We start from the raw sequence: 70,258 nt of genomic DNA on the forward strand, positions 1-70,258 counted from the left end.
GTGGCAATTTGTTACAGTAGACCCAGGCAACTAATACAGGACCCCAACCATATGGCAGCGTACCTGCTGCTTCCTTGCCAGGCCTGGAAGTGAGGGGCCACAAGAGAGCCCTGGGCTGTGTGATTATGGCCTAGTCACTCTCCCTCTCTGGGCCCGATTGCTCTGTAGTAAAATGAGCACTTGGCATGCCAAATGTCCTTCCCACTCTGACACTGCACAACCCTCTAGAAAAACCATGAGCCAGGCAAGCAGGGCTATGTTGGGATCTTCAAATTTATTCCAACGTGCTATTTTTTTTTAAAAAATATCCTCAGGCTGAACACTCAGCCAGAGCTGTAATAAAGGCAATCATTATACTTGTAAAAACTTCTCATTCACAGTACAGATGTAATTTACAACAAAGGTCACACACATCAATACTGAGCATTTTTTTTCCTTTTATATGTCAGACTCTGTGCTTTAGACCTGCATGGATTTTTTTGTTTTGTTTTGTTTTTTTCTTTTGCACTGATATATACCATACCAACATTGCAAGATGCAAGTGTAGAAACTGGAGTTTAAATAAAATTACAGGCAAAACTACCCCATCCCAGTGCAATCACTGTACATATCTACAGTACAATTTTTGGAATGTATTGCCATTTAAGAACATAGAAACTTTCTACAGACAATTTCACGTACAGAATACATACACCTTTTAGAAAAAAAAAAGGCAAATATTTATTTTACAGAGAGCGTGTATCTTACATTTGCCTGCATGTTTCTTTACTTTTCTTTCTTTTTTTTTTTTTTTAAAGACTAGATTTAGTAAAGTGATCGTAAGTGCCGAAGCGGTTTTCTAATGGAAAGCGGACTGGATTCACAACACAGAAGCAGAATTTGTGGAACAGGCCTTCAGGAACTTTCTTCCCCTGGTCAACATGGCAGATCGGTCCCCAGGGAGGGCTGCTCAGCCAGGACTTTTGCTTTAAGAAGGGTTTGTCTGGAGAAAGGACTAGAGAGAAATTCAGCTCAGATATATTGCTTCTTCCTCTTCAGAAGGACTGGGTCGGGGGGAAGGGATGGAGAAGAAGCTAGAAGAACCTGGAAGCCAATTCTTTCAGACTTTTCCCAAAAGAGGGAGGTGGGGGGGAACGTCTGGGTCTGGGGGTTGAGGGTCATGGGGGTGAGAGCAGGCAGCACACCGCTGTCAGGCTCCTGGAGGGTCCCAGGGGATGAGGCCAGCGTGCGAGCCAGGGTCGGGCACAGGCAGGGCAGGCCTGTCTTCGGGGGGAGTGGGGTTAATACCCAGAATGGCCCTGAGTTGCCAGGGGTGGAGCACATCCTGGGGGGCAGGCCTGGGGGGCAGGTGGCTTGGGATCCCACAGAAGGCAAGGTTTGCCTCTGAAACCTCGGCTTGTTGGTTCCTCCCCCACTGCTAACACCCAAGGACCAGAGCTAGGCTGTTCCAAGGGAAGGCCATTTCAACAGAGCATGGAACAGGTGGCTACGGCCACAAATCAGCCCCTGCTTTCTCTGCTGCCGCTTTTAACAGGGACAACAGCGTTATAGGCAAGTTGGAACTGCAGAAGTGGTTGTGCGCAGGGACAGAAGGCCCAGGGGAGCACACGAGTGGAGCAAGCATCACGTGGTCTGTGCTCAGGGGAGTGGAAATAGAGTCTGGAAGAGGGGTTAGAGTTGTGCCCAGTGACATACACCCCAGGCTGGGGGCATCAATGCCATCCCTCTGGGCACTTGGGTGGGGTAGTAGCCCTTTGGCCAGATTCTATTTGTGCATCTCCCCCCAGGTATTTAGAAATAGGTCTCCAGTGACCGCTGGCCCTGGTTACTTCTCCTCTGCCAGAGCCTGGCGGTCCCCTGACTGCAAGGACCCTCCCTTGCTGGCCACGGTCGATCACTAGGCTGCCCAGGGAGGAACCCTCGGTGGGTGGGCTGTTGGAGTGCAGGGGGATGGTGCCCAGGAGAGCTGAGGTGCAGGGTGGGGTGAGGGGTGTAGCCACCCCCAAGGTCAGGGGCTGGTCCAGCAGAGCCCACAGTCTGCTGCCTCGTAGGCCTGGGGCCGGAAGATCTTGCCCAGGAAGGTTTCCAGCCTGGGCTGAAGCAATGCCCTTTATCCAGCTCCCAGGCCTCAGCCCTTGAAGTGTCCAGCCTGTGGGCAGCCCATGGGCGAGGGCTGGAAGGCAGGCGTGAGGAAAGCCCTGGCCTTCTGGGGCCTGGGCTCCTGCCCACTTCCTGCCCTGCCAGGACAGTACAGTATTGTCCAGGATGGGCTTCCTGGCTTCTCCCAGGGTGGACGGGAGCCCCAGACTCTGAGTCAAGCAGCTAAGAGCTACTAGGTAACCCGGACTCCCCAGGACCCTGGCGCACAGTGGACCCCCAGGGAGGCCCTGCCCTGTTATCGCATTTTTTGTCTTAGCTCTAAGTGAGGCAAAGGATATGAACAAGGTGGTCTGGCTGTGGTCTGGACCTGTGGCTGGTGTGTCCACCCACCAGGGGCCAAGCAGGGAAAGGCTGTGAACTGCAGGAAGAGGGAAGTATGGCCGGGCACAGGGAGCTTGCAGAAGGGTCTCGACCCTCCCACCTACGCGTCCTTTTTAAACAACTTCAACAGCTCAGGAGCCCTTGGACAAGTACTTGGTTCATAAACGCCTGGCTGAGGCCTGTGGGCCGCCCAGAGAGGCCCCTGCCCTGCACAAGGCGGCATCAGCACCCAGGCTGTGTGGGCCAGGCCACGGTCCCTGTGCTCTCTCCCCTGTGCGGAAAGTAAAGAAACTCATTTATGGAAGATTGGGAAAAAACTACCTCTCTCAGGGTGCGGTGAACATGTTAGAGTTCAAGTTCCATATTTCAACTGGGGGTTTAAATCTCTGATCATATTATTTTTCTTACAGGTTTTTGCCCTCAGGAAGTGCAGGGCAGCTTCTTGAAGGCAGAAATGGGAAAAGTAAGAGGCACTGGCCAGTTCTGATTGCTCTGGAGAAGAATCCAGATCACTTAGGACAATTCAAAAGTCCCCTAGGTGAAGAGAAATGGAGGAGACTGGGGAAAGAATTGAATGCCATCCTCTCTCTCTCTCTTTTCTGCAACAAACAGGCCCCGGCAGTTCCCACCAGGCACAGTTTTGGGTATTTCCTTAGGGTGGTGGAGGCAGGGACAGTGCGGGGCAGGGATGGGGGAAACCTGTCCTGCTGCAAAGGGGTCCAGAAATGGGTCCCAGTAAACCTTCTGTGCCAAGCACTGGAAAGGCCCAGCCATGAAGGAAACAGGGCCCTGGTACTCCAGGGATCAAGGTGGAACAAACCCACACCCTGGTCTCAGGAACAGTCCCCTAAGGCTTGGGTCCTGCTAAGTCAGCCTGTGGGTAGTTTTTAGAATAGAGCAGGCAGCCTATGGCCTGGGCCGGGTGCTCAGGAATGGGGAGACATTTCCCAGCCCAGGGGGCAGGGATGGGGGGCAGAAAGGAGGCACCAGGATGGAGTTTGGATGGGTGGGGTGGTATGGCCCCCTGTGAAATGCCAGGATGGGCCCAAAACTCAGACTGCCAAGGTCCCTGGGAGCCCTGGGGGAACCAACCAGCTCCTACCTTCTACCTGCTCCTGTAATTTTGTGTTGAAATCCTAGGAAAGGTAACATTTTCTTTCTTTGTCTTTGTCTTGCATAAAAAAAGAAAAAAGGAAAAGATGATTTTTCTGGGGCCTGCCTGGGTGGGGCCGCCACTGGCCTTTTTGCTGGCAGAGAGAAGCGGCCACTCACTGGGGTGGGACAAGAGGCAATAGATAGAAACCACAAACATCTGTACATAGGAGTGCTTGCTTTTACGTCTCATTCTGCAGTTTGTAAAGTTTCTTTTTTTCTCTCCCTCCGTGCATTCCCTTTCCCTCTGCCTGCCTTGGGGGTGAGGTGGCTGCGACTGCAGGGTATGGAGGCTCCACCTACAGCCTTTCCCCAAAAAGCACGAACTATTCACAGCCTCAAACTCCTTGTGTGTGTGTGTGTTTTTTTTTTTTTTTTTTTTATGTATGTGTGTGATTTGTTTCTTTTCAAGCAACAAAAGGTATAGAAAAAGGCACAAGTAACTGCATACATGGGAAGATACAGCAGATGAGGGCTGGGCAGAAGCTGCTTGGACAGAGGGACAGATGGGCATGGCCCGCGAGAGCAGGTGATTCGAGGAAGTTGGCTGGAAACGTCTGTTGCTGAACTCCGGAAGCCAGATGCTAAAGCGGTCAGAGAGCGGCTAAGAGCTCGGGGGGCCCCTGTCCTCAGGCTGGTGTGGAGGTGCCCTGGGCTCCCCACTTCCTGAGGGCTGGGGGTAGCCCTGCCTGGTCCTGGGTTCCCCAGAGAGGTTCCTCCTCCGGGCTGGGAAGCGAGCGGAGGCCTCCGCCAGGCAGCCCACGGAGCTGCTGCGGTCCAGTGGCGGGGTGGCAGAGGCCTCAGTGTCGGCCAGAGTGCACGGGGACTCCAAGCGGGGGCTCCAGGACTGCGCTGCCCGGCGGCCCTGGGGTGGCGGCGTGCAGGGACTGTGCGCGGGCACGGGCTCTGTGGGTGCCTCGGCCCCACGGGGCTCCCAGTCGGGAGGTCTGCCCAGGCCTCCGCCCGTCCTCTCCCTCTCCTTGGGGTAGTCCCTGCCTTCCAGCTCCAAGGAGAGTGTGAACTTGGAGACCTTAGCCACAGGCGACACAGAGGCTGGTGAGCTCTCGGAAGGACTCCAGCGGCCTCGCTCCTGGGCCTCCCGGGCCCCCGTCAGGTCACTGCCACCCCCCGAGAAGCCACTGACCCAGGCGGCGGCTGGCCCTGGCAGCAAGGTGGGGTGGGCTCCCGGCCGGGCCTGCACCATCTGGATCCCCCCGATGGGAATCAAGGGACACGGGGCACGGGCCAAGTGCTGGGAGTGCAGAGGCAGGTGGCTGAAGATGTTCTCCTCTGTCCGGGCCGGGGTGTGGCCGTGGAAGTCATGGGGGGCGGAGAAGGGTCGGGAGGAGAGAGGATGAGCAGGGCCGGGTGAGCAGGAGGGACTTCGGGACTCGGCCTTCTGCTGGGGTCAGAAAACAAGACAGGGTAAGGTGAGGGTTACATGCTGGGCACGTGGAGAACCCGGGCCTGGAGGTGGGGAGGGGGACTTGCCCGAGACCGCAGAGTGAGTCCTGAGTCCCAGCTGAGCTGGGCACAGAACCAGAGTTCCTGACACGCTGCCCACAGCGGCACCCTGAGCCAGCTGCCCTCCCTGGCATGGGCCCTCTCCAGCCCCGAGGTGACCACGAGCACACTCAGGCCTCGAGGTCTCCATGCCTCTGGCCGGCACATCTGTGCTTGGGGGAGGCGGGTGCTCAGGCGAGGTGGGGCCCTGTCGTCACCCATGCGCACAGCCCTCTACCTTGGTTCTGCTACCTCTCCTGTTCCTAAAATGGTCTTGACCCAACTTCATTCTTGGACATGAGCTCCCACCCAAGGCTCTCGACCTTCTCTGACCACGTGGCATTTTAATTTGACCCCGAAATTAAAAATCAAGGACGGATTCCTAGATCAGTGATCCTCCAGGAGTGACGGGGTTGGGCCATGACAATGTGGGGACAGAAAAGGTGTTGGGAGGTAGAGGTCAGCTGGCAGTGATGGTGCTGTCAGTGGGGCGGGACAGCAGCCGCGGGGACAGGGACAGTGACGGTGCTGGTGACGTGATGGCACTGATCACACTGATGGGGTGGCAGCAATGGTGTGCCAGGGTGCAATGATGCCAGCGGTGCTGGGGACCGTGCTGACGGTTTGACAGGGATGGTGTCAGCTACGGTGTCTCTGAGGACGTTGTTGACAGTGATGCTGGCGATGGTGACGACTTTGGTTAAGCTCTGCCACCTGCTCGATGGATACATGGGGGTGGGGATGGGGTGGGCGGGCAAGGAACTGTACAAGTATTTACACCCACATCCAAGACCACACACTCGCAAGTGGTGGAACCCAGAACCCGTGAACGCCAGAGTCCATGCTCTGCTGCCTCTGAGCCTGGAATAAAGTCTACTGAGCCAGTCGGTGTAGGGCATGGTGCCCAGCCCCGTAGGTGCCCAATAAATGTTTGCTAAATTATTAGGATTACTGAGCTGGCGGTACTGTCTAGCTCCAGATGTGATACTTTAGAAGGTGTGAACTTGCAACCCCCCCACCCCACGGGGGAGAAGTGGCCCAGGAACTCACCCAGGTGGAGGCGCAGGTCTCGGGGCTTCTGCCGAGAAGCTTGTGAGGTAGAGGCGTGGGCGGGAAGAGAACCCGCGGGGCCAGCCCCAAGCCCGGGCCACACTCGCCCACAGAGGGGCTGCCCGGTCCAGGCAAGGCCCACTTCCCTGGCAGCGCTGACCGTGGTGGTGACTCGGCCTGACCCGGAGACCATCTCCTGGTGGGCGAGTGTCTGGGGGGCAGATGTGTTCGAGGGGGTCGGGGGGTGAGAGGAGACAGCTCAAGTCTTGGAGACCCACAAGGGAGTGGGCCCGTGTCCTTTCCAGGGCCCATCTGGGGGCCAGGTGGGCTCGGGGCTGAGGCCTGTGGTTCTCTGGCCGGTGAACATCGCTGGGGAGACGAGTCGTTTTTGGTTAGTGAGTGTTTGCGGGCTAAGGGTGGGCGGCTGCCTGCTTCTTTGCTTGGGGACCACGGTCTTCTCGGTGACACGGACTTGGAGCTCAGGGCCGAGCCTGTCTCCTTCTCCACAGGGCCCGAAGGGGCCAGTCCCAGCCGGGGGAGGCACAGGATGCTCTGGCTGGATGTGGAGCGACTGCTGGCTGTCAAGTGCTCAGCTTCCAAGACCGAGCTGCCGCACGGGGGCTCATTGCCAGAGGTGGCATCTGGGGGCTGAGGGCCCTGGATGGGTGAGGAGTCTGCCCGCAGCGTGGCTGGCGGGCCGGGCGGGGGTGCCTCCGAGGACGGTCTGGACAGCTCATCCTGGCTCTCCTCCTCATCCTCGTCCTCGTCTTCGTCCAGGTCCGAGTCTGAGTCTGAGTCCTCCAGGTCTGAAAACTGGTGCTCCTCCACAGCCTCTGAGCCCTCTCGCCCTTCCGAGTCCGGGAACAGGTCATCACTGGTTCCTGAGGGGCAAACACAGAAGACCCAAGGTCATGGTCAGGCCCCAGGGTCTCTCTGGCCCCACGGCTGCTCCTCTCTAAGCCTCAGTTTCCTTGGCTGCAAACTGGGCACAATAGTCATGGAAGAGCAAGTGACCTAACAGACATGGGGACACTTTGTAAATAATAATAGTGAGCAGTGGAGAGATTAAGTAACTTGCTCAAGTGGAATAGTAGCAGGGCTGGAACTAAACCGCAGCAAATAAGACAGCCTGTTTTTTTTTTTTCATTAGTGTCTCAGGAGCAAGTTATGTCACTTTGCTGTGTGCCTCAGTCTCCTTTCTCCAATGAGTGTGAAAGTCTCACCTCACAGTGTTTGCTAGGAGGAGTAAATGCAGGCCTAGCACACAGCAAGGGCTCAAATAATGACACCACTAAGAATACGGGAATGATGAAATCTAGTATTCCAGGACAGAGCATTCATGCTGGCTGGTCCAGCAGCACAGAGCCGTCTGTGGTCAGTCTAAAGACACATCTGCCACTGTGACCAGGCTGCCACTGGCTGGCACAATGCATCTGGCACATGGCAGACTCTGGCCTCTGTGGGTGACTTGGCTCAGCTGGCCTCAGGCTGCAGAGCATGGCCCCACCCCAGCCACGCTCTTGTGCAGAGGAGCCACTGCCCTTTTGAAGCCCAGGCTGCTCCTGGCTGAGGGCAGTGGGGGTCTGAAATGCCAGCCTCCTGGTCTGGTTTCTGTGGGGTGGCCCCACCCAGCAGGTCCCCTCTAACATGTCAGGAGTCTAGTTTGGGCCTCTCTGAAATGGACAGCAATCGTGACACTGCGGAGAGCTCTGCTAACATCTGGCCCATTTGATGGCCCATCACTAGATCATCATGACCCGTGTTTCTGGCCTGCAGAGTGAGGCTGGTGACAGGTGGGCTGAGTCACTCACACATGCCAGTACCGCACCCACTAGCGACCAGGACAGCTGGATGCAGAAGCTGGCCCAGGCTGCCGGTGCAGCCAGGCTTGGATCTCCCTGATGCCCAGCTGCCCCCAGGCCAGAAGGCCCAGCGTCCGGTCTTCCACATAACTCAGCATGCCCGAAATGGACAACAGTGGGCATTCAGTAGGACACAGGTCAAAAACTATGGGGTGGAGCTGGGCTGGCAGGCAAAGGGAAGGCCACAAGGCTAAGGGCAGGGTCTCCTGCAGCTGGGAGCAGAATGATGAGAGACCAGAGGGTAGGGGGGGATTGGGTTGGGAGTGGGATGGGGATAGGGGCATCTACTTCCCCGACCTAGGACTTTGGCAGGGGCCTGCTTCAGCCCCAGGAGTTCACCCGGCCCCACCCCTCATTTACATGCTGTGAAATCCAGGCACAGAGGGGGCAAGGGCTTACCCAAGGTCACCCAGCAAGCTGAGTCAGAAATGAAGTTTGCAACCCTTGCATTATTACACTGACAGTTTAAAAATGATTTTATACCTTGAGAAGCAGGAAATGTTCTGGGCTTGAATCCTAGCACCACCACCTTCTTGAGGTGTGAGGTTAGATAATTCACCTTCTCTCTGCATTCAGTTTCCTCATCTGTGACATGGGGTAATAGTAATAAACGCCACCTCATGCAGCGGTTGTGAGGACTGTGGGCGTCTGGCACCTGGGAAGTCCCCAGTGAACTTCAGCTACTGTCATCTCCAGCTGCCCCCTCCCTCCCATCCAGCAGGCAGACAGATGAAGGTCAGAGGGGTGGTGCTACTAGTGAGGCAGAGTCAAGACAAACGTCTCCTGCTGTCCTCTTTACTGATGTGGAAACTGAGGCGTGGGCACCCAGAGCAGAGCATGAATGACAGAAGCCAAGGGTCCCCTGCCCAGAGCAGGGTTTGCCGGACTCTTCACATCTAGATTCCTGCAAACTTTAGGGGATGCCCTGGCTGGTCGGCACTCTCAACGCGCCTTTTGGAGCTGCGGCCCCTGCTGGGGTCAAGGCCAAGGTCCCAGCCCCGCTGCCCACCCGCCTGCGCAGGGGCCTGGAGCCGCCCCACAGGGCAGAGCCGAGCTCAGGGCGGGTGCCGCCGGGACCGGCCACACGGTGGCGCTGGCGCCGGCCTCGTCAGCGCCAGGGGCGGGGTTGCGGCGCGGGCGCGGGCCCGGGGGGCGGTGGCTCGGGCTGTCCTCCCACGCGGCCGCCACCGCTAGCGACCCGACCTTGCCCCTGCTCCCTGCCGCCGTCTCACCGCGGGGAGCGGCCGCCCCAGCCTTCCCGTCTCTTGGCCTTAACCTCGGAGTCATCCTCGGCTCCTTTTTCTCCCAATCCGTCCCCTGTGGGCTCTTCCTCCAGAACCAGCCAGAACCCGACCGCTCCTCATCACCTCTCTGGACCCACCCGCGCGAGCCAGCGTGCGCCCGGCCCCGCGCTCTGCCCACCTGCCCCGCGCTCCAGCCCCGCGCGCCCCGCGCCCGAGCCCTCCAGGCCCCGCTCCTGCGGCTGCCTGTGCGGGAGCGCTCTTCCCAGACCCTGCCGGCTCCCCAGCCCCGGCGTCACCCAGCTTCTCTGCTCACACCACCCTGCCTAACACAGCGGCCCTCCCCCACGCCGCAGCCTTTATTTTCTGCTTCATACTCGTCGTCCCTGCTCTGTCCCACGTTTGTGCCTTGCTGGCTCCCCTCTAGAATGTAGGCTTCCTGAGGACAGGAGCTCTGTTTTACTCACAGTGGAGTCCCCAGCACCTGGCTGGCACACAGCTGGAACAGAGCTGGTGCTCAGCAGTAACTTCTGGAATGAATGCATGGATTTCATCCTCACAACAAGTGGGTGTGATCATCCTTGTTTGCCGCACTGGGAAAATGAGGCTGGGGGAGGGGGGGGAGGGACCACACGGGGAGGGCTCTGGGTTGAGCTCAGGCTCCCGTGGTCCATCCAGCCCACCAGGCAGTGGGGTGGCCTGGAGCCAGTGCTTGTGTGACCTTGGGCACCTGCCTTTACCTGTCCGAGCTTTACTTTCCTCTGTTAAAATGGGGCAGCACAAGTTTCTACCACCTGACATGAGGACTCACTGACACAACATCTGTAAGTGGCCCCACGTGCATTCTTGACAAGCATGGTAAACCCACATTCTAGGTTTGGGGGGAACAGCGCCAAGTTCATTGTGTTCTGTTCTAGAAAGGTGATTTATTCCACCTGAAAGGAAATAGGATTTAACTCTTTTGTAAGACTGCAAACACATCCCCAAATCAGAAAAACAAAAACAGACAGATACACACACACCCTCCTCTTTGTCACTCTCTAAGTCCTGACAGTGATTTCAGGGAATCTGTGGCTAAAGGTTTGCCTGGTGCTAAAGCAACGCCTCCAGCCTACTGCCGTCCGCTGCCCGTCCACTGCCAAGGCCCCTCAGCCTCCTGCCTGGATGCTGAGGCTGGGCAATGCCCTGGCAGACCCACTGCCTCTGACTCATCTCCCCTCCCCTGTCTGCTCAGAAACTGGCTCTAATATGCCTCCTGGGATGGACGACCATGGCCGGGGCATGGCAGTGGGATGAGATTGGGAGGTGACAAGTTGCTGTCAGGTCTGGTTTTAGCTTTCTTGAAACCCTCCTAACCCCCAAAGGCCCATGGGTCGGGCCCATGCCCGAGTGCGTAGGCATGAGCGTGGGTGTGGAGCTTCCAAGGGTACATACCCCACAGAGTCATCATGAGGGTTTGCTGAGATAGTTCAGGGCACACATTTAGAACATGCCTGACACACAGTGGGTGCTCTATAACATGGACTGTAGGAACTCATATGTTCATTTATTCAGTAAACATTCATTGAGTACCCATGGGATGCCAGGCGCTCTGCCTGTGTGCTAGACCGTAATGCACAATAGCTACAGCTGCACAGCATGTGCTGTGAGCATGTGGAAGGCAGGGTCGTCATTCAGTGGATTTAACCTTTGTCTCCCAGCAGCTGGGAGAACTGGAGGGCAGGGCATGGAAGGGAGAGAGAGAAGGGGAACCGAGGAGAGGAGGGCAGAAAGGAAGGAGGTGGGGGGAAGGTGGAGGAGAGGAGGCAAGCGGGGAGGATGGGAGGGGACAAGGAGGAGATTGGCAATGTATTACCTTCTTCGGCTTCCAGCTCCTCCAGCACCCCTGTCTCTTGGCACTTTTTGCTGTGGGCCTTCGACTTCATGTGCTTAGTCAGATTCCCTGGAAAGAGATGAGAATAGACTCAGGCTCTGCTGCGGGGCAGTAGGCCAGGGTGGGCCCGGGGCTCACGGAGGCAGCACCTAGCTGGCAGGCCATGGTTTCTCAGACCAGTTGAGGCCCTGCCAGCTGCAGGGGCTGGGCAGGGGCCAGGGCATCTCTCTGCCCTGGTGCCCAGGCCAAGATGTGTAGCCACAGCTGCTGTTCAAGGCGGTACACAGGAGCTGGGGTGGGGTGGGCAGGGGGCCGTGAAGGGACAGAGGGTATTATATAATGAGGAGGTGAGATGCTGGTTAAAAAACAAACAAAAAAGAATTAAAAGATAACTCAAGGGCAATAGGTTTTTCCTGCTTCTGATTTAAGGCTGGGCCCAGAGCTGATGACGCTCTTCAGATGGCATTATGGGCCATCTCAGGTGCTGGGATGCCATGGGAGGCTCCCGCTGCCCAGCGTGGTGGGTGGGCACACTCCTAGGGCAGCCCACCGGGCAGAATCTTGGGGTCTGGGAAGAGGAACCAGGATGAAGTTAATATTGGGAATGGAGAAGGGTCAGAGAGTAGGGACATCTACTGGCCAGGGACCCAGGAGCCACAAGGCTGGGGGCCCAAGCCTACTTTCTTTAGAGAAGTCCCCTTCCTGGGCCTCAGTTTCCCCAGGCCAATGTACAGTGCAGAGACAGGACCAGGGAGGTTCGGGGAAGGCCCTAGTGAGGCTCTGCCCTGCTCTGTGCCTCCAACGCCCCTAGAGGGGAGGCTGACTCTGCTCCAAGTTGCAGGTGCAGCCGCACAGGCTGGCAGGCAGGGGAATCAGGGAACACTAACAACAACTTCAGCTCCCCACACACACACAATATGGCACAGGCCACAAAGCCCTGCAGACAGGAGTGTTCTGGAAAGGAGAGGCAGAGCATCCAGTCTTCCCCGGGAGAACGCAGGCCAGACACCTCAGGATGTTCCTTTGGGCCACTCCCTAACTGTGATGTGCTCACTGTTGCCCTGGGGACTCTATTTCCATATGGCCGTTCACTTGATAAATTATAAGTTACCTGAGTCAGGTGCTTCGTCTTAATAATCTTATTTATTGGTAAGTTTGAATGCACGGATGGAGGAGAGAAAAATGGAAAGAGGTAAGGCTCCTGGAATGGATGTACAGAGACCGGTGGACAGACAGACAGATGGACGGATATGTGGGTAGGGGAAACATGGAGAGATGGAAGAACAGAAAGTGGACAGACAGAGGGCTGGGACACTGGATGAGTAGGTCATAAGATGAATGGACAGATGGGGTAGTGAGTAGATGAAGGAAATAAATGGAAGGATGGATGGAAATGGGTCAGTAAGCAGATGGGCGGATGAGGGCTGGATGGGAGGATGCAGACTGGATGAGTGCAAGAATGGCGGTTGGATGCATGAATGGATGCAGGCACGTGTAAAGGCATGGGCGGACAGACAGGAGGATAAAAGAATGGGAAGTTGGGCAGGTGGGAGAACAAACAGGAGAACAGGAGGAGCAAGTGAGGACAGGATGAGAGGGTAAATGGGAAGATAAATGGACAGGAAGGCTATTAGATGAGAGGGTGGGAGAGATGGATGGATGGATGGATGGGCGAACAAGGAGAGAGCCCATGGATGAACCAAAGGAGGCTTAATCATTCTGGGAATTTTAGGGAACTTTGGGGTATTGCTAAGAGGTTAACGGGGAGCCCTAAGCTAGGGTTCCCTGAGGTATGCGAGGCAAGGGCAGCAGGGATGGGAGAGGAGCTGTTCCCTTCCTCTTTCCTCCCCATGGTCCTACTCCACGACTCTGTCCTTCCCAGTTTTGCTTTTCCTCCTATTACTGGACAGAAACTTGGGCGTTCTCCTCCTGACCATAGAGGGAGCAGAGCCATAACTTTCAGAGTCATCTTGAGGGGTTCCCAAAGGTCCCCATCCAACCTCATGGACCTCCACCCTCATTGCTGTAAGCAGGCAAAGCGTGAGTAGGACAGTCGAGGTGGACAAAGGCTGCCGAGGTCTTCCGTGGGTCAGAGATACCATCCTAAGGTTCTGGAACCAGGCCCCCCTCCCCTGACTCTCCCAGGCCACAGAGGACGATGAACACTGCTCATTCTGGCTATTACATCATGTGTCACACGTGTTCTGCCTGGAAGGTTTAGGTCTATATCCAGCCAAGTCAGGTGCCGGGCACACAATGGGTGTCAGTAGCCATGTGTAGGAAATGCCCCTCTTATCACAGAAGCAAAGTGCTGGAAGGATCCTCACAGACCGTGTAATTCATCCCCCACCAGAAGAGGTTTGCCTGCCCCCGATCTCACTCTGGGCCCAGGTGCTGATGACACCGTCAGACGAGAGCACTGGCTCTCGGGTGCTGGCAGGGCTCCTGTTAGCAAATGCAGTGAACCAACTGGCCCAAAGTCCCAGGGCGAGTTAGTGCAGAGCACCGTCGGGACCCAGGCCTCAGGACTCTGGGGTCCTTGCTCGCTCCACACGGTGGCAGAATGGAACCCAGATGGTTTGGAGCTTGGCGGCCTTGGGTTTGACTGGGCTCTGCCACTGGCTAGCTGTGGGCTCCCGGGCAAGTTCCCTCACCTTCTGAGCCCCAATTTCTGTGGCTATGAAGTATCACCTACCTTGTGGGGATATGGGAGGAGTTGATGAAGTGGCGCATGCGGATGGCAGCTGAGTGTGCCTGGCAGAGAGCAGACCCCCCGTCCCCCACCATGACAGTCACTCTCTATCGAGCAGGGGGGACTCTGCCACGCACCATGCTGGGTATGGAGGAGAGAGGGGCTAAGATGATGCTCGTGGTGAAATGGTTTTACCTCCTGGTCTAGGCCTCAGGGGCTCTCAGGAGAAGGCACCAGGGGGCCCCAAAGGCCTGCCTCTCCTCTGTCCCCACTGCAGGGGCTGCAGTGAGGGGGCAGGGAGTTGGAGGTGACTCTGTGGGTGACAGGAGTGGACGCTGGATGAGCAGCCCTGAGTGTTGTCCAGGCTCCTTCTGTGACTTCCCCTCTCCAGGCCTGTGTCCTCCACTGTGAATGGCGGGAGGTGCACCAATGGACGCGGGTGCCCGGCCACCACTTCCCTGTCGAGGGGCAGAGCCTGGGCTTGTCAGGCAGAGCCCACAGCTCCCCACAGTCCTCCCCGCCCCCACCAAAAGCCTGGCAGCCCCGATGGAGGGGAGAGGCAGGTGGGTGGGAGCGATGGGCATCTGGAGGCGGCGGAACCTCCGCCAAGAGAGCGGCCAGCACCGCTGTCTGCCTCCTTGGGCTTTGACTGACAGCCCTGCCGCCGCCCCTGCCGGCCTGGCGGGCATGAGGCCTGTCCACAGCTGCCACCTCTGTCCCCTGAGGTGATCGGCGCAAGGGCGTGGACACGGCACAGCCACCCCAGTAGCCTCTGGGAACCATCTGAGAAGAGGAACCGGGACCCCTGGACTCCACAGGGCCACCGCAGGCCTCTCCCGGCGCCACCCGCCGCGCGCTCCTCAGCTAGCTCCCAGAGGCCCTCGCTGCCGCCACGACGTCTGACACAGAGACGAGACACAGACGGCAGACAGAGACAGACAGGAAGGGCTCCCAGGCACGGGTGCAGCCAGGTGGTGGTGCCGGGAGGGCCCAGGACCGAGGATGGCCTGATGGGGAGGCAGGTGGCCCTACGGGAGGGGCCGTCTGTCTGAGCCGTGGCTGACAGGGCCCAGCCCTCGGCGGAGACACCCGGCCACAGGGACAGACGGGAGCTCTGTGTCCTCCCTCCCTGCACCCGTCGTGCAGACAGCGCGAAGAGGGAGCTTTCTCCGCTTCCATGTGCCGCCGCCCTAACTCGGTCCCTGCTCTGCTGCTCACAGACTTTGAGACTCCACCATTTCCCATCCGCCTCCTGGTTTGCCTCTGGAAGGTTTTTGTCTTCTGGAAGCCGCTATGCACACGGGAGGAGCAGCTCAGCACACACCCCGATCTCTGGTTGAGAGCACACCCTCCGGCCTTCCCTCAGGGGACGCTCCACAGCCCTGGAAATGCGGAGGGTCTGCAGCCCCTCTGTTCAGACTATGCTCTTGGGCCCCTCCGGGGCTCTGTGCTGCCTCAGAGAGACCCAGGAAGGGACTGCAGACAGGCTCGGCGTGGCCCCAGTGAAGGCCTCTCCTGGAAAGTGGGGTCCCTGCTAGGGACCCAGGCCTCTCTCAGACCCGGCAAAATGGGCAAGGCAAAGGGAATTGAGTGGCGTCCCCTGGGGAGACCGCTTGGGCTGGGAACTCAGCCGGGATGGGTTTTCCAGTGTCACATGGCAGAGTGATGGCTCCACGGCAGCGGCAGCCCCGCTGTGTGCTGGGCCCAGGCAGGCTCTACATGGCCCTGGGCTGCAAGGCTCTCAGGGCTCCTCAGGCTGAGGATGGCGTGGTCCCCTGGACATACGCCGGGAGCAGGGGCAGCAGCTGCGATCCACTCTGATTGCAGCTTCTTGCCACCCCCTCCAGAGAGGGGAGGGGACTACCTGCTGACAGAGAGGAAGATGATGGGACGGTGTCCACGAGGTCGGGGCCCTGGGTGTAGTTACAGCACTAGCAGGAACAATCATTCTGTTTTCTGAGATCACTTCTTTTACCTTCAAGGGAGAAGTTTACTACTTTTATAATCGAAGACTGTTATTTAAACTGTCAGTCAATCATTCCCATCTCTCTCTTCTATAAAATCCCACCTGGCTGCCTCAGGCCAGAGGAAGTGGGCCATGGCAGGGCTCTGGGGGTGGAGGACCCCTTTGATGCGCCCATGGGGTGGGGAGGGGGCTGCAGGCCCATCTGCTCTCTCTGGGTGCCCTTTGGGACAGTGTTTATGAGACACTAAGAGAGAAGAGGACCAGGGACAGGAAGTGGGCAGGTAGGCACCTCCACCTACATTAAAAGAGGATGATGGCTAGAGGACAGAGGGCAGGGGTCAGTCCATGGGGTCAGGAGGCCAGGAACGGGAACTCTGTCAGAGAGGAGGCCGCTGAGCCAGGGACGTGTTAAACTGGCCCCTGACCTCGTGCAGAGAGAAGGGAAGGGGCCAGGCAACAAGAGCATGGAGGAGGCGAGGATGCCTGGAGGCCCTCTCCAAAAGAGCTGCCCAGGCTCTCTCGCGGGAGTAGCTTTACCAACGGAAGAAAAGTCAACAAGTGGCAAAGCCGGAGGCAGCCCACGTGTTTCATCCCCTGAAAAACCACTCGGCTCCCATGGGGCTGGCGTGGAGGCCCCTGATTTGCTCAAAGGAGAAGACAGGACCCTTGTGTCCAGACCCTGACCCAGGAATCTGCAAAGCACAAGAGGCTGAAGCCACCAGAGGTGCCGCGAGGCCTGGGCCTCCCTCGGCACCTCTGTCTGCAGCGAGCACCCTCCCTGCTGCCCTGCAGGAGAAGAGTGCGATCCAAGAACCACATGGCCTCAGCTCGTCCATCCACTTGGTGGCTGCAGCAGGCCAGGCCACCACCCTCGCCCGTCACAGCTCTCTGGGATGCATGCCCTCAACAGCCGGCCCTTCCTTCACAGGTGACTGCAGAGCCTGTCCTGACCCTGATGTGGGGCATGGCGGGGGACAGGGGGTGACAGGGCTGCTGCTCTGGCCGCTGAGAGCGGCAGAGGAGCTGGGCAGAGCGGGGGCTGAGGGTCGTGGAGGGGGGTGGAGGCAGGGCGGACTTTGGCATGAGAAGTGGGCATGCGAGTGTGGCAAGTGGCTCGGGGTGGAGTGGAATGGATTTCCCAATGCAAGAGTGGCAGTGACCAGTGCTGATGCCGGAGCTATCCGATCAGTGGATGCATGGCCAAGGACGCATGCAAAAGGAAGGCGTGATGAGAGAAGATACGAAACCAGGGGCTGCGCAAGAGTGCCGCGGGCAGGGCAGGCAGGGTGGCCTCAGGTGGGGGGCTGTGTGCGGGATCCAGGCAGATGGCTGGGAGCAGCCGTGGGTGCCGCGGCCCAGTCTGGAGCCAGCTGCTCTGCCACTGGGCAGCAAGTGGGGCGGGAACCCAGGAAGTGGGGGTGCTCCAGGCTCCAGGCAGAGAGGTCTGGGCCCCTGAGCTCTGTGCTGGGACCCCCAGAGGGGAGCTCCCTGCAGCGGGCAGGGGCAGTGCCCCAGCTGACTGTCTCTTACCTTTGGTTTTAAAAGCAAAGTGACAGTGCTTGCACACATAGGGTCGGACGTCAGTGTGGGTGCGGATGTGTTTCTTCAGCATGCTGGGCTTCTTGCAGCGAATTCCACACTCCTCACAAACATATTTCCCTCGGCCGCGGCCTCGCACATATACATACTCTTCGTTTGATTTGTACCTATGAGCAACAGGCGTCATGGTAAAGGAAAAAAAAAAAAAAGGAGGAGAAGAGGCAGGTTCCCACCTCGGAAGACGCACGCGCTTCCTAGCTTGATCCAGCCGGCTCCGGACACCGGGAGTGGAGGCCGCAGAGCCGCAGGGGACCACGGGGTGGGAGGGACAAATTGCCCTGAGGCTCCACCATGGACCCCTGCGCCCTGCCCCTGGGACAGGTGAGGCCGCATACACTGGTGCCTCTGCTGCTTCCCAGACAGCCTCCCTTGCAGAGCCGGCCCCCGCAGCGGCCCCACAAGCAACAGCCACTGTGGGCCACCGGAGTAACAGAGTAAGAAAACAACACAGCTACACCAGCTCTGGCAGCTACATTTGCCAGTGCTCACTCTGTGCTGGGAATTTACCCAAGTTAAGCCACCATCACCTCACAACAAAGAGCCCTTAGGAGCCCGGGGCTCAGAGAGGGAGAGATTCCTGAGATCCCACAGCCGGAAGGGGACAGAGCCTGCCTGTCTCAAAGCCTGTGCAGGCTGCGGGGAGCCACGCAGATGCTCCTGTGAGGGGAGGTGACAGGGACCTCCGTTTTTTCCCCAGCTTCGGGGTTTGGAAACCAGGAGCCCTGCATTGTCTCCCTCACCCACATCTCAGGAGCTCTGCGGGACCCAGATTCCCAGCGCCCTCGCCTCAGCACTTGGGATGGGTCACGAAGTGCCACCAGCTTTCAGGAGCCTCTGGGGTGGCCGGCCCACCTGCTGGGGCTCAGGGCCACAGATGCCCCTGAAGCCCAAATCGAAAATCTCCTACTTCTGCCCTTACAAGGAAGCCCACTAGTGCCACGGGCTCAGCAGGATCATTACTGGCCGTCTTGCTGGTCCAAGGCTATAAATGTGCAGGGTCCAGACGGGGTGGGGAGGGCTGTGGCAGGCGGCGGGGCCGAGAGAGGGGATCCTGGCATATTTCCAGGAGAAGGAGCATTCTGACCCGTGCTGGCACGGCACTCGGGAGAGGTGAGCACTCTCAGCCTGCGGGGTGGGCCCTTCCACCCCCGGCAAGAGCTGCCACACCCCACGTCCCACACTCACACCGCACAGCCTGCGCTCTCGCCAGCCTTCCAGAGGCAGCTGCTTGGCTTCGGTGACCCTGTTCTCTACTGATTGTGTTTTCTTTGCAAGCTCCTTCCCATGCTGGCACCTCAGGCTCCAACCTGTGCTCTTCTCACCTGCCACCTTCCCCTAGGTGACTTTCCACCTGCCCCTTGTCTCTCCAGCTCTGACCACTTTGCTGTACATCCACTGCCCTCAGCATCGCCCCTGGTGGTCTTCAGGAATCTCAGACCCCACGTGCCCAGAACCCTACTCCCAAGTTCCTCCACCTGCAGCATCTCCTCCTGGGCCCCGTCCCAGTGAGCAGCACCTGCACCCCTCGGTGGCTCCATTCCCTCCCCTCTGCATATTCAGTCCCCCAGCACAGCCATCGGCGCTGCAGTCCACGCGTGTTGCAAGGATGCCATGTTCTGCCCCCACCGGCCCTGGCCACCATCTCTTCTCCTACACCCCTGTACCCTTTCTTCACCAAACAGCGGTAGGGGCCTTCCCCAAATCTGTCAGGTCCTGCCGCTCCTCCCAGCCTAGGGGACCCTGCCATGCTTCTCCTACTACCCTCAGAATGAAGCCCTACCCTTCCCTTGGCCTAGAAGGCCCAGGGCATCATCTGGCCCTGGCCACCTCTCCAGTGTCTCCCACCGATTCTCACAGATCCCCCATCCTCTGCTGCACTCCCCCTCCAGCCATACCCAACATCACCTGGAGCCCCAAAGTCCCAGCCCCAGCAGCATCACCCCTCTCCTGTCTGACCAGCGCCTCCATTCCTGCAGGGTTTTGCACAAACCTCCTGCCCTTCAGAGGCCTCCCCCACGCCCTTCCTCTGGGCCTGGGGGTCTCACTCGCTTCTTCAGGGCACTTGTCAAGCCGAGCACTGCAATGGCCTTTTCGCAAGCGTAGTCACCATTATCCCTGCGAGGGCAGGGACTGCATCTACCTCATCTGCTGGTGCATCTCCGGCACCTAACACAGCGTCCAGTATCCTGCTCAGTAGACTCTTATTGGCTGCACATCAGAAACACAAGCCAAGGCCTTCTCTCCCCAGGTCTGCTGCCGTCAGACTCAGCCTGAACCTTCCCACTCGCCGAGCCCCTGCGCACACGTGTAACCTGACGCTGTGGGCTCCCAGGGACGGGGCACAGAGCCAGTCCCCCAGAACCACGGTGGCCCGCCTGAACACACCCCGCTTTCTGGTAGGAACGACTCTGCTCCTAGGGTAGAGGGCAGTAGGGGACTTGGGTCTGAGTTTTGGATCCTGTTGGAACTCACCAGGTGACCTCAGGCAAGTCATCGTTTTCCCTTGAAAACGATGTCCCTTGCCCTTAGACAGCAAAGCGCCACGACGTGCCTGACACCATCTAATCCTCCCATCAGCCCATTACGATTTTTGGAGAATCATCCCCATTCTGCAGAAAAGGGAACCAAGTCCCAGTGAGTTCATGTGACACGGCCAGGATCACCCAGCCAGTGGTTTTCCCACTGGGCTCCCTGCTCCTGCACAGACTGGCTGCACAAATACCTTTACATGACGCTGACCAAGGTCTCACTAGCACCACCCTTCTCCAGTATTCCCAGGGACCTGTCACACGCCACACAAACAAGAGCAGCGTCCTTCTGCACCCAGCCCTTCCTGAAAGGCTGCCGGCCTGGGGTGGAGCCCCCAGGTGCTGACACCTGCTGAGAAATTCCCCGTAAAAGCCAGGGCAGGACACCAGACAACCATGGTGGGGGTCCCTGGGGGCACGGTCCTGCCTCCCAGGTCTGCCGGCCCCTCCTCTCCTCTACCCACGGCTGCCCTTTGGAGGCCTAGGGGGACAAGTGACCGGCCCCCTGCCTGTTCCAAGGCTGCAAGACAGCCTGGCACTGGTAGGCCCGTGGGACTGACTCAGCTCCCGGGTCAGGGAGCAATTTCTCCCGGCCTCACTGCCCACCTGTCTTCTGCTGCCCTGATAAGCCTGAGGCATCAGTCAGCCTGGAAAGCAAGGTCTGGTTTTATTCTTAAAGAAAAAGAGCTGTTTCTGTGGAGTTTGAATGTCTTAGCTGCCTCGAGGGACCTTGAGATCAGGCAGCCTGAAGTTCAGGGATGGCGCGCCTGACCCATGGCGTGGCACTAGGGCTCCCAGACCCCTGCATGGAAGGAGTCTTCTGTCCTGCTGCCTGGGGTGAGGGGCGGTGGAGGTGTGGAAGGGGCGTGGAAGGCCCAGACTCTTCCCGATGGATCCGTTTGCATTCCCGTGCTACGGCTATAAGACTCATGGACTCAAAGGAAAAGAAAAAGATTCTTAACAACCTCTTGATCAAGAGGGTCTTAGTATCTTCACCCAATCGAGAAAGAAACAGAAGGCAGCTATAAAGTGGTGGAGCAGGGACCGGACCCCAGATCTGACTCCTGTGCTCTAAAGTGTGACAAGGCATGACCTAGTGTGAGGGCCTCCCCTGGCATCAGCATGTGACACCTTGGGCTGTGGCTCTAGACTCTGCGGAGGCATTTCTAAAACCTGCAGCTTCCACCAAGCACACGAGGAGTTGGCACAAAGGAGACGGCACATCCCTCTGCTCAAGGTGCCAGAAGAGGGGCACAGTGGAAATTAAATAGGCTTTCAGGCAAGGTAATGGACAAGGCGGTTGTTCCCGGACTACGAATAAGACAAAGACTCAGCAGCGAAGCTGCCCTGTAAGGTAGTGAGCTCCCCGTCACTAGCACTGCACACCCAGAGACCAGATGAACAGGCTGTGAGATCTGCTAGCAGGAGGGAGTTTGTGATTAGTATGTGCCCATGACAGGTCCAGCACAGTGACAGAGGGACTTTAGGTGGATCCGCTTGTTTACTCGTGTCCCAATGTTTTAACATGGATATATTTAGTTCGTTTGGATATATTTAGTTTAGCATATTTGTTCCAGTAAATATAAATGGATATATTTATTCCTCAGACCAAGCAGAGGCTCAAGGCACTGGAAGGGGATGGGCTGGCAACATGGCCGAGCAAAGAAGAGGCACAGGAGGAAGAGGAGGGGCGGGGACCGTGGGGACCTGGAAGGCTGGGCATATCCCCTCTCTGCAGGGGCACCCACCCAAATGTTGCATGAGGTTATCATATCTTCCACTGTTTTCAAGAAAACCACACATCCAGATTTTTTTTTTAAACTAAAAACATCAGCAGACTCTTACATGGCCCTTAGTGGGTGCCAAGGACGATTTTCAATGCTTTACACGCATTACCTCATTAAATCGCATGGCAGCCCTGTGAGATGGGGGCTCCAGTCATTCCCATTTACACGGGAGAAAACAGAGTCAGAGAGACTAAGTGACCTGCCAAGGTCACACTGCCAATTAGTTAATGGAATCAAAATGTGAACCCCGGTCACCTGGCTACAAAGTTCAGGTACTTAACTGCTGTATAATTCTGTTTTTAAAAAAAACATTGTGTGAGTCAAATAAAATACAAGAGGCAGATCCAGCCTGGAGCTAAACTTCTGGCTCAAAGTAATTTCCCCAAGGTCACGCGCTAGTACGAAGGAGCATGTCTGACCTTCAAGCCCATGACTTTTCTCTCCACCGAGCTGCATTATTCTCTTGAATGAGAGGATGAACTCAATGGCCTCGGAGGTATCGTCTTAATCTGAGATTCTACGAGGCTATTCTGCATTTATATTATTGACTTTTTCCTATGTTATTAATATTTAACTGTAAAACTCTTGCATCCCCTCCAAATTTGGATATTTTAGAGGTTTGCCAAATTTCTGATTTTATTATGCTCTTGTCGCCAAATATGCTTTCCCCCCAGAGGCATGCAACTTGGGCATGATGCAGAGCAAGAGGGAGATGTGATTAGGACGCACACGCTGTCGCTTTGAGACCCACTTTTGCAGGCAGCCTGTGTCCTGTGAAGGGAGGCTCGGGGCCAGTTCCCTGCGGCACGGTGCTCTGGGAGGTCCGGCCACAGCGAGCTGGCTGACTTGCCTGCAACGACATGCGGCTCCCCCAGTGACACTCGAAAAGCAAGGGATGTCTGGGAAGAGGAGCAAGTGCCAGGTGGCACAGCCTGCTGAGCTGCGTATCTGCTCAAAAGATTCAGTTGCCAAGAGGTAGGAAACGCACTCCTTGGTGAAAGAGAAACGAACTGGGGAGGCTGAGCTTTGGGTCATGGGGGAAGTTCACACTGGGTTCTGGGTACACCCCAGATTCTCTTTTTGTCAGAGTTCTGCAGAAATTACATCATGTCACAACATTCAGCGTGGGGGACATTCAGTGCAGCATCCAGGGACAGGCCCGCTGTGCCAGGAATTCCACAGCACACATGTAACCCAGCACAGGCGCAGAGCCCACCAGCGGAGTCCCTGCTTTCAGCGGGAGTGTGAGCTGCACGCAGCGCGCTGTATGTTTACTCCACAGTACTCACGAAGGCCTGGTCCGGGCCTGGGGCTGGGCCAGGGCCATAAATGTAAAGTTAAATAAGACTCTGATCTTGGTCTCAAGTGACTAACAGGCACTTAAAAGATCATAAAACAAAGAGATAGAAATAGTAATTCAGACAATGTGCAAAGTGCTGTGGATGATCAGGGAAGGAACCAGCGGGGTTGGGCCTGGGGTGACTTTCCCAGAAGAAAAGCCTTCACATGGGTGTGGATACTCAAGGTCTGACCTGTGAGCCTCCTGTTTTATGAGCCCCCGGCGTGGGCAGGGAGGCCTGGGGGCCAGGGAGAGGCTGTTGGGACTGTATAGAGCCTGAGCCTGGCACGGGTGAGGGCAAGAAGAAAGAGGACCTAGATTCTAGAGAGTTCAGCGGCGGCCTGACAGAAGGACAACAGCAGGTCAAGGACGCCTTCTTCTACACCTTCCAGGACTCCCACTACTGAGGGCAAGCCCTTGTCTATTTTGTAGGCTTGCAACCTGGAAGTGGCATTTTCGCCATTTTCTCGGTGTTACGGTTGTGACTTTTCATACTAGGAAAACATCAGTTTCCAGCGCCAGCTGCCAGGAAGACAGCAGCAGCTGGGGTCTGACGCCCAGCATAGCTCTTGGAGTGGGAAATGCCCTAATTCTACAGAATTGGGTATGATAGGTGGAGATGCTGTGGACTGACTTCTCGGTGACCAAGTGTAGACACCTAAGGACCAGCAAGCAGGCTCCAAGCCTGGGCCGAAGCCAGCATGGGTCCACAGAATACAGCCAACGCCCCACTTCCGACCAGACGGTGAGATTAGTGGGCCGGCAGGAAGCCAAGCTGGGCCCCTCGTGTTCAGAGAAGTGAAACTGCCAAAAAGGAGTGGACTCCTTAAATGTGGACATAGGAGTAGCTGCTCCAGCCTGCAGGGTTCTAGAATAGTGGCTTTCCAGCTGTGCTCGGGATTGGCGGGGCTAGTGAGGGTGGGGAGGCTGAGCAGTGGGGTTCTATGTCCTCCTACCTCAACCACAGCAGCTTGTAGCAAGTTGTTTTTCAGAGTGTGTCTCTACGTAAACTGAACTTTGTGAAAAAGAGTTCTGTGAATTTAAAGCAATTTGAAAATTGCTGTTAGAGAACGTCCAGGCTTGGAAGGTCCTTAAGACTCTAATGCCCAGAAGACTTGTGCATCCTCGGAATTGGCCACTTTTGGGTCGATCCTGTTCACACCCTCCTACAGACCAGTGTTTCTCTGGCCCCTGGGGACACAGTTTCCCAGGCAGCTCCTGCCACCTCTGGGCAGCTCCCTTGCTATTAAGCTTGAGTTGTCGACCTGCGCCCACACCCATGGTCTGTGCTCCGGCTGGTCCATCCCCTCTTCCATTTGACAATCTCCAAAAGATACGATGCCACCTGAAACTTCTTTCCTCCAGCCCTAACATTTCCATGTACTCAAACAATTCAGCATGAAAGGGATTCCACCCAGGCTGTCCACCTTCTCCTGGACGTTCCAAATCGTCCTTCCTAAGGTGGAATGGCCCAGAGCAGCGAGAGGCCCTCGGCAGGGGCTGGACCCAGCCCAGCCACAAGCAGGTCCATGGTCTCCTCTTTCCAACCTTCTCCCAGCTTCACTCCCTTGAGTCCCAGACAGGAAACAGACCCAGACTGGGGAAGTGACCAGACCCAGGGGCTGCCTCCTGCCCGGCTGGTGCTCTACACCTCGCAGTCGGCCAGAGCTGGAGGGCCGAGCTCCCAGTGACTGGCCACTTGCCATGTGCCAGGTTTTGTGCCACCCCTTTTCCATTGGATATCTCTCTTCCTCTTGGTTAAAATTTATAAATACATGTCTTATATTTTGCTAAAAAGCACTAAAAATAATCAACCAGGGTCAGAGGTGCAATCTTTTATCACAGAAAAAGAAATAGCTGTTATTTATTGAGCACTTGGCTCTGTGGTAGGTGCTTTTTATAGGAATTCTATTGTAGAAGCCTGGCCACAATTCTGTATGACAGGCCTGGGTATAAGCAGCAGGAACTGAGGCGGGGAGGCCATCTCCAGGCTGGCTTAGAAAAGCCCAGGTGCCCAGCTCCGAACTTTGGCCCGTGTCTTGCAGGCGGTGGTGGGGACAGGGGAGCTGTGCAGTCAGAGGCAGAACCTGCGGAGCTGCGTGGGAAGCCCCCCTTTGGGGCCTTGTGGGTCAGCAGCCAGAGGGCACGCTGACCAAGGCCGCCTGGAGTGGCAGCCGACAAAGTCTGTGTATACACTAGGTGCCTGACCAATGCTTGCAGGCCAGTGGCTACAAAGACGCCAGGCCACCACAACCTGAGAGGCCTCAGTGCACCTGGCTGCACAGAGACACATATACATTGAGATACAAATAAGGTAAGAAAAGGCTGTGAACAGTTTTAAAATCCTGCAACAAATGCAAGACAGCAGTGCCGTGAAGGCCATGAAATAACTTCTGATCCGCCAGAACGGGGCAAGGTCAGCGAGCTCACGAAGGCAGCTGGCTGGGGGCCCTTGCGGCTTCACAGCGTAAACCTGAGGAACATACGAGCAGGCTGTGTGCTCAGGCCCTAGACTCACAGACTCCCATCTTGAAGGGGAAAGAGACGGCACTCTAATTGTCCCCTGGTCGCAGCCACCTCCTTGCCCCATGCCCTGAGCAGACCTGCTCCCTCTGGGAGTAGAGGAGAAACCAGGCTCATGGAAAACCTGTCCTTGGACACTTCAGGCCACGTGTGTGACCACTGTCAGCCTCCCGGTAGGTGGCTCAGCCAACAGGCAGAACCAGGACAGGAAGGGAGAGCTGGGCTCATTTTAAGAAAGAACTTTCTGAACCTCGGAGCTACAAACTTGGAGAAAAGCGAGCTTGAGGGGTAGTGAGCTCCCTGTTAGAAGTCGTGTTCAAGCATAGGTAAAATGAGCTTGCAAGTTTGGGGCAAAATAGATTCCAATGGGGGGAGAGAGGCTGGACTCCAGGTCCAGTGGGCCTGGTGTGATATAAGTGACACAGCATCCACACTGGTGCTCCAGCCACAAGCAGCCGGTGGGTGCATGGGTGGGAAAACAGGAAAGGAGGAAGGGTGTGGTCATGGCTCCGAGGGGTGAGGTGGCCCGTCTAAGTGCGGTGTTAGTCATGGGGACTGCTGGCAAGTCAGACTGCAGGGTTCAAATCCTGCCTCATCCCTACCAGCTATGTGACCCTGGGCAGGCACCCACCCACGGTGGGGGTGTCGATGACTACCCGGAGCGGCTCGGTTGTGGGCTGTGGCTGTCGTATGGCTGTATTATCACACCTCCCAGCTATTGTTCCAAGGCTGTGCCACCCCTTCCAATGGAAGTCCTGTTTCTCTAACTCTCTCTGTGGAAGTGTGGCTTTCCCACCTCCAAGCAGGTTTTCGTTGCAGCAAGCTATTTAGGGATGACTGCTGTGAGCCCTTTTGTGGGAGGAAGAATCCTTCTGTGAGCCCCGCGGCTGCCCCTCGGGTGACCGGTGAGTCTGTGTGTCCTGCGTCCCCCCAGAGTTGCTCCATGTAATAGGACCTCTCAGCAGATCACCCTGCCTGGAATGCCTGCCTTTGTTCCCACTTTCTGATGAAGTCCCAATCCTCCCCCCGAGCTCAGATCCAACCCTAGATCCTCAGAAGCTTCCCCTGACCCTGAGATGAGTCATGGCCCCCAGTTATACCTTTTCTAGGGGTAGCACAGTGCAGTAGGAAAAAAGAGTCAGGCTTAGGAGCCAGAACTCTTGAAACCAGACTTTGTCCCTTATTAGCTGTGCGACCTTGGGCAGGTTACTTAACCTCTCTGTGCATCAGTTTCCTCATCTTTAAAATGGGGATAACGTCCTATTTCTTGACCTGTGGGAAACTGGGCATAGTTCTAGGAGTATGTTCATGCAGTTGTATACTTATGACTTGAATTTTTTTGTTTGTATGGTATGCTTCAATTAAGAAATAACTAAAAAAAAAAAAAAGTACATACTCAAAGAGTTGTTGCAAGTTGAACTTAGTTAATATAGGTTATGTGCGTAGACAAGTGCCCAGCACATAGTAGGGGCTCAGTCAGAACTTGCTCTATCTAGTACTCTGCCTTGACAGCACTCACCATAGTCGGATTTATTCTTCAACAGTGGGAGGAAAACCAAGTGCCCCAGTTTTTAACAGGCAGGGAAGCCTGGAGCTTTCCCCGTCACCCAACTCAAAAGTGAAGCCAGTGGTGCTAGGAGGCTGGTACGACTGCCCAGCCCTGGCAATACGGAGCCAGCGGACAGAGTACAAAGCCCGGACGGAGACTCCACCCTCTCCTCCTCCTCCTCCCCAGCCATGGCCGGGTCTACAAAGGAATCCAAAGCATGCTGATGGGGAGACCCTCAGAAGCCCTCCGAGATCACAGCCAAGGGGACCAGGAATTCCTCAGGACCCCACTGGATGAGGATGGAGGTGACCACGCCCACGCCAGTGTCCGGTCCAAGGCAGAGGAAGCTCCTTGCACAGAAGACGCCTTTGTGCCCCTCTCTCTGCTCACAATCCTGTCCCCAGGAAAGTCAATATTCTGAGAAGATGTACAGAAGGAGCAGCACGAAGAGGAAGACGATGACGGTGACATGGATGTCGAGGAAGGAGAGGAAGGGGCAAGATCGTCCCAGAGCAGCAGTACCCCGAGGAGGCCGAGGCAGAGAAGGCGATGACAGCGAGGAACAAATTCCAGTGATGAAGACAGAATTGCCAACTCGGAACATGAAGCATTTTAGCATCCAAATTCTGATACTGAACACGGTGCTGAGGACATGGCTTCACTTTCTCCTGTGACATATGATCCACGTGACACGGAGCTCATACCACTCTTATACTTCCAAAATAGAAGTCAGTAGGATGCAGGATAAAAACTACGCAGGGGCAACAAAAGCTCAGAGAAATCAACCCAACTGTTAGATTCCTATTAAGATGATACGGGTGCAAAATGGGTAGCGGGTTTAGCAGAAATTCCAAGAGGAAGAATAAAGGGGTTTGGTTATTTGCCCTTGAAAAACATGAAACAAGCCTCCTGTTGTGAGTTGGTTTAGATCAATACGTCGCCCTTCACCAACGCATCGCCTGACATGTCTGATCGCTCAAAGCTGGGGCCAAATTAGCGTCCTCGCTAGCAGAGCGTGGGGTCGAGGAGCCAAGGCACAGCCGCAGCTGGAGTGACGCGTGGATGCTTGAGCTACGGCTTCTGATCGGGTCTCATCTTCCCTTTGGTTAAAAGAGCTCGATGCTTCAGACGGTTCTTAGCACGGCAGAGGGTTAGATGGTCTTCACAGAGGAAGGCAGGGTGAGCAATATGGTCATCAAAAGCTTCCAGGGCTCACACACGTTAAGATCAGACTGCGAGGGTTGTCACGGCTGGCCAGGCTACCCCGCAGAAAGGCCACCGCTGTGAAACCTTGTCAGAGATTAAGGGAGAGGGTGAGCAGTTAGCAGAGAACACTTCGTCTGTTCCCGATCACAGCGAACCTAATCATGACCCAGATGCCGGACATGAGGAAGCAAACTCAGAACAGGAAAGTGATGTGGATGCTGCTACAGGCGTGGCTGGTTTGGTCCCCTCACAGGTAAGTGAAGGGGAAGCACTTCGAGAAGCTTCTTAACCGCATTGAAGGAGTTTTTCATGGACTGGAAACGGGACCTTGTGTGGCTGTCCAGTCTCCTGCCGCGTCTTGGTCATGCTCTGTTCTCAGGAGCCTCCACAGCCTTCGTCCTTGGAGCCGGCGACCTGGCTTCTGTTCACCCCAGTCCCAAGTGCTCACCCTGGTGCTGCAAGCTGTGTTCTGACACAGCCACCAAACGGTCTTCTTTCTTTTCTGAGTGTGAAGCAGCACGTTGCTGATCAGAGCCACATGCCACCTGTACGATCAAGATGACGAGGAAGGTCGCTCTGGTCCAACAGCGTTACTGAAGCTGCCTTTGCCTTGTATCACGGGACTCAGCACAACTGTGCAGCCATTTCCTGCACTGGGCAGACCCCAGCAGCAACAGTAATACAAACGGGACGTTTGTGATCCTTAATCACTTACAATACATCTCATTCAGTTATCCCTTACTGGAAATTAGTGAGGGGGATAACGTCATTCCTCTTTTTCAGATGAGGTGATAGAGGCTCAGAGAGGTAAAGTCACTTGCCTGAGGTCACACAGCCTGTGAGCAGCAGAAGAAGGGCACTGATTCCCTCCGCTCCTCTCTGGATCAAACACCCTGTGGCTCTCATGGCCGGAGAAGATGCTGCTGGTGGGAGGAATGTTCTCCAGAGCACGGAATGATAGCCAGAAAGGGGAGGCGATGCCGCCCCACTGTGAACCCTCTTCCTCACCGTGGCCCCAGGGAAGTGTCACCATCAGCAGCAGCAGCACCGTCATCATCATCTTCATCCACAGCATTCACTGGGCCACTCCAGACCTGGCCCTGGGCCAGGGAGGGACAGGAACAAGGTCTCCCTGGGGGCTTGCTATGCAGGTGGCTGAGAGTTAGAAGCAGCAGGAAGTGGGGCCCCTCTAGCTAGTGGCAGCAGGGTATGAAGGAGAGGACACAGGCTTTGACGCCAAACAGTGCTGCGCGTGAGTCCCAGCCCTGCCCCTTACTACCCGCATGGCCACAGGCCGGTTCCTTGGCCCCTCTGAGTTTAGTGCTTGGCTCTGTGCCCAGGGCACAGCGGGCCCTCAATAAACAGTGGCTGTGGACAGCGTGGGTGGCAGGGCAGGTGACTGCAGCTGGAACAGGCTCAGTCCCCGGGGCCTCGTGCTGCACCTCAACCAATGGTCACCAGAGGTTTAAGTCCCCTGAGGTCCCTCGCAAATATGCTAAGGGGGGCTGCTGGGGAGAAGGCAGGTGGGGCTGGAGCACCCAGGGAACTGCCTCCCCCACCCCTCTCCCTCTGCAGCAGACGGAACCAGCTCCCCCAGGGCACAGAAAAGCAAGGATGCTTCCAGAGACAGAACAGAAGCAGCTCTCAGGAGGGTCTGGCTGTAGGACAAACACCCAGGACAGTTCTAAGTAAGGAGACCCCAGGCATTGGAGGGCCTGTGCTTTCCTCCGAAGCTCTGAGGCCTGTAGAGTAAACAAAGTGGCTAAAGACCAGAGAGGCCAAGGGCCTTGCCCAAGGTCACACAGCCATTGGCAGCAGAGCCAGGACTATGACCCAAGACTCCTGCTTCCCAAACGGGGCTGATGTCACTGGGCGTGACCCTGCTGGAGATGCCCACTCACTCCCCACGTGCTGCCCTGCGTCAGGCCCAGTGCCCAGTAAAGAAGTGAGTCAACACAGTGTCCCCAGAAAGCCCGCGGGCAACTCGCCAGCGGCACTGGCCCTGCCTGGATGAAGTGACACTTACAAATGCTATTGAAAGCATGTGTAGTGCCTCTCAGAGCAGCCATCAGCAAGGAGGTGACCGTGTGGCTAGAATCAAGTCCAGATGAGACGCAGAGTCATCCTGAATGGCTGAGAGAGCAGATCCTGCTGTCGCTTACTGTGGCTCGACTCGGTGTTTGCTGAGAGTGGGGGCAGATGCCCACTGGCCTCTAGCTTCTGGGCTTTCCCTAGGTCCCGGTGGCAGAGAGAGCTGTCCCTACCCCACAGATGGGGAACTGAGCCCAGAGAGGCACAGAGACTTGCCCTCAGCCACACAGCCAGTCCGTGGCACCGCACCACAACAAAGGCCTTTTTTTTTTTTTTATTTTTATTTTTTTTATTTTTTGAGACAGAGTCTCACTCTGTTGCCCAGGCTAGAGTGAGTGCCGTGGCGTCAGCCTAGCTCACAGCAATCTCAAACTCCTGAGCTCAAGCGATCCTCCTGTCTCAGCCTCCCGAGTAGCTGGGACTACAGACATGCGCCACCATGCCTGGCTAATTTTTTCTATATATATTTTTAGCTGTCCATATAGTTTCTTTCTATTTTTAGTAGAGATGGGGTCTCGCTCTTGCTCAGGCTGGTCTCGAACTCCTGAGCTCAAAGGATCCGCCCACCTCGGCCTCCCAGAGTGCTAGGATTACAGGCGTGAGCCACCACGCCCGGCCAACAAAGGCCATTCTGACCCAGCCCACCGTCCACATGTTTAAACTGCCATGTCTCAAACCATCTATGGATTGTAACCATATCTTCCCTGCCTGTGGGCTCAAAAGCTGGCCATAAGGGGAAGCATCCATTTTTCTGAAGCTAACAGAAAATGGTACAGTCAAGATAGAGGAAAATAATAGGTCCTGGGGTTTGCAAGGAGAGCTGATGTGTAGCAGGCAGTGGGGGATGGTCAGGGAGGCGCCATAGAACAAGGGTGCTCCACCCGGCTCTGGAGGACAGACTGACAGCAGAGCTTTGGGGTTGAGAGGAGGAAAGGGCCCTCCCTGCAGGAGGAGGGGACAGCAGGAGCAGAGAAACGGGGCAGAGATGCCCAGGATGCCTCAGGCTTGGCTGGGGCAGAGACAGGAGCCCCAGGAGGTGGTCTGGAGCCACAGGTGCTTTAGCGGGAAATGGAGCCAGCAAAGGCGCTTGCGGAGCCGGGCTTCAGGGCCAACCATGTGGTGGAGTTACAGGAATACCAGGCTTTGCGGATTTACAAAAGAGCCAAACATGCATGGAGTGTTTACAATTTACACTAACTTTCATTTACTCATTGCCACTCTCTGCTCACAAAAATGAGATGAGTAATCTGGCCTCTTCCATTTGATGGAAAAGAGACAGAGGTCCTTTCCTCCACGCCCCAGCAACACCTCTGATCACAGGCTCCCAGCCCCTCCCCTGCTGCTCTCCCCACCCGCTCTCCCCTCCTCCTCCTCTCTGGCCTTTGCCCTCGCTGGTTCCTAAGGAACAATCACCCCTCCTCCCATCCCATGCCTTGGTTAACTGCCCTGGTCCTCAGAGATGCTCCTGCACAGCATCCTCCGCTGCTCCTTGTTCAATAGCCTCATGTGAGAAGCCACCCAGGCGGTACCAGAACTGGGGCGTCCTGACTCAGGCAAGCTAACACGGTGTTCAGCATTGATATGCACCAAGCACCCTGCGGTGCTCAGAATGACCCATGCCTCCGTCTCTGTTACTCTCCCCACCTCACAGGTGAGAAAGGGAGGCACAGAGGCGTTAAGTCACTTGCCCAAGGTCACACATGCCCACATTCCTGCCCTGTGTCCCGTCCCATCACCTTCCTCCAGGTACTCTGCGACCTGAGCTCTGTGTGTCCCTGTGGGCTCCAAGCTGTGCTTTTTTTCCTAACTTTTTAAAAAATTGTGGTAACACATACATAACCTGAAGTTTGCCCTCTGAACCATTTTTAAGTGTGCAGTTCAGTGGCGTCAAGTGCATTCACATTCTTGTGCCACCATCACCACCATCCACCTCCGAAAATGTTCCGTCTTCCCAAACCGAAACTCTCTCCCATCTCCTTCCTCCACCCCTGGCAACCACCATTCTTTGTCTCTACGGATTTGACTACTCTAGGGACCTCGTGGAATCATACAGTATTTGTCCCTTTGTGACTAGCTTATTTCACTTAGCATAATGTCCTCAAAGTTCATCCATGTTGTGGCATGTGCCAGAATTTCCCTCCTTTTTAAGGCTGAATAGTATTTCATTGCATAACTAGATTATATTTTGTTTCTATGTGTATCCATCCTTGGACACTTGGATTACTTCCCCCTTTTGGCTACTGTGAATAATGCTGCTATGATCACAGACATACAAATATCTGCTTGAGTTTCTGATTTCCATCCTTTTAGTATATACTTGGCAGTGGAATTGCTGGATCATATGGTAATTCTATGTTTATGTTTTTTGAAGAGCCATCATATTGTTTTCCAATTTATATTCCCACCAGCAGTGCACAAAGGTTCCAATTTTTCTACGTTCTTCCCAAGACTTGCGTTTTCTTCCTTCCTTCCTTCCTTCTTTCCTTTCTCTCTCTCTTTCTTTCTTTTCTTTCTTTTTTTTGATAATAGCCTAAAGGATGTGAAGTGGTATCTCTTTGTGGTTTTGATTTGTATTTCCCTAATGATTAGTGATGTTGAATATCTTTTCATGTGCTTATTGGCCGTCTGTATATATTGCCTGGAGAAATGTCTGTTCAAGTCTTTTGCCCATTTTTAAAATCCGTTTTTTGGGTTGGAGTTCTTTATGTATTCTGGATATCAATCCCTTATCAATTATACAATTTGCAAATATTTTCTCTTATCCTCTGGGCTGCCTTTTCACTCTGTTAATAGTCTCCTTTGATGAAAAAAGTTTTAAAATTTAGTGAAGTCCATATTTATCTGTTTTCTTTTGTTGCCTGTGCTTTAGTGGCATATTCGAGAAATCACTGCCAAATCCAACATCATGAAGTTTTCCCCCTATGTTTTCTTCTAAGAGGTTTATGGTTTTAGGTCTCTGATCCATTTTGAGTTAATTTCTGTATCTGCTGTAAGGTGAGGGTCCAACTTCACCTTTTTGCATGTGGATATTCTGCTTTCCCAACACCATTTGTTAGAAAGACTCTCTTTCCCCACTGAATGGTCTTGGCAACCTTGCCGAAAACCATTTGACCATATACGGGAGGGTTTATTTCTGGGCTCTCTGTTCTATTCCGTTGGTCTGTGTGTCTGTGTGTATGCCAGTACCACACTGTTTCAATTACTGTATCTTTGTAGTAAGTTTTGAAATCAGTGTGAGATCTGCAACTTTGTTCTTTTTTGCTAAATTGTTTCGGCTGTTCAGGGCCCCTTTCTCATGCTTTTCCTCTGCTTGTTCACTGTTGCACCCCGACACCTACAACAGCTGGCACCCAATTAATAGTTGATGAATAAAAAGTAAACTACCTGTGCCGTCTATGTAATGTGCTAGGTGTTGGGGACGAAGGCCGATCAGCTCTGATCCCTGCCTTTAAGGAGTGACAGCCTGGGAGGAGGTGACTGGACAAAGTGACAAACAGCAGCATCTGATGACAGAATGCGCAGGGTCAGAGGGACATGGAAGTGGACCGGCTGACTCTGGTTGGCGGGTGGTTGTGGGTGTGGAGGGAGATCAGGGCAGCTCCCCAGAGGAGGAAGACGCTGCACTGGGCTTTGAAGAGTTCATTCACCAGGTGGAAATGGGCACCCTGAGTGGAGGGACCAGGTGTGTGACAGTCCTGTAGGACGGAAAGGCAGGCACTGGAAACAGCTGCCCGGAGGCGCCTTGGGGGTGTCAGGGAATGGGGTTGGAGGCCGGGGAGTGGCGGACAGGGAGCCCAGCCCTGGGGGGCTCTGAGTCTCCCCTCTGTCCTGGGTGCAGAGGGGCAGCCCTGGAGGTCCTGGCCCCTCCTGTCTGGTACAGAGGGTGCGCTGGGCACCTGGTGAGATGACTCAGTGGTTCTGGGAAAGGACGAGAATAAAGAACAAAAATAAGGATCTTGTTTAAACGGTAACCCCAGGGTTTGGCCTTGCCACGGGGGGAAGCCCCAGAGCCAGGGCTTGGCAAGGCCTGGTGAGAGCTAAGCCCTGGCCAGGGCTGGCCACTCTCCACTGGCAGGGCCATCCCCACAGTGACCTCACAGTAACGAGGTGGGCACTGTTACCCTTCCCAACTTACAGGAGAAGAAACTGAGGTGGAGGAACCTGCCTGGGAAACAGTAAGCGCAGAGCTGGGATGGAACCAGGCCGTGTGGCAACTGAGGCCTGGCTGGGCCTCTGTTTCCTCCTAAGCGAAAGGGGAGGGGTGATCTCCCAGGTGCCCCCAGCCCGGGTGGCAGGCAGAAAGTCAAGCATGCCCTACGCTGGACGGCTGGCCCCGTCTGCAGAGCCTGCTGGACCCACGGCCCCCTCCTCACTCCGGGCTTTCCGCTCTGGAGACCCAGAGCCTGACTCCCTTCCCGGCACCTCATTATTGTACCCGAGGGAAAGTGAGAAGGCCACGCTGCGCACCTGCTGCCAGCCCTGGCCCAGGGCCAGGGAACCTGGGGAGCCCAGCTTGCTGCTGTCAGCATGTCGTCCATGGCTGCGAGGGCCGCACTCACCAGCAGGTCATAGGCCTTGCTCACAGCCTGGCTTCTCCCTGGCTGCCTTAGGCTCTTCTTGGCTCTTGTGTCCATCCCTGTCAGCTGTCACCACATTCCTGGGAACCTGCCTGCCCAGGTCGCCCGTCCCACGCTGCCCCTCTCCAAGCCCAGACTGGCTTCTGCTGGCTGTTGGGCGCCGGCACGCACCCCCCTAATTCTCCTGCCAGCTGCGCCTGCCCATCTTTGGCCTGCAAGCCACCCGGGCAATAGATACCACCCGGCCACAGCACAGATCCAAAATTCTGCTTGGAGTTTAGGCCTTGCTTTCTCCTTCAGTCTAATGCCTTTAACACCCTCTCTTGGGCTCAGCGGACTCCAGTTGCCCAGAAATCTGCCTGGTCAGCTCCCACCAACTCTGTCCTTTTAAAACTCCTCCCTGGATTCCTGGCTTCCCCAGGCCCCTTTCTCCCGAGCCATTCTGTGTTGCCTCTCCTTTTAAGTTTTTATTTTGAAACAATCACAAACATACAGAAAAGTCAAAAGTAGAGTATAAATAAATTCTTTTATCCTGAACTATTTCAAAGCAAGTTGTCAAGCTGATGCCCATCGCCCCTCAATTTATCAGTGTGTATTTCCTGCAGCCAAGGCCACCCCAGGCCTCCCCAGCAGGGACACCCTCCTCCTTTGCTCAGGCCCCACCTCCCCGGAAGGGTGTCCTCCTCCACCTGCTGGGGCTGTGACCCCTCCAACAAGGCCACCCTGTGTTAACCCTTAAGCCAAAGGAATCCTCTGGGATTGACAATTCCTCTGCAAGGGAGCTGAAGGCACTTTAGGTTTCTGACCCGACACCAGCGCAACACCGTCTCCCGGCCATCAAGGCAGCCGCATCAGGGTGGCACGTGTCCTTGTGCACACTCATCACGGTTTGTCCTTCCTTCCTTCCTCCTGTCGGCTTATACTCAGTCCACAGTTTCCTCATTGGCAAAATGAGGAATTTGGATCAATGATTTCTAAGGATCCTTTTATAATAACAGCAGACTTTTATTGAGCACTTATGATGTGCCAAGCACTATGAGTACTTTACATGTAGCATCGTGGCTAATTCTCACACAAACACTTTGTGATACAATTACAGTACTGTTATCATCTCCATCTTACAGATGAGGAAACTGAGGCATAAAGTAGTTGCATAATTTATACTTAGACAGCCACTCTGAGAAATCCAGGAATCCCATGTAGGAGGTCTGGTTCAGAGTTTATACTCTACTACAAGGTAATTATAGAAGGGGAGGGGAGATAGAGGAATTTACTCTTTACTTGAAGAGGCAATCACAGAAGTAAATATTGGTAATTCACGGGGGAAGAACTTACTACCTGGTGGCCAACTTACTGCATGCCGGGTACCTACCATGTGCCAAGTACATTGTAACAAACATCATTTCCCTTAATCTTTGACAACTTTGAGAAGCAGGCACTGTCATTATTCTCATTTTCCAGATGAGATCACTGAGCCAGAGCGGGGTTAAATGGCTTTCTAGTCAGTGGCAAAGCCAAGATTTGAACCTAGGTGTGGCTGATGCCCTAACTGTGCTCCTGTCACCTACTGCTAAACTGAGACACCTGCCATGCTCCAAGGGCAGGTGACAAAGGATGCCAGTAACTGGCTCTGACTGGCAATGGGGCTGGGGGTGGAGCACCAGGCCCAGGGTGAGTGTCTCATGCGTCTGATTCTGTTTTATGTTCCCAACAGCCCCGAGAGGCACCTCCACCCCTAGAGTGGAGAGAGGCATGAACGGGCACCAAGCAGGGTGGCAGATGAGGCTGGAGCTTCGTGTACCTGTGGGATGGGGCAGACAGCCAGGCTGGAAGGCTTGTGGCACCGACTCATGGAGGGCATCAGTGCCTCCTAGGGCTGGGCCTTTGCCCCCCGGACAGCAAGGAGCTGCTGAAGCTGGGGGCAGGTCCCCACTCATCATACACCACCGCCGGGCACGCTCCCCACTGTGAGAGACTCCAGCATGGGCAGGGAGTAACTTTCTTTTCACCAGTCCAGGCCTGTGGGGCCAGGGGACCCTCTGGACACTTGGCATCTCCTTTGCACTCCTCATCCCCTCCCCTGTGTGTGTTCAGCCAAGCCCATGCTCAACTCTGGGCTCCCGAAGGAAATACTTCCCAGCAGGTGCCTCATCTCAAGCCAGAGCACCCTACCTGCAGAGGAGCTTGGATTAGGTCCTCTGACCTTCAGAAAAGGCCACTTCTTCTTAGGGAAGGACCAGGGCTTGATGTAGCCTGCATGGCTCTCTCACCCAGGCCTTTTCCTGCAGACTCTCTGAGCAACATCCCTGTATTTAGTGCCGAGCAGAAACAGCCCATCGGCTGGGCACACACTGTCCCAGAGGGAAGTGAAAGTCACTGGAAATCAAGAAGGGGGAAGGGGGCAGGGAGGAGGAGAGGAAGGGCAAAAACCTACCTAACGGGTACAATGAACACCATTCAGGTGGTGTGCACACTACTGGCCCTGACTCAAGCATTATAAAAGTTATCCATGTAACAAAAACATTTGTACCCCCTTAATATTTTGAAATAATAAAAATACTCATAACAAGGAAATAGCCCATCAGCTGACAAGAGCTGGAAAGACCCTACACATCACATGACAGCCAGAGATGGCTCCTCCAACCACATGGCAGTCGTTCCTTTTATGGATGAGAAATTGAGGCTCACAGAGAACTTCCCAAGGTCACAGAGCTAGTGGTGGCAGAGTCAGGACTGAAAGCCCAGGCCCTGCACTCCAGAACCCCAGCACTTTGCTGCGTCTTCCAAACAAGGACCACAGGGCCCGCTTCCTGCAGGAGACCTCATTTCAAATGATGCCCAAAGATGGAAAAGGTAACAGTTTCCTGTGGTTTGCAGCTAAGAAAATTGAGGTTGACCCACACTCAACCCTGCTCTCAGGCACTCCATCCGGCCAGCAATACATATGTCATTTTGCTTTTTTGTTTTCATTCTTACTGTCCAGGGCTCAATGCAGTTACAGAATTGGAGTAGAATTTTTTCTCCTCTCTGATGTGCTGCCCCCATACTGCCCTCAAGACACACCCTGACTTACAGCCTTCAGAAGCTCTCTGCTGCCTGGGCAGAAAGATCACCTTAGCCTGGAGAAAATCAGTATCGTGCTGGTGAAGGGAATGAAAGAAGGAAGAAAGGACGAGGAAAGGAAGGAAAGAACAATGAAGGCAGAAGGAAACAAGGAAGGCAATGTCACCTTTGTTGCGTACTTCTAGACATGGCATATCCAAGCCTTTGCCTTACTATTCAGTTCTCACGATGACCCTGTAAACAGGCACCATTATCCATATTTAGCTGAAGAAACTGAGGTTCAGGGAGCAAAGGAACTGGGCAGTAATTACTGGAGGCGGCGTTAGAATCTGATTCTGTCTCTAGAAAGCCCAAAGACTTTCTAGAACGCTGGCACTTTCCCACGTGTGTGTCCAAGTCCCAGAAGTTCAGGGAGGTGCCACTAGGCCCTGGGGTTTGTGGGAGGGGCTGAGAGGGTGACCTTCCTTGAAGAGTTCTTGGGAAAAATGAGTTCCATGGCTAAACAATATTTGAAAACCACCTACTGGTAGTTTTTTATTAAAGATGGTAGGGAAACTTTCTTCCTTTTCTTTCTCTCGTCTTTTCTCATTTCTTTTCTCTTTCTTTCTTGTTTTTTTTATGGTATAATAAACTTGCAAGGAAGAAGACAGTAGGACAGAGACTGACAATAAAATTTTGGAAACTGGAAAGAGATGATGAATGAGTGGAAAAAGACTTTGCAGACCCAAGAAAATAGAATCCCAGGTCTGCAGCAGGGAAAGCTGAGAACCAACCCAACTCATGTCACAGGACTCCTCAGAGACTCTGCAGGTGGGAACCAAAATAGTTACAGCTGGTGGAAAGTCTTGGCAGAAGTTGCCAGACTTCCATGCCTTCCTCAACTACAGCAGCTCAGGAGACTCCCCTGCCCCCACCCCTGAGAAGCCTGGAGGTTTATTCTCTGCTAAGGTGGGACGGTGCACCTGTGGGAGCAGACACATTGAGGGTGGGGAAGGTGTCCCATAAAGAAAGGACAGGGAGGAAGTGGATGCACGCAGACTGGATGCTGAAACCCCTTCCCCTGCTCCCTGAGTTTTTCATCTCTGTGGCTTCCAGAATATGAGAAGTGAACCCTTCACCCTCCAGGAGGGAGACTGGAGCCTTCATGGGGATTCCGCCCAAGAAGAAAGACCTAAAGACACTGTCATTGACTTGCCCAAGTGGGCAGCTATAGAGATGCTCACCATTGACAAGAAGCCTCTCATTGCTTCCAATCATCTTTAAGCCCCTCCACCCCCCGAAAACATGAGAAGACACCAAAGGCTATCAGACACCTGAGAAATGAGACCAAACAAACACATGAATGAAAGGGAACTCAAGAGAAACAGAAACCATGCAGAAAAGAAAACTAAAAACAAAACAAAAATAAAAACACAACTAATATTAATAACAACATTAATTGCCTCAGAGATAAGATATTGGATTCTACCAAATAAAAGCAGCTTACTATTAAAGGGAACATTCAAGGAAAAAAGAGTTCTTGAAAACTAAAACTATGACAGTAGAAATGAAAAACTCAATAGAACGGTTGGAGACAAAATGGAGGGACGCTCTCAGAGAGAACAGCAAAAACACAAAGCAATGGCAAATCTGACAGGAAGGTATGAAAATGCAAGGAATAAGACAGAAGGTCCAGTCCCTGAATAACGGGAGTTCTAGACAGAAAGAAGAGGGGGAAAAAAAAAAGAGGAGAGGAAATCGTCAAAGAATTCAAGAAAATTTCTTAAAGCAGAAGTCGCGGAGTCACCCGATTGAAAGAGCCACTGAGTGAGAAAACCGACCCACACCAAGATCCACTTCTGTGACCCTACGACAGTCACAGAGAAGGAAATAAGAATCAGCATGGATTTGGAATTCTTAATTCCAGGAAGCTAGAAAGCAGTGTGTTCAAAATTCTGAAGGAAAATGATTTCCAACCAAGAACTCTACATATCCATCAACTGCAAAACAGAATAAAGACATTCCCTAGGTTTTCAGACATGTAAAGGGTCTAAATATTTACCACTCACGTACCCTCTGTGAAGAAGACCAGGCTGAAGGACAGTCTCTGTGACAAGGGGGATGTAAACCAAGGAAAAGGAAGACATAAGACTCCAGAAAGAGGATCTCTAGGATGGGGTGAAGGGACAGCAGCTGCCCCCCACAGAGGGAGGCACGCAGGCAAGATGGGACATGCAGAGCGCCCCTGTCTGCATATCTTGAATGTCCTGAGGGAAGATTTGGGTGAGGTGAGAATTTGGGGTTGAATTAGTAACATACAGGAAACTAAGCAAAGTTACACACACACACACACACACACACACACACGCACTCTTAGTGTCCACAGTGAAAATACAGGAAAGAAGAAGTAACCACAGTTGGTTTTATGCCTTAGCTGTGAATTATACATGACCCAGCTCTAATGAGAGGACGGGAGGATGGGGCTGGGGGAGGGGAATGTGGAAGGCAGAACGGCTCCTGAGTCAATAGCTAACGCCGGAAGCTGAAGAGCCCAGTCGTGGCAGCCCATGCACGTTACTTAGAGACATGGAGGAAAACCAGGATCATCAGCTAAAAGAGATGAAAGTTATTGCTTCTGACGCTGGGGGGTGGGAAAGAAAATGTGGGGCAAAGAGGAAGAGTATTGCTATTTTCTGCAACAAAATTTATGAAAATACTTGATTCTTTAAACTCCATGCATGTGTAACTTCAAAAAAATTAAAAGCTGAAAGGGAGGGAGCGAGCGAGCGAGTGCACACGCCTCTGTTCTCTAAGGGGCTGCTTCTCCCACAGGAGACGCAGGAGGAGGCCAGTGTTCTCCTGGGAGCGTGGCCTGATTCCCCAGGACAGGAACCGAGGCCGGGAGGGGGACTCAGGCAGACACTGTCCAGGTCCAGGGGGTGCTACGTCCCGCTGCAGCAGCAACTCTCAGGGCGCAGCTCTGCAGCTCTTACCGTGCTGCCCGAGGCCCCCTACCCAGGAACTGAGGGCACTGCCTGCATGGAAAAATAGATTCTCCTTTAAATTTTAATAGGATGCAACGAGGTCTTCCTTGACAGGGCTCAGGGCTCTGGAGGGCTCTGGCCACACATAGGCAGACACTCAGTCTGCCCAACGATCAATATGTCTTTCTCTTTCCATTTTGCTTTCATGTTTTCTTTCTTTCTTTTTAAACCATCCTTGACTTGGGTTTCACAGTGACACAGTCAGCTCTCTCTGATGCCTGGAGTGTCCCCTGAGAAGCCCTTTGTGTACGTGGAGGAAAGCCGGAGGCCAGCACAGAGTCAACCGAGTTAGACCATCATCTGATAGTTTTATTTTGGGGATAATCTATGCAAAGGAATAACGTTTCTGAGATTCTAAGTGGTTTCCTAGGAACCGAAATTTTTCTCCTCTTGTTTTCAAAATAGCCATTCACAAATCTGTTGTGGGGGAAGATCTGGAGTGCAAGGCAGCCTGGAACGGTGAAAAGTGAACGGGGCCTGAACCCGGGCTGAGAAAACCCTGCCCGCTTCCCGGCCCCAAACCAGGATCTTCCCTGTCCCCTTCTCATCAGTGCCTGGGGCCACTCCCACACCTCCCCTGGGGCTTTGCTCCTGCACTCTGCCCCTTCTCCCCTGGCACTGTCACCTGCCCCTTGCTGTGAACCATTCCGAGCAGCACACACACACATGAGGACCTCTCGGGTCAAACACCCACCTCACATTCCCTCCGCGTGCCGCCTCCCCCATTTCCACAGCTTCCCTCCAGGGCCAGCCTCTTAGGACAGGGGTTTACACACGCCACCTCCTTGCCTCCTTTCGGCCCATGCCTTCGCAATTCCATCATCATGGAAATAGCTCGCATCAAAGTCACCAGTGACCCCCACAGGGCCCTATCGGACAGACACGTGCCTGTCCTCCCCCAGCTCGTGCGCCCACCTTGCATACTCCCTGCTCTTGCCTCCTAGGACATCACACTCTGCTGAGATATCATCTCACCCCAGTTAAAATGGCTTTTTACTAAACAGACAGGTATTATAATAATGAATGCTGGTGAGGATGTGGAGAAAGGGGAACCCTCGTACACTGTTGGTGGGAATTTAAATTAGTATGATCATTATGGAGAACAGTATAGAAAAAAACTGAAAATAGAACTACCACGTGACCCAACAATCCCACTGCTGGGTATATAGCCAAAGGAAAGGAAATCAGTATATTGAAAAGATATCTGCACTCCGATGTTTATTGCTGCACTATTCAACAATGGCCAAGATTTGGAATCAACCTAAGTGCCCATTAACAGATGAATGGATCAAGAAATTGTGGTACATATACACAATGGAATATTATAGAATCATAAAAAAGAACGAAATCCTGCCATTTGCAACAACAGGGATGGAACTGGAGAACATCATGTTAAGTCAAATAAGCCAAGCACAGAAAGACAAATCTCACATGTTCTCACTCATGTGGGAGCTAAACATAAAAACAATTGATCTCATGGAGACAGAGAGTAGAATGAGGGTTGCCAGAGGCTGGGAAGGGTAGCGGGGAGCAGGGGATAAAGTGGGGATGGTTAATGGGTGCAAAAATATAGTAAGATAGTTAGAGAGAATGAACAATATTTGATAGCACAACAAAGTGACTATAATCAACAAGAAGTTAGGGTATATGTTAAAATAACTGTAAGAGTGGAACTGGAATGTTCCTAACACAAGGAAACGATAAATGCCTGAGGTGACAGATAATCAAATTATCCTGACTGATTAAAACACATTATATGCCTGTATCAAAAGATCACATGTATGCTATAAACATATACCACTATTATAAACCCACAATAATTAAAAAGAAAAAAAATTTTTTTAAAGAAAGAATGGTGAGCAAGCAAGAGCCCTCGGCGCCCACCCCAGATGCCTGCCCTGCAGTGGAGGCCACCTCGCCTCACCTTCCCCAGCCCGAGCCTGATTTCAGGCTGATGGATGGGTCCTGCCTGGCCCGGCTTGGCCCTGTCTGTGTCCTTGCCCCTTCCTGCTACCCAGAGCCTCAGTCTGGCTCTCAGAGTCTAAGAGCTGCTGAGCTCAGGGACCTACCCTCTCCCCTGAGGTCTCGGTCAATCCCGACCATGCTGGAGGAAGAGTCCTTCATTGAATAAACATTCTCTCTGGCACTGCCTGTGTGCTGGGCACTATTCTCAGCACTGGGGATACAGCGATGAATGAAATACAGTCCCTGCCCTCTCACAGAGCTAATGGTCTGGTGGAAGAAACAGAAACACACCAATAAATATATGGGGAAAAATAAAGCAGGGAAGGGAAAGGGATAAGGAATGCCAGAGGAAGGTGCGAGTTCATAGTGGGCGGTTTGGGAAGGCTTTGCTGAGGGTGACTGTGGGAAGTGAGGGGTCACAGGATGCTCTGGAAAAAGTGCTCCAGGCAGAGCACACAGCAAGCGCAAAGGCCCTGGGGCAGAAGCGTGTCTTACAGAGAGCAAGGAGACCACTGGCTGGAGCCTGGGGAGCAGGGGGAGAGCCGATTAGGGAGTGGTTAGGGAGGAGCTGGGGCCAGCACAGGCAGGCCCCACAAGGGCTTCGGAGGGCACAGAGCAGGAGTGACGGAGTGTGAGGACTGTAACAGGATTGCTGGTTGTTGGGCTGAGAACACGTTGTAGTGGGAAAAGTGGGAGCAGGAAATTGTAGGGGGACACTCTGGTCATCTAGTTGAGAGCTGCCAATGGCTTCACCCAGGGGTGGGGAAAAAACGGGCAGATTCCAGATATGGTTCAGGCCCAAGTTGACAGGATTTGATGACGGATGTGAGAGAGAGTGGCTCTGGGCCAACTTCTACAAAATGAAATTGCCTGTGCCCAGTGTTCACCTTGCTTAACTGAATGAGTGATTTTGCTTCTCCTCTTCAAAAGATGCCTTTCCCCCACTTTGACCACTTAAAAGACTTCCAAAGAGGCCAGGTGTGGTGGCTCACATCTGTAATCCCAGCACTCTGTGAGGCTGAGGTGGGAGGATCACTTGAGGCCAGGAGTTCAAGACCAGCCTGAGTAAGAGCAAGACCCCGTCTTTACCAATAATAGAAAAAATTAGCCGGGTGTGGTGGTGCATGCCTATAGTCCCAGCTACTTGGGAGGCTGAGGCAGGAGGATTCCTTGAGCCCAGGAGTTTGAGGTTGCAGTGAGCTATGATGACACCACTATACTCTAACCTGGGCAATGGGGAGATTCTGTCTCAAAAAAAAAAAAAAAGAAAAGAAAAGAAAAGACAAGACAAGACAAGACTTCTAAAGAGACACACAGCATGCAGCAAGTGTGGGGTGACGGCCACCGTTTTTCTGCCCGTTAGACGTTTCCCAGCCTCCACACTCCCAACCCTTCTGTGGTATGTAGCTTTTGTTCCAGTTTGGCTTTTTAGAGTGGTTTACTGAAGAGTTTATTTTTCATACCCATCCAAAAGTCTCCAACTCATTACTATGTATTTAATTCATAGTTTAATCAATTCGCTCCCCAACAAATACACAGAGGTAAGAAATATCCCCAAAGACATAATTTTAAATCTGAAGTTGCCACAAGATGGGACTAGGCAGAGCAGACATTTAGGCTGAAAAATCTGTTATATTCTGAGTTTCAAAGTCCAAGAAGAAATGGATTTGTGAAAAATGGTTAGAAAAGAAAATGATCCTTAAATTTTTTAAAATTAAAACTATTCTCTCCAAGCTACTATTCCATGAAGCACACGCATGTGTGCACACACTTTTAAAAATATGGCTACACCATCAAACAACACGTGCTGGGTACACTGCATGAACTCTTAAGACTTGAATAAAAATAAATTCAGCTAATGAAAATACATGAGATAGAAAAGTACAATTGTTAAAAATATAATACTTTCAAATGCAGCAATACTGAATTAAGTAAACTTTTAAAGTAAGTTCTTTAAGGAACGTCAGAGTCCTGAGTCACAGTTCTTCGGCATGCCATGTGCGGTGCACTAAGGATGAGTGTCACACGTAGCTGGACACGTGACGTGACACAGAGCTCGGGGCTGTCATCCATGGAGAGAGGAGTCTGGGTCATCGGCCTGTAGACGGAGCGCAGGTCACCTTGGGGGTGAGTTTAGAGGAGGAGGGAGGGGAGCCCAGGGCTGAACCCCGTGGGGCCGCAGTGTCCAGAGACCGGGAGATGACAGGAATCACCAAAGGCCACGAGAAAGCGCAGCTGGCCCGGGAGGAGGAAGGTCAAGGAAGACAGTGTCCTGGAAACCAAGTGGTGTGAGTTGAGTGAGGGACCAACCGTGTCAAACGCTGACAGCAGGTCGGGAAAGAAGAGAAGTAAGAAGTGACCACTGGCTCCTACAAGGCAGAGGCCACCGCTGACCTGGACAAGAGCAGCTTCTGAGGTGTGAGGAGGCCACACTGGACCGGCTCTGAGGCAGGATGGGAGGAAAGACTGTGAGCAGCACAGTCGACTCCTTATGAATTTTTCTTTAAGGGAACAGAAGAATCTGGCAATACGGTCCTTCACTCAAAGGAGCGCTGGTAAGGTGGAAACCTCCTGCTACTCTGCGTGGCCCAGGAGAGGGCACTGGGGTGGGGAGGGGTGGGACCCAGTGCCCGCCCACAGGAGCTGCAGCGGCTGAGTTGTGCAGCGGGCAGGGTCTGGCCAGGGGCAGCCCTGGGCAACTGCATACCCGTGAGTCACCCTACCCGCCCCCCTCACCGGCCCAGCCGGCAACTGGGCGTCTGCCCGACTGCCCTGCACTCCAGTTCCAGCTGAGGTGTGGCTGCCCCTCTAAACCCGAGCCACCCCTTCCCCTGCCCATGGCCACCTTTCTGAGTACCCCGACACCAGCTGGGCCCAGCCTCCCTGGATCGTGCTGTCTGACCTTATCATTCCCTTTGGACCTAAGCACCGACAACCCACCCCCACTGGGCTTGCAAGACCACTTTCAGTAGCCAGTAGCTCCTGTCAATTCCAATCTCTTCCTTGTCCACGCCAGCCCCCTGCAAGGAGTTCCCAGCTTTCCTTGCAACAAGTGAACTGGAGCTAGGACAATACAGTCATTACCCTCAAGGAACAATATAACTTTGTATGTGTGAAAACAACACTGCTTAACAAAAGAGCCCTTCTAAACCTCAAGGCGGATGCAAGGGTGCTGGGCGGGGAGCCAGGTCATTCCTGGGGGGCACTCCCAGCCGCTGCCTGGGAAACGCAGGCCTCGTTCAGGTGTGGACGTGATGGGGAATGCAGAGGGGACCCTGTGCCAGGAAATCCGTGCAATACATAGGGGTCAGCGCCTAGTGTGTGCAAAGCATCGCACAAGGACCCAAGTCAAGAAGGGTCTTGGGAGAGACAGGAATGGATTTTAGCACCGGTGTTACGACAGAAGTAACACAGAGAACTGCAGTGTGGGGGGGTCTGGGAGGGTAGTCGGAGGAGGGGGGCGGAGTCCTGGCCCTCTGAGAGCCCTTGCTGGCCCAGCAGGCAGCAGAAGGTGAGGTCCAACAGGAGCAGGCCAGGCTGTGGGGCCAGGACTGCCAGGCTGAGTTTAAACTGGATCCTGCAGGTAAGGCAGCCACAGAAGGCTCTGGAGTGGAGGCATGCCACAGGCAGAACCACCTTTAAAGATGCCCAGTGGCACCAACATTGAAGGCCAGGAGAGAGGGCAGCCAGCGTGGTGGCCGAGGGAGCAAAGGGAGATCACGTCAGGTCAGGTCACTGACTACTTCGTGTGGACACCAGAATTTGGGGACTATTTGGGAGGGGGGCAGAAGGTGTCCAAGACGACGCTAAGGTTTTGAGTGGATGGGCTCGGGAGGTCATCTGAGATCCAGATGTGGAAGGAGATGCTGTGGTGAAGTGGAGGGCTGGGCTGGGCTGGCACATGCTGAGTTTGAGGGGTCACAGGCCCAGGAGCACAAAACCAACGGTCTGCAGCTCAGGAGTGAGGGCCTAGCTGGAGACCCACGTGTCACCACTGCACAGTGGTGAGGTTTGAAGCCAAGGAAATGCAGGACATCAGCAAGGGAGAACGCTCAAGGCAAGAAGAAATGAGTCCCAGTGATCGGGCACCTGAGTTGCCACCACACCAAGACTGCTGACGAACCTACCCTCCCTCTCCACCGGTCTGAGTCCCACCCGCCCTTCCAGGCCGGGCCCCGCCCCCTCCAGCAAGTCCTCTCGGGCTACTCCAGCCCCCAGCATCCCTCCACAGCTGTGACATTCTCAGCCCTGGCCGTTCCCACCTCAGCACTGGGCCTTGTGTTGTGGCCTTGGCACAGTCCCCAAGCACCTTGAGGACAGGATGACAGCTAACCCCGTTGGGTCATTGCATCTCTTGGCACAGAGTACCCACACGGCACTGATTAAATAGATCCTCCCTGATGGATGGGTGAATTGATTATTTACAGGACTGGATATTCAGGAAAAGAGTAAGGAGGGATTGACTGGTGACAAAAAGACCCCCATGTTGGACTCACACAGCATCTACTCTTTTGCCTCGGGCTTATGGAAGCGTCATTACGGACTAGATCTATGTGCATCAACATGGATACATCTCGAAAACGGTGTTGAGCGAACACAGCAGATGAACAGGAAACCCACCGGCGCAGTCACTGGCACTACCTCCCAACATTTCCGGGTCTCCCAAGCACAAGGCGGGACTGCACTTCCCTCCTCCTGTGGAGTTAGGTGAGGCCGTGTGACTTGCTCTGGCCAATAACCATGAGCAGAGGCTTTTGCGGTAGAAGCCTTAAGAGCCAGTGCACAATTCTCTTCTCTTTCCTCCTCTCCTCTTGGCCTCCCTGGGCCTGGATCCCTCAGTGGATCCGAGGAACAGAGCTCCATTGCAGACCCTTCTCAAACATGTACTGGAGTGAAACTGAAATGTTCCTTGTGTTAAAAAAGAAAGACAAAAATAACAGGAAGAACTGAGTCTAAGGCAAAACCCTGGTGTGCCCATAGATGGATCTGTTCCTGAGCAGCCTGAGCATCTAGGCAGTGTTTCAGGCTGGGGGGGGGCACCCTTGGCAAGTTGGGGGGACAAATGATTATACGGTTTGTTGAGTGGCCGGTTGGCATCCCTGGCCCTATGCCCGAAATGCGGAGGGGTCCCCAGTTATTTGGCAGCCCTAATGCCCCCCCTCCTCTATTTCCAAACACCCCCTGGGGGTGACACCAGCCCTGAGAGAACCGTAAATGTACAGGGATCTCAAGGAGCGAGGGCTGGGGGCAGGCACAGTGGGGGCCCAGATGGCACAGCCAGGCTGGGGAGAAAAGCATCTGACCGGCGACACTACACAAACCGCCTATGTGCTCAAATTGGATGTGACAAGTTCAAAGAAAGGGTATTTTCCACAGCTAAAGGAACAAAATGAGATTCTCGTGGAGGGACATAAAAGGTGTGAATATACCAGTGATAAAACACACCAATGTCCATTTGCTGAGCACCTATGAACCACAGCTGTTACACCGGTCACACAGGGTCCTCTGAAAACCCCACAGGATATGTTCTTATCCCCCTTTTACAGATAAGGAAACTGAGAGTTGAGGGGAGGGGCTGGTCTTGGGGGGAACAGAGGTAAGTGGGACAGCTGTTGGGGGCAAGGATGACACAGTCAGTCTCTTTAGAGGGAGATTCTGAAACGGACCTGGAAGGGACGGCGGAGGAGGAGCGCGACGCAGGGGTCATCTGTCCCCTCTCAGCTGCAGGCAGACCTCGCAGGCAGAGACGCCAGGCAGGTAGCTGGACGGGGGAGGCTCCTGCCAGCTGCCCTTCTGAGGCCCAGGCTTCCGCAGGGAACGAGGGCTGCAGGAGGCGGTCTCAGGGAACCCGGCCCCAGGCTGGCAGTGCCAACCTCTCCCTGCACTCGGAAGGCTGCCAAAGGGCAAGCTCCTTGGCCATCAGCTGGCACTCCGCAGCCCTCGGAGTCCCCTAGACAGCCTTGCAAGCGAGAGGGAAAGGGGCCAGTCGCTGTGACCAGACGCATCAGTCCTGGGATCAAGCCTCTCTGTGTGGCCTTAAAGGACCCAGTGGTAAGAAAACACGGAGACACACGAGGGCGCTCTAACCAAACAGCAGGAGAGGAAACCGCCCAGCCCCGAATGGAAAGAGGTTAGCAGCATTCCGAACGAGCTTTGGGCCAGTGTTTCTCAACGGAGCCGCTACTGGTCTTCGGGCAGCATGTTTCGGGGCTGTTTGCCACCCTGACACCCTCCCCGTCACTGTGACAACCCTGCTCCCACATTTCCAAACACCCCCTTTTCTGAGAGCCCTTGCTGGTCGGTGCCACCAGAGGGTGCCCACTGGTGGCCCTGGGGAGTGTGGCCATCTCTGCTCGCCCACACCTCCCACTCAGACCCTGTGAGTTAGGCGCTGGTGCGTGCTGGAGAAGCAGAGGCCTTCGTGACAGCCCGTGTTGGCCGAGGCGCACGGGGACTGTCCTCTTCCGGAGGTAAGTTTTCTTCCAGGTTGTTGTCCTTCAGAATCATGGCCACCCTGATCACACCAGGGACACAGACACAGGACCCTGAGACAGACGCCACGGGACCTGCTCACACACACCCAAATCCCAGGGAGCAAACACATGGCCACACAGAACACAGCTGGCACAAAACTTCCACAAAGCACGTCTGAAACGAGGCCCGCCTCTCGAGTCCAGAGGGTCCCCAAGGGTGGGAGTTCTGAGAGGTTTAGATCATTAGGTTCCCAAAGACAAGCATCACAGGTAAACAACCAGGGGCAATACTCAGACCATTCACCCCATGAGCCCTGGGTCCCAGCCAGTCGGAACGGGGACCAGTGTAAACAGTAGGTGCATGCAGTGTGCGATCAGCCCTGCAAACAGCCCACTTGGCAGAGCCCGAGTGCTCTGTGGGAAACCAGGATGCCAAGAGGGCCACTGGAGGTGACTTTTTGGGAACACATGCCACCTCTTCGCATCCTCGACAAATACCCAGCGTTGCCCATTCTCCACCAAGGAGGCCCCCAGCGTTCTTAAACAGACGGGCCTGAGAGCCCCACCAGGGCGGTGTCTGCCGAGAGCGCTGCCAGAGCTCCAGGGCGCCTGCAGGCACAGCCCTGCCCAGTGAGACGCTCGCTGCCGTGGAACACAGACGGGCGCCGGCTCTTACTCTACGGAAACAGACTGTGGAAAGCAAACATGCTCCTTACCCTCCTTCGAAGATTTTGATCCTCGCCGGCTCCCCTCTCTGGGAGGCAGGAGCGTCCTCCTCCGGCTCCCCTCTCCTCTCTTCTTCCTTCTCCACTCTAGCTAGATCTTTCTGGCCTTCCGGGGAAACCAGCGAAGGGAGGTGAACCTGGCCCACCACGGGAACGACAAAATCATTGCTGGTTAAATTTTCATCTGCAGTCAGGCACGTGGTGATAACAATGGTGCCTTCTGTGGCACCACATACACACACCCTCAATCTTCAACTCCTCTGTGAAGGGGTGCAATGAGCCCCACTTTGCAGAGTTAAGGAAACTGATTCCCAGGGAGAAGGCCCTTATCCAAGGCCCGATGGTTAGCTGGTGTCAAAGCACTTTTGAGTTTACCTCCCCGCAGGACCTGTGTTTGCTATCTGTCTTTCACAGGAGTCTGGGGGCCTGTCTCAGAGAAGATGCGTAAAGAATGTGGAACAAACAAACGAAGACTCCGTCCTGCCTTTGGAGATTAACTGGTCTAATTCCTGTTTATAGATCAGAAAGCCAAGGTCACCCAGCAAGTTAAGGGCAGCGCTGGGAGCGAGGCCGGGTGGCTGGCTGAGGGCCCTGAGCAGCAGGACCCCAGAGATAGGCACAGGGAGGCGGTGTGGGCTCTGGGCTGTGGGTCTAAGGATACTCACAGAGCTATGGGCCTCCATGGCCAGCTGGCTTGATGGGGAGGCTGGCACTGACCTTGTGCTTCCTGACATCTCCCATTATCCCAAGAACATGTCCTCTAAACCTGCGGTGCCCAACACCCTGTTAGGGACTGGGATGTAGAGCTCTGTTGCTGCCCCCGCCCCTGGTCCATGGAAAAATTGTCTTCCATGAAACTTAGGAACTGGGGGGTCCGCACAGCAGGAGGTCAGTGGTGGGCAAGCGAGAGTATTTACAGCCGCTCCCCATTGCTCGCATCACCACCTGAATGCCACACCCCACTTCCGTGAAAAAATTGTCTTCCATGAAACCAGTCCCTGGTGCCAGAAAGGTTGGGGACTGCTTCTTTAAATCCTCCAGTGGTGGCAGGGGGTGGGTACACTATTGTGTAGGGAACAGTGATGCTGGGCTGGGGTTTGGGGCCAGCAGTGCCAGAAGTGACAGTCTCCACCTACTTCATGCCACTGTCATTGAGGTCATGAGAAGCCATGCTGTTTCCAGCCAGTGGGGGAGCAACCATGTTTCCTGCTGCTGGGACAATCTAAGAACTTCACTCCCCATGCCAGCCACCACCCCTGCCCCTACAAGGACAGGGTGGGGCCAGGCAGAAGGGCACCTGGTTGGGAATCAGGGAACCTGAGTTCTATCACCAGATATGCCACTGGGTGCTGAGTCACCCTTCTGGGCCTCAGAGTGTGAGGGGGTTTAGACCACCTTGAGGGTCCATTCCAGGACCAATTTCTATGACTCAGTGACCCCCAACTAATCTCTTCAGAGTTGGAAGTGGGGAGTGGAAGCCAAGCAAGAATTTGGACTGCTGCTCTGGCAGAGGTAGCTGATTTTCTGCAATGTCTGTGGATTTCCAGAGCACACTGTTTCCACTCCCACCCTGGCCTGCGATCTTCTAAACCACCCATGGAATGACCAAGGGGCCTCCCACAAGCAAAGGAACTGCTTCTCCCTCATGGCCTGCTGTGATGTCTTGGCTAAGCTGGAGGAGGCTGCTTTGGGTGGCAATGCACGACTCTACCAAGAAATAGTGTTGGAATTGCTCAGGGGACCAGGAATCCACTGTGGCTTTTAATGCTAATAATATGAATAAGTATAGCTAAAAACATTTATGGAGTACCAATAGGCCAAGCACTGTTCTAAGCATTTTTATGCTTAGAGTTTGCATATTTTAATTCATTTAATTATCTCCACAGTCCTATAAGCTAGGTACTATTATTATCATCTCTATTTTAGATGAAGAAACCAAGGCACAGAGAGGTTAAGGTACTGGCTCAAGGTCACACAGCTAGTAGGTGAGATAGTGAGATTTAAATCTGGGCAACTTGGCACCTCAATCCTTGCTCTTAATTGCTTTGTTACAGTGCTACGTGGTTGTCCAAATGATCTCCAAGGAGAAAAAAAGAAAGGAGAAGCTTGGGGAATGTGGCTGCAAAGTGGACTCTTAAACAAGCTTGGGTTTCTCCAGGGATTATACATAGAAAAAAAAAAAAATCTATGACCAAACTCAAATGTGATAGGGTGGCCTAGACCTTCAGGAAGATGGTTAGGAAGAGGTTAAAAATGCTACAATACGCTAAAGGACCCTTTCAGACCTGCTAACAGAGAATGGAAGCCATAAGATGACAAATGTCACCTCGGTACAATAAAGAACTTTCTTCAAGCACTATCCAAAGATGGTTTGGGCTGTACCAGGAGGTGGTGAGCTTCTCATCACTGCAGATATGTAAGCAGAGGCCATAGAGAGAGGGGTAGTTGTGCAAAGGCCTCAACTCATAGACCATGAAGTTATATTAACATACCAGATTGTTGCACTTCTGGCAGGAAACATGCCAGTGAAGCAAACAGAATATTCCAAGAAAAAGTTTGCAGGTTTTAGCTTATTTTAAGAAAGTTTCATTATAAACAAATAATTGCCAAATCCAAATTAAGCCAAATTAATCCTTCCTTTTTCTTAAGTGCACCATGCAATTTTCAATCATTAGAAAATAGAGGCAGCCTAGATCATCCAAAAGGGCTTTGGAGTGAGATCTGATTTTGAATCCAGGCTGTGCCATTTAGCATGCGGCCGTGTGCAACTTACTTCAGCTCTTCGTGTTTTGGTTGCCTCATCCAAAAATGGTGATATTGCATCCTAACTTTCAAGGTGGTTGTGAGGATAAAAGTAAAGTTTAGCATAGTACCTGGCACACAGTAGGTACCCAAAAAGTTATAAAAGTATGAATGTAATTACAACAGCATCTTGGGAGTGGCCACAGCTAGTAAGAGACACTGGAGGGAAAATCAGTGTGATGTTATGGCAAAGTGGAAATCTTGGTTAGGGACGTCTGTAGACTGACAAAGACATCTAGAGAATAAGTTTGAAAAGCAGTTCTGTGAACAATATCTGGCCAAGCTAAGAACAAATTCAAGGTACAACATTCCCTCAGTGATAAAAGAGGAACATGTGGATGTATGGGAAGTTATAGAATATACTTTTGCTCACTTTTCTGCAATATGAGTTTAGGTTAGGGGATTTATGGCTGATTTTGTCAAAGCATCTGGTCTGAAGACACACTAATGAACATGTTTAAATTTGAAATCATCTTTTAAGGTTTTCTCTCCTCAAATAATTAAAAGAAGGAAAATAGAGTCTTTGGAGTCAGACAGGTCTGGGTTCAAATTCTGGGTGTGCCAAACATTTTCCATGTGACCTTGACTTCTCTTAGTCTCTGACTCTCAGTTCCCTCATCTATTGAATGGAGATGGTAATGCTACCTCACAGGTGGAAGTGAGCAATGACTGGATTCAAGGGTCTAGCATGGTGCCTGGCACAGTGAGGCTGCTCAATAAATAAGACCAATTGTTATTCTACAAATGCCAAATCAGCATATCACATCATGCCCTGAGTACCTAGGCTGGCCTTGTCCATGTATGGAGGTGTCTTTTGTCTGAAGCAAATTGGGAATTATCAAATTTCAAACGTACTGAACTTGCATGGGACCAGTTCATTTTACACCTCCTAATGTAGCCTCAGGCAAGAGGCAATCAAGGAGTAAGTACAAGCCCTTAGTGAGGGCCTAGTGCTACTACATAGCACAGATGGGTCAAACTGTGAGTGATATTTCCATTTACTAGTAAAGAGGGATACTGCAGCTCAGCTTTCTATATGATATCCTACTCACAGAGAAGAAAGAAGGAATATTTCAGGAGTGTGTCCAATTCTAGAATATCTAGAAATGGGAAGATTTCAAGTGGTACTAGAGGATGGAAACAGTAGGTGTAGGGAATAAGAAAAACAGGAAAAGACTAGCAAGACAAGGGAGAAGTTGAAATAATGATATTTTAACTGAAGGAGTATTACAAAGTTCTAAAATCGCTACAGGCATTCCTGTTGGCCAGATTTTCCAACTCAGTCTTTTGGAGAATTGCTTTTTTTCTTGATGAAATTGTATCTTTGATTTTATAATAGAAGCTCATGGGAAAGCAGGATCACTTTATAGCTAACTTTATTGAAATATATCTATTCCAATGATGTGAGGGAGATACTGACAAAGAAAACCAATAAACATGTTTCCTTGTAATGTGATTAGTTACAGCTCCCAGAGGGGAAATATGCCCACTCATTTGTTTCTAGTTCTGCACATGGAACCTAAGGAGAATGTGGCCTTAAAAGCTCAGCAAGGACTTTAAAAATCAGTGGTGAGAAGAAAAACAAAGCTGAACTTACCTCTGTCATTCGGGGCTTGCGGGAGCTGGATGGCACAAGCCTTCCTGCCTCAGGATGCGGAGCTGTGGCCATGGTGTATGTCTCTTTGCTCACTTTCTGCTTAGACCTCAGGAGGGACAAAGCAGCTTTAGTGGAAACCCCTGGAAGGTTGGGGTTGTACAAACTTATGCACCAACCAGCGTAAACAGAGGACCTCCTATCTGCATGCTGGATGTGATTTGGCTTAATGTAGTTTAAATAGCACCAACTGACATTAGTGGTTGTGTGGAGGCTGGGGAACTGCAGTACCTTCTTTGAGTCCATACCTTCTTGCAACTTGGCTGGTCTGGAGGACATTTCTGACAGAGGCAGAGAACTGGAAGGTGCCAGGGGAGGAAGGTCAGGTTGTTCCTTGGAATCTTCTTTCTTCACACTCAGTGGGGGCAACCCTCTTCGGTGAGGTTTGCCAGATGGCTGGGCATATTCTTTCAAAGCTTCTGAGCCTGGGGCTGTCCCATGGGGCAATGTGGGGTGAGGAAGGGGAGGAATTTCCTTTGGGTCAGATGGATCTGAGGACAGACTGGACAGCACTTCTAGCTCTCTCCTGCTCTGTCCCTGGCTGCCTAAAGATTTCTCTGGCCTCTTCCCATCCTCAGTGCTGGTAAGCACCACACTGCATGGTTTTACTAGCTCAAGTTTTTCATCTGCCTTGACAGCTTCCTCTTCCTTCACTCTTTTTTGCTGCTGGGTTTCCATGGTAAGTTCAAGGCTGCCAGCTGGTGAAAGAACACGTTTGCTTCCCCCTGCTGTTGATGAAGACCCCTCTAGGCTCAAGACACTCTCTGATGAGAGGGAGGTGCCTTTTCTTTCAGGTAATGTCACAGGCACTCTCAGGTATGGAGTCGGGAAAGCTCTGCTTTGCTCTTCACCTAACCCAGATGGTCCAGGCACAACCTCATGCACATCTGCCCCACACAAAGTCTTCCCTTTGGATGGGGGCTCCTCAAACTTGGGAAGAGACACAGTTGCTGAGCTTCCTTGGGATTGGGTGACCAAGATCTGGGAAAGGGTGGTGTACATTGCACTCCCATAGGACGGCATGTTGGTCTGAACACGGACAGGTACAACCAGGGACACCATGGTGTCTGGACAGGCAGGCAGGGCCAGTGGAGGGGCTGATGTAGGAGCTGAGGAGCTGGCTGGGGGAGCAACAGAGGGTAGCCGGATGTCACTGCTGTACTCTGTGCTGGGGGAGAGACCAGCACTCCCTGTTGCCAGTGGGGCCAGGGTGGTTTTGATCTGGGGCAGATGGCTTTCCACATCACCAGGGAGCTGAAGCGCAAACTGGGATTGCAGAGGCAAGAAAAATCCAGAAGAGAGTGCTGAGGAGGCAGGGTATGGCATGGGGAGAAAAGAAGGGGGCTCCCGGAAGGGGATGCTCGCTGGGTGAGGAATGATCTGGGGGAGATGCAGTTGGCCTGGGTGCAGAACTGCAGGTTGGAGAGGAAGTGGTGGGGCTTGAAATAAGGAGGGAGGAAGTGGGGGCACAGAGTATGGTGGGGAGAGGAGGCTGGACATGGCCTGGGTTGAGAAAAATTCTGAGGACTGTCCTGGCTCGTGCTGCAGGAGGTGCTGGAAGGAGAAAAGGGAGACAGGTGGGGGCAGGTACGGCTTCTCATGCAGTGGGGGCTGGGCCGTGGGGTGGTGGAACACCTGCAGTGCTTCTGTGTAGGGCGTGGTGGGCCCCAGCGGGGATCTGTCCTGCCCCTGGCTCTTGCCTCCTGGGTGCCCACCCAGTGAGGTGGCCGCTGCAGAAGTCTGGGGCAATGAGCTTTTGGCGGAAGCTTTGCTGGATGAAGGCAGGGGTTCCTCACTCTCCTGTCTTCCCTTGGGGGTAGCCTCTGGTGGCTCTGTTTCTGGAGGCCTGCTCAGAGAGGCCTGTCTCACCAAAAAGCATTTTCTTCTCTCTGGTGGTGCCACTGGCGCTGGTGGGGCCGTGGGGGCTGGTGCAGAAGGGCCTGTCAAGGACAAGCTGCCGTAGTCGAAGGATTTGCTGCGTGTCTCGGTCATGTGGGCAGAATGGGAAATGTTGGGGCTCTGCTCTGAGGCTGACCTCCGCATCTCTCGGGCATGCGGGTGGTGGCTGGGGACAGTCAGCATGTGGGTCCCCAAGGGTTTGGAGCGCATGTCAGATGAGGGACCGGGGCCCTCGGCTTTCCCGTGGTCGTCCCTGTCAAAGGAAGCTGAGCGGCTGGACCCGCTCAGAGAGACGCTGCTCTCCTGGCTTGGGCTGCGAGAGAGCGGCACGGAGGACTCGAAGCTGGACTCCCCCGACGACTGGGCCATCTCTGCCAGGCGCAATCTCTTCTTCTTGGGTGGCAGCTTCTCGGCCGGGAGCTGGGCAAGTGTCTGGCTGCGCTGGGGCCACTGGAACTCCTCTGTCTTCTCAGGTTCCTTAGGGGGAGGCTCAGGCTCTGTGTCCGGCCGGTCGGGCTCCTCGGTCACCAGGATCTCAGGAACCTGAATGTTGGGCTGGCGGACCAACTTGGGCTGAAGGGAGTGAGCTGAGCGTCCGTGTGGGGCAGGCGGGGGCGATGGGAACGGGGCCAGAGGTTTGTCTTCCCCTTCCAAGCCACTGGGCTGCTCGAGAGAGTCGGACTTCTCAAAGGAGCTGGTGTGCTGGATGACAGAGATTTCTTTGGACGTTGCTCTCCTCTCCTTCCCTGATTCTGAGCCGGACCCTAGCTTGGGAGTCCTTGGCTGGAAGCCCGTGGGTCCCTCCAAGGAGGGCACTGATTTACTTGGTTCTGCTGGTGACTTGGTGGATTCCAGGGGAAGGTTCCGAGCAGCATCGGATGGCCCGGGGCTGCCAAACTGACTTTTTGTTGACTCAAAGGCGGGTGGCTCTTCCTCATCCCCCAGGCTCTTCTCTTTCCTCCTCTTCCTCAGCGGAGTGAGTTCCAAGGTGGTCCCCAGTTTATAGTGCATCATCTGGGACCACGGCTCATGCTCAGCCTGACTCTTTTCGGCTTCCGGAGATGCGTGAGCACCTGCAGAGATGGGCTTTGTGATCTGAAGCTCCGAGCAGTAGTATTTTTTATGGGCTTCGTAGTTATCCCTTTTCTTGTACCGAGCACCACATATGTTACATTCATAGATCACCCCTTTCGTTTTCAAACTCTTCTTGGTCTTTTTGGTAAGTTCGCTTTCCTTGGGTTCCGGTTCATCTGAGGGCTTGGAGGCTGTGTCTTTGCTACTTGGTCCAGCCTCCTCGGAGCTGTACTCCCCTCCCAAAGGTAATTCAATGGCCGGCTGGCGCTTCAGCATCCGGGGGTGGGAGGTAAACACTTGACTGCTGCGGCTCAGGGCATCGGAGTCGGTGATATGGTCGTCGAAGGAGTAGCTACCGCGGAAGGTGTGGTGGGGGGTACTGATAGTGCAGGCGGCAGAAGGCATTGAGTGGCTTCTCAGCAGAGGCACAGGGGGGGCGGTGCTGGGCGGGTGCTGCAGGCTCAGCAGTGATTGTTCGGGCTTGGTTTTCTCGCCATGGGACGACAGGGGCTCCCGGTAGAGGCTGGACTTGGGGGACTCCATGCTGCTGCGCCTCGACAGCGAGCTCCGCCTCGGCTTCACGCTGTCTATCTCGCTGGTGTCCACCACGGCCTCGTTGATGGTGATGAGCTTCGTGATGTGCTCGATCACCTGCGTGCGGGGCACAGACAAAGGCACCAGGCTGGGCTTGTCTTCAGTGGACAGGGGCAGCAGGGGCTGGGTGGAGGTGGCTGTCAGCATGGCAGTCCGCTGCCCTATCCGCCCGCACTTGCCGAAGATGATCTCGGCGTAGGACTTGGCGTTGGTGTTTGGGGGGCTGACCTGCTGCTCGGCGCTCTCAGAGCGGGAGAAATACCCAGACTCCGTGCTGCCCTTGCTGCCTGGGCTAAGAAACGCCTGCTCGTCAATCACCTTCTTCCTCTCGCTCAGGCGGAGGGCCAGCTTCTGCTTAATCGTGTGGGTGTCTTCAGGTTTATGGCTCAGGGGGTGCTCGGATGAGGGTTCCACAAATGGAGGGGGCTCCTCGAGCGACTGGGCCGAGCTGGACTGGGACAAGGAACAGCGTTCGAGGCTGGAACCGTGGCTCCCGGAGCTGTACAGCCCGCTGGAGAGGAGGCCCTGCTTGGGCCTGGGGGAGAGCTCTGCAGGGTGCCCGGATGTGGCACTGGTTTCCTCTTCTGAATCTGTGCTTTCTCCCTCGGTGGGCTCCTCAAACTCTTCCCCGGGGAGCCTCTCCATCTCCAGCCCCGGGGGGTACATCTCACCACCCATGCCCGAGGCCAGGCCCGCTTTGATGCGGTGGGCATGCGACTTCCTGTGCTTGTAGAGGTTACTCTTGGTCTTGAAGGAGAAGCCGCAGGGGCCGCAGGGGTAGGGCCTCTCACCCGTGTGTGAGCGTATGTGCTTCTGCAGCACGCTGGGCTTGGCACAGGGCCGGCTGCAGTACTGGCAGATGTACTTGCCCGGCTTCTGAGGTTTCCTCTCCTTCTTGTGCGCCTCTTCTGCGGGCTTCACGGAGACCTGGGAGGGGCGAGGCACAAAGATTTTGGGGATGCCAGGCAGGTCCTCGGGGGGAAGGATGGAAGCATGGGATGGCAGGAGCTGGCTCTGGGGATGGAGCCCAGGGGCCACGAAAGAGCCTGAGGGTCCAGGCCGCATGGGGTCGACCAGCTGCCACGTGGACCCCTCCAGGAGGTGCTCGGGTTTGCCAGGTGACATGAATGCTGGTGTCAGAGGGTGCTGTGGAAGCTGCGAGATGTGGACGGAGGCTTCAATGGAGGGCCTCTTGGGGGGCTTCTGCTGCTGTCCTGTCTTCTCCTGGGAGCCTTCCCTAAGAACTGACGAGGGGCCCGGGAAGGGCTGTGGGGCTAGGAGCTCTTGTGGGGGGCTTTCCTGGGGGGCAGCCGTGCTGCTGCCGGGGTACGGAACGCTGGAAGAAACACTGGTCTGAATGGCCTCTCCTTTGGTCAGCCGCTTCCGGGGACTTCCCTCAGCCTTCTTGGTACCCTTGACGCTTTGTTCAGGATCCATGACCTTCCCAGAGACTTCAGATGCTATTCAGGGAGAGTCGGGGCAGGCTGCATGTACGAATAATCCAAGTGTCCCAAGGAGGTGTCCAGCTTTGGCCACATTGGCCAAGAGCTGCGGAAGCCAAACCCGAGACGGCTTTGGGAGTTTTTTGCAAGTGTCACGGGCTGCGTGTGGACTCAGAGCAGGTCGTCAGGGCCCAGGCTATTCATATTGGTGAGGTATGGCCCTCTACTTTGCAGACAGAAAACGCACCAGCACTTTCTGCCTGAATGTCTGTCGGGAAAACGTCATGAGGGACGTCAGTATTGCCATTGTATTGTTTCAGTTGGCAGTGGCAGGTGGCCCCCACGAGTCCCCCATGTGCTATGCAAACAGTTGAAGGTTGGCGACGTCTGAGTCCATGGCCCAGTCATCCCTGGTCCCGGCACAAGAGATGCCACGCTGGATGCTGGGGGTGGCTCCGTGCTGGCCTCTTTTCCCCTTTAGTTCCGTGTTGAAGATCACTGGCCTTGGAGGAGAGATCACGCTCTTCTACACGACAGAAGACACACACACAGAAATACACACACAGAAGAGAAGAGAGAGTTACTGCGAGTTGTCCGCAGCCTGGGTGCTGAGACTCCACGTCACACCTGGCTGAGACCCTTGGAGCTCAGCCAGGGAAACAGCCAGAATCGCAGCCCCCTCCCCGCCCCCCATGTGCCCACGTGCTGCCATCCTGCCCCCACCCACTTCCCGGTTGGCATGGGTGACTTGAATGGCAACGTGTTTCTGAGACCTGGGGCTGTGCAGGGCACTAAGGGCAAAGGCAGGGGGGCTCTGGGAGCTGCAGGGCAGGGGGGAACCCGAGGCCTGGGCTCCCGTCTCTGTTCTGTGATCCACTCCGAATGGGTTTGAGCCCTCTAAGCCTCAGTTAGCTAATCTGTAAAATGGATAACAACAACTCCTGCCCCAACGATGACAACTCTGCCTCAGGGCCACAGTGGGGTCCAAGGAGATGAGGGGTGTAGACGCCGCTGTGGCAGGTGCAGGAGGAAGTGCCCGTGGGTCATTCAGGGGTGACTTTTCTAAGGGGTGGATTATTCTCAGGTTAGTGTTCCTCTCTGGCCCTGGGTTCCGTGAGTGTCCTCAAGGGATATCACTCATGCTCTTTACCCCCTTGCTAGCCCACTCCCCAGCTTTCATGGCAAAGCTGCAAACCATTGCCACCGCCTGTGGGAACTCACAACTGATCACAGCTATGACCACCTGATCCAAATAATTGCCAGGAGGATCATTCTGGAAGGTTCTCCCAGCTTTGCAGTCTTTCCTTGTCCACTCAGTGCCCCGGGGATGCCCTGGAAGAACCTCAGGATGGGGATCCTTTCCCAGGGCAGGGGCAAAATTGGTCTGTGTGGAGCTCCAAGCCTGTGCCTCCCTGCCAGGGCCAGCTGCGAGTCGGCAGCCTAGGCTTCCTGGGGTCCGAGTGCATCCTCAGGGCCCTTCTCCCCAAGAGGATGGTCGGAATTTCAAAACTCCATCTCACCCAACCACCTGACTTTCCAATTGAGAAAACCGAGGACCACCAAGGGAAGGCGGCCTGCTTAAGGCCCACATTTCAGCACCTGGACCTGGGCCTCCCACATCCAGAGTTTGTTCCTGAGCCTTTCTCAGGTGTGCATCCCCTGGGCAAGGCCCTGAGCGAGCTGTCAGTGCCTCTGTGCTTCCTTCTCCTGAAGCACACCATGGTGCTCGGAAGGTTAGCAAGTCTGTGAGACTCAAAAAATTGTCTCTCAAATGGCAGAGCCTGGCACACTGTGATACGCTATGGAGAGGCAGGTGATACGTCTTTTAGCTAAAAATTGTATCTTGTAAGTTTACTCCTTCTGTGTTTCTTTTCTATCTTGCTTCTACAAAGAATTCAAGGTGACTATAACAAAAGCATGTTTATAGAATGACAAACTGTCAATATAAGAAAACTATAAATGAGAATAACAAATCGGAACAGAGAAAATTCAACTAAGGCAGAAAGTCAGGATTGGTGGGATAAAAAGAACACTGCTATATCAATCATAAAGGCTTACAGTGTTTCCATAGTTCAGTTATACATTTATATATGAGCTTCCTGGCAATCAAGGAGAAAAGGGAGATGTGGTCCATTATGGAGTCCTTATAGCCAGAGAAGAGGAAACATCTAAGTCCCTTGCAAGAAGCAAAGGGTTGTATGAAAAGCACTTTTATATGTGGTACCTCAGTCAGGGGTAGTGAATGATGCAAGAGATCATCTATGCCTTCAATGACATCCCTCTAGCAAATGCAGTCATCGATTTTTGTCAACGGAAGGCCACAAATCAGCAAAGGCTATTCTCTGAGCAGTCAAAGGCCTCCTCTGACTTGGGCAGAGAAGCCATCCTCCCCAAGCAGGCTGAGTGTGGGGAAGGCAGGGAATCTCATTGCATTATATTGCAGTCAGCAGGATGGCCGTTTAATAAATCACGCCAACTGGGCCACTTTTGAGAGTGAAAGGGCACTTCTGGTAAACATGGAGGAACAACGGAAATAGGACAGGACGGTCCCAGGCAAACGGGATAAATGATTTCCCTCACCGTTAATATTTCCCTTGTGGCAGAAACCAGACACACAAGTGCTCTGTCTCTGGGTGTCTGGTATGAACTTTGCCGTGAGGACTAAAATGGCACCGTGGTCTCCCAGTGGGTTGTCAGAGATGGGTTGTCTAGTCCAACCCCTCACTTGACACACAAGGAGACTGAGGGCTACTAGAAAGATGACATGCTTCTCTCTAAAAGTCACACAGGAATGGTGGCAGAGCTGGGCCATCCTGTGCCTCCCCACCCCACAGCCAGGGCTGTCTCCCACCTCAATTAATAAACATTCGCTGTGACTTCGGTGGCATGACATGCACAGCAGTCTTGGGCTCCCTGTCTCATGGAAGCAGGGGCACGACCCCAGGGGACATCGCCGTTTCCATAGTGAGGAGCCTCAGGAGGTGTCTAGTGTCTGAGTAGCAGCGTCGGCCGTCCCACTTACGCCCTAATGCCACCGTGCGTGCGTGACGAAAGCAACGGGGAGCCCAGCTAAATGGGCGGCGGGGGGCCCACCCTGGTGCAGTACTCCAGTCAGCAGAAGTGCTGAGCCTTCTAAACATCAGACAAGGTGGCCATCGTCACCTGCAGTGCAGAGAACTGTGCTCTGTGCTGTGCTGGCACCCCGGGCCTGACCGCACCTGTGCGTGAGAGAGGCCTTGGGTGCTGCTGTGCATAATACAGGGCCGACTGCACCTACTGTTTCTATTGACTCTTGCGTGCAAGGATCTCGAAGCACCCCCGGAACAGCAGCTAGTGGCAAGCCTGGCTTCTTCCCATGGATGGATGGGTCCCTGCCGCGTGACTAGATGGTGAAGCGATCAGTCCGAGCAGGGGTCTGATGGCCAGGGAGGACCCTACGTTGTTCAGTGCTGGGCTCTCCCTTCACCGAGCCACAAGGCCTTCCAGGGGCAGGTGGGGAAGCGTCCAGCGGCCGGGGTTTGGTGCAATTCCCAGGGCCAGGTGGGAGGGGAAGGGTGGATGAGGGAGACAGTCAGGTGACCGGTGTGTCATCACCGGGCCTGGTGTGACTGGTGTGACTCACTGGGCCAGCGCTGCCTGCCTAGAGTCGGCGTCCAGCCTGCACCTGAGAGCTGGACCTGGTGTTCCTCCAGGGAGGGTGTCTGCTGCCTGCACCTGTGGGGGAGGAGCAACGAGGGCAGCTCAGTACTGCTGCCACCAGAATGCAGGGGCAGGAGGCCTGTGAGCCGGAAAAGCCACCGCTTCACTCTGCACACGGAGTAGCTGAGCCACAGTGGGGAAAGGCTGGCTCAGGCCACACTGGTCCTCGGGCTCCTGGGCCAGTGCTCTGGGCTAGCCTGCTCCACCACGTCACAGCAGGCCCGAGGGGCTTCATACACGGCTCCGGAGGTGGGGGCAGCCAGGAGACGCAGATGTAGGAGAACCTGCGAGACCTAAGGAGACCTCGCCGCGGCATGCGTAACCATTTAGATGGGGCATAAACCAGCTTTTACTTAACTCTTTAAGTCTTACACAAGGACTGTTCTAATCACTGTGACCAAGAGGCACTAAGAAGAACGGCTCTTTCTTCCTTTTCTGCTTCTATGTGTGAAATTTTAACATAAACTCGAAGTGACAGAGAAAAAAGCTGTTTCTCCAGGGTATTGGTGAGGGCACCTGTAAAAGCCACCAGAGAAATGGGGTCAGAGCTAGAGGGTTTCCCTGACAGGGCCCAGGACCTGGGCCAGCAGGGGCCTGGACCCCTGGCCAGAAGGAGGAGGGACAGCCTCTGCGGGTGGTGCAGAATGGCCCTGGGTCCACGTCGTCTGCTGTGGCAGCCACAGCCCCCAGAGAGCTCTGGCTTAGAAACCAGCGTGTAGCCATGAGGAGAACCTGAGGTTTCACAGGCAGTTGGTCAACATATCAGACAATTTGGCTCCCACTTCCAGAAGCTTCCATAGGCCTAGCTGTTAGAGCAGCCCAACAGGAAGACATCGGGACTTGCTGGGGCTGCAGCCACAAGCCTCGAGAGAGTGGGGATTGATGTAGGAGCCCACCGGGCCCAGGCAGGGAGGCCTGAAGCTCTGAAACCCAACCAGAAAGCACCTTCTGCACATGGGGTATCAGGACAACACGCTGTCGCCCAGAGTGGCCGCCCCAGAGGAGCTTATCAGCAGGGAGATGGGGGGAGGGCTCTCCCAGGTGGATCAATCCACCAGTCCTGGCAGGAGGCCAGCTTGAATCTGCCTTGGGCTCTATCCTGAAGAGCGTGGGCCACCAGGCAAGGTAGATAAGGCTGAGGCAGGATGGGGACAGGGACCCAGTGCTCAGGAAGCTGTTAGGTCAAGCTGACCCCAGACTGGTGGGGCTTAATGAAGTTCTTAGTTGTAGTTTACTAAATTACACACACACACACCCCACGCGTGCACTCGCACACAAACCCCAATATACCAAAATCTGGTCAAAAATTTTACTGACAATAATAAAATACACTGATCTCAAAAATACTGGGAAAGTACACCTTCCTTTTAGCTTCAATACCCGGGAACCCAGGGTCCAAGGCTACAGGCTGGACAGGAGGCGAGCAGTACATAGTCTTATTTAATGTCCCAACAACAAAACCAATGTCCCTTCTAAGTCTCTCTGTGTGCGGTACTCTGTGTGGGGTGCACGTGTGCACACACAAGCTGGAGCAGAATCCTTCACCTGCAAAGCAAAGTGAAAGTGCTGTGGGCTCAGACGGTGGCAAGACAGGCCAGGGGTGGGGACACGGGTCTGGGGACTAACAGGGAGAGGTGGTCAGAGAAGCACAGAGGGAAGCCTGGACAAAGAGGGTGGCCAAGGCCAAGGTGGGGCTCCGGCTGGGAACAGGGCATGTGGCAGAGACTGGGCACTTCTCCCACTAGCCAGTCCTCGTAGCAACAGAAGCCTCCTGAGCCTTAGCTGGGTCTCTGGCCACCCAGCTGGAGGCGGCATTTCCCTGCCTCCCTTGCGGCTAGTTCTGGCCAAGGATGTACGCAGCTCCTATAGGTCACAGTCGGAGGAAAAGCGCTTGCCCCGCGCTCCCCTCCCCATTTTCTCAGGAAGGAACATGGCTGTGGTGGCGGAAAGCCAGCTCTGACCACATGGACAAGGACATCGCCCCGAGGGACAGTGGGAGAAGAAGGGTGGATGACGGTGTGCAGTGAAGACACCTGCCCGTGAGAGAGAAGTGCACCTTCTCTCTTATTTAAGCCCGTTAGTCGGTCCCTTTGGAGCTAACACGTACAGGGGACTGGAGTGTGATGTTGGTCCCCGGGAGGCAGAAAAGAGCTCCGCAGAGCCCAGGCCTGGGGAAGGGGGGACACAGGGAGAGGTGGCAACTCAGGGCAGGGTTTAGGCTGAGGCACAGACGGGCACTTGCGGTGAGGCAAGCTAAGCGTCCCATCGCTGCACCCATGAGGGCGGCACCAGAGCACAGCCATCCCCAAGACAGATTCAGATCTCAGACAGCTTGCATTTCAACCCTGGCTCCTCCACCCCCCAACTGGAAAACTTTGGGGCTTCCCTAAGCCTCAGTCTCCCCACCTGTAAAATGGCGACAACAAAAGTACCACGTGTGGTTTACATTGATTCAATTCATATCAATTGCCTCACCTGCTACCTGGTATATAGTAAGCCTTCCAGAGATAACAGCCATTGTTATTACTGAGGGAACTATTTCTGTTGAGGGGCTGTTGTGGCCGGGTGGACAGAGCTCTGGATTCCAACCCTGGCCCTGCTGTCTTTAGGCCGACAGGTCGTCACGGACTGAACGGGGTTATCGCGGGTGTGAAGTACCTGGCACACAGCTGGCGCTCAAGAAATCAGAGCTGATATTGAACCTGGAGGTCAAAGTGGGGCCTCTAAAGAAGCCAATGTCATGCTGAACCACCCAGATACTGGCAGAGGCCTTCCAAATTCCCCCCGACAAGGGATGCACCTGAGCTGGGCAGGGCCTTGGCTTCCAGTGGGAGCTGGAACACAGGCAGGAGATCAGGTGGTGACAGGTCTGCGGGACCTGACAGTAGGGGATGCTTTTCAGATCGAATGTGTCATGCCAACCCAGGGCTCAAGCTAGAACTGAAGATAGTCACGGATGAAAATCGTCACCAACCCTGTGCACGGCTTTCCAGGTCACCCGATCCACCCCGCTGCCTCCGTGGAAGCTGCACTGGATGGCTCTCCTACTGAGACTGAGGTTTTGGGGTCTCCAATGCACGTCTTGGTCACTGGATTCCTATGAAATAATGACCAGTCACCGAGGCCCATGGCAGAGCAGAGTACTGAATTGCAGCCGAGTGGATGAGTCACATGAGCACAATCCTGTCCTCAAGCTTACACTCATGTACCTGTCATTGTCATTTGATTTGGGGGGGATACTGAGGCCCAGAGAAGAGGCATGACCTGCCCAAGGACATCCAGCTGGGAAGTCTTCGGGCCAAACTGGAGAACATTTCTGAGTCCTTTGATCTCTTGGGGCCATTCTCCCTGAACAGCAGGTGCTGGGGTGCAGGTCTGGGCTGCAGCTGGGACAGGGAGCAGCACACCCAGTGAGTGCCAGGGGGCTAAGCACCTGAGCCTTCTCACCAGCTGGGCTGCCCCCCTGGCCTGCCTCCGCCTTTCTCTGGCGTCCTAGGGTTTCCTCCAGCAAGGGCAGATGGAGAGGCCTGGAGTCGCTTGGCTGTGGCAGGGTCTAGTAACCTGTGGCAGGAAGCCCTGGAGCACAGCTCTGCTGTGGGACCCTAAGCAAGGCACTCCCCTCTCTGGGCTTCAGTTTTCCCTTTGTCCTTCTTTGAATTTTTTTTTTTGTTTTAATGAAAAGATACTTGAAGATTTTTCTACCACTGTAGAATTACACTATTCTCTGTGCTTTCCCCTGAATCTCCCTGTCCCCACGTGCCCCTCCCCAGAGGAGCTACGGTGATTTTGATATGATCTTCCCAAAGTCCTAAGGCATTTATATAAATACGTGTGTGTCTACTGGAATTTTTACATAAATGAAAAAACTATGCCACACATCCTGATCTGTGACTTTTTTTCTTTTTTTAACCTATGTGTGGATACCTAGATTCACCTCACCCTCTCTGGGGGCAGCATAGTATGCCATTGTTGGCTGTACTCAGATTCAGCTAGTCCTTTACTGATGGATATGAAAGTTGTTTCTAGCTTTTTCCATTCCCAGAAATGCTACAAAGAAATGCTCTCTGCATACTCGTATATCACAGGATAAACTCCCAGGAGGGAAAATACATGATCAAAGAGAATATATCTCAAAGCTGAGATTGTTTTTCACATGTTTTACTTATGTTTCTGACAGATTATATTTTTCTTATTGGTTTATATAAACTCTTTTCATATTGAGGATATCAATCCTTTATATATAGGCTACAAATATTTTCTCCCTATTTATCATTAACTTGGCCGTACAGAAAAATCTTTGTTTCTATGTGGTCAAATGTGTCATCAATCTTTCCCTTATGACTTTTAGGTTTCACGTCAAAGGTTATTTTTTAGAATGTCATCCAATTTTCCTTCTAGTTCCTCTATGATTTATTTTTTTCCCTCCCTTCCTCACTTCCTTCCTTTCCATTGCCATCTCGGCTCCATCTGGCATTTATTTGGGTGTAGTCTTTATTTGAGTGAGGTCTTAAACTTAATTTTTTTTTCACTGTAGCTAACCAGTTGTCCTAACGCCATTATTGAATAGTCCATCCCTCCTCTTAAATGTCCTGGGACATACGATAAAAGCACAGGTTCTAGCTTCATTCCAGATCCATTGAAATAGAATCTCTAAGAAAACAGCCCCAGAATGTATATTTTTGCAAAATTCCCCTTGTAAATGTGATGTACACTTTTCTTTTCTGCAGTGTGGCATTTTGGGAAGCTGATGAAACTTCTTTCACTCCCTACTATAACCCATCACCTTGCTTCTAGGTTTCTAGCCTTCTCCCATCCCATCCCATTCATTGTGGAAAGAGAAATCTCTTCAACTGCCAACCTCACCAGGCCACTCCCTTTGTCAAGAACTCTCAATAGCTCCCCACTGCAGAGATTTCACCAATGGCATTTCAGTCTTGTCATAATCAGGCCCACTCAAATCTTCCCAGCCTCCTTTCTCTCCATCCTGCACTGACATTTTATACTCTCTGCCTTTGCACATTGCAAAGCACAGGAGGTTGGAATATGGCCACAGGAATGTTGAGCTTTGGGGTTCCAGACAGGGTCCTCACACCATGCTGGGGTGGGTTCTGGGCATTGAGAGGAGTTTCCACACATTCCCTCCGAGGCCACAGAATGACAAGATTGAGTCCCAAACCATGAAGGCCCAGTTGTACCAAGCAACTTGTAACAGAGCTGCTGTCAGTGACTGCCCTCAGAAAGCAGGTGGGAGGTACAACTGAGTCCCCACGGGATGGGCAGTGGTGTGGGCTGCTGGACTGGACCAGGCTTTCAGGGCAGCTGGCCCCTCACACCCTCTGGTCTGGATTCATTCATGGAAAACAGGCACAACCTAGGTTCCCAGGCATAGCCTGTGTTGGAAGAAAGAGGTTTTCTGCTAATCCAACGAGTCAAATAGTGCTGCTTCCCTGAGAAGCCTGGGATGCGCCAGGCCTGTGGCTTAACCAGCTGATCAGGGTTTTCCTAGTGAACTTGTCTCCCCCTGGCCTGGGCAGGGACTGGGACCTTATTCATCTTTGTATTTCCAGTGCCTGATACAGGACTCAGTACTGAGTAAAATATTAAAAATAGTTTCCAAGTACTTAACTGAGCATCTACCATGTGCCCAAATTATGCTAAACAGTAACATATTGATTTTCACCCATGTCCCCTTTTTGCAGATGAGGGGCGTGAAGCTTAGTGCTGCAGATCAGGTAAGAAAGGGCAGAGGTAGGACTTGAACCCTGAGTGCAGGCCAACGCCCAGGAAACCCCTAAGGGCTCTGTTCTTGGTCAGAAAGGCCCAAGTACACTCTGCCTTCCTTCCCAGTATCCCTGAAAGTCTTCCCTGGTCAACTACAGCCACCTCCACTTGCACCACAGTCCTCCCCCTGGGCTAGTCACTCTGCATGACCATGTAACCTTAGGGCTGAGTTTCTTGTTAAATGCTTTTCCCCCCAACGATGAGTGGTGAATTATTCACTGTCTGGGAGGCTCTTAAATCATTTCCCTTGGATGACTGTGGTCTGTGTTCCTACTTTTCCTTCTCTTCCTCCCTCCCAGCCCCTAGACATAGACAGAGCTTGGAATTTCTGCACACTGGTCAAAAAGCAAATTCTATTCATAGCAAAGAGAAACCTAGGCAATCCTGGATGAGTTAGACCTGGCTGGTGTTCGTCTTCCTGTTAGAGAGCCCAGGGACTGAGGTGAAACTGACACCATTAGGGAGGACAAAGTCTCCTGAGACATCCCGGAGGAAAGCAGGAACACGTTTCACAATCAAGACCGAGCAATGATGCAGTCAGAACTCCACTCTGCCGGACTTGCAGACACCCAGACCTACCCCTGATTGTGTGTGCTTGTGACAATTCAGGTGAAGATCATCTAAACCAATGTCCTGTGCCTGGACTGAACATATGCCGGGGCTGTTCTTAGTATTTTACACAAATTAGCTCATTTATTCCTCACAATAACTCTATCAGGCAGGTACTAGTATCACTTCCATTTTACAGATGAGGAAACTGAGGCACAAAATCACAAAGCTGCTAAGTAGCAGAGACAGAACCTGAACTTGGACCATCAGGTGACTTCTGCAGTGGACACTCTCAAGGCAGCTAGGGCTACGCCAGCCTCGCAGACAGGACTCAGATTTGAGTCAGGTCCTAACACTGCAGGTAACCAAACACTGTTCCTAGCAGCCTCCTTCCAGTCACGTGGGCTGACCTTGTAGGGAACTGTTTTTCCCTTTTCGCCTGGGAAAGCATCTACAGCGTTTACGTCTTGTTCCCATTGAGACTGAAAATGAACTG

At 53.8% G+C, this 70,258-nt stretch overlaps 1 protein-coding gene across 2 annotated transcripts; it reads right to left on the bottom strand.

The window, feature by feature from the left end:
- Positions 1-4,064: 4,064 nt before the first annotated feature.
- Positions 4,065-59,728, bottom strand: HIVEP3 (HIVEP zinc finger 3). Of its 2 annotated transcripts, none has more exons than XM_069477786.1 (6): positions 54,668-59,728; positions 50,260-50,405; positions 17,351-17,526; positions 11,145-11,231; positions 6,187-7,067; positions 4,065-5,032 (listed from the first exon to the last, which is right to left on the bottom strand). In XM_069477786.1, exons 1-6 carry the CDS (start codon positions 59,726-59,728, stop codon positions 4,238-4,240), a joined length of 7,146 nt encoding a protein of 2,381 aa, XP_069333887.1. In that variant the 3' UTR covers positions 4,065-4,237. The 2 variants fall into 2 exon arrangements, with proteins under 2 accessions (XP_069333887.1, XP_069333886.1); XM_069477785.1 differs by having other exon boundaries at positions 4,065-5,035.
- Positions 59,729-70,258: the final 10,530 nt, after the last annotated feature.

Source organism: Eulemur rufifrons, chromosome 8 (assembly GCF_041146395.1).
Source record: "Eulemur rufifrons isolate Redbay chromosome 8, OSU_ERuf_1, whole genome shotgun sequence".
In the NCBI taxonomy this organism is placed as follows: domain Eukaryota; kingdom Metazoa; phylum Chordata; class Mammalia; order Primates; family Lemuridae; genus Eulemur; species Eulemur rufifrons.

Excerpts from the sequence above, each read along its gene's own strand:
- HIVEP3 (XM_069477785.1), bottom strand. The coding sequence starts at position 59,728 with ATGGATCCTGAACAAAGCGTCAAGGGTACCAAGAAGGCTGAGGGAAGT. Across the intron at positions 17,527-50,259 it reads ATCAAAATCTTCGAAGGAGG|GTACAAATCAAACGAAGAGT; the intron begins GTAAGGAGCATG and ends TGTTGCTCATAG. Across the intron at positions 7,068-11,144 it reads GGAGCTGGAAGCCGAAGAAG|GAACCAGTGATGACCTGTTC; the intron begins GTAATACATTGC and ends TTTGCCCCTCAG.